Here is a 52,061-nt window from a genome sequence, read left to right as displayed (position 1 = left end):
CAAGTCATTGATCAGATGACCTCTGACTAGTGAGGTTCGACAGCAGTTGTTTGCCCGATTGTCATCCGTGGAAGCTTTGTTCTAGGGGTTACACCTCTCCAGGTCTGGCGCACCGTATGATGGAGGATTGCCTGGTATGCTCCGATTAGCACTATTTTTGGTTAGATCCAGATGAGAGTTCTCAGCCTAGAGGATCTCCTTTATTAAGTCGATCGTCGAGTTCATCCAATACTTACTGGTTGGGGTAGTCAAATCTGTGGTTGGAGGGTGCATGAGGACCTCTTGTAGAAGGAGGATCCTATTAGCAGTTGTGGACTTAAAGTGGTGAACCCCTTGTGGATGTTTAGGAGATGATAAGATCGGTGCTCCGTTAAGGACCATGGGTGGTGTGCCTTCCAGAGGCTAACCATTGCCTGCCGCCGGGGTCGGAGGACCCTGGCCATTTGCAGTGTTTTCATCATGATGACTCAGATCATCACCCGTTGTCTCTGATAGCGAAAACTTCTTGGGGATAATCTCCATTAGAGTAGTGTCCAGATCCATCATGGATGCTTGATCGGATTGCTCCCAGTTGGTATCTTTACAATCCATGTTGTCAGAAGCTGTAGGGATTTATCCCGACTTGGTATCTTTACAATCCATGTTGGTATCTTGGCAGCCAAGTGGTTCGAACTCGATGTTGTAATTTTTGGCGCATTGATCCATAAATTAACTTACCTCATCGCCGAAAAGTTCATCGCCGAAATCCACTTGACCGATCATCGATTCGTCAGGAAGAGAGGTAAAGTTATCGTAGAACCCCACATCCAAAAATCCAGTTTTTGGTGAAGCTTTGGGCAATGTCAACTACATCTCGTGTGTAGATTCTTCAATGCATTTTTTCACGATCCACACGGACGACACCAACTGTCGACGATTTATGAACCGTCGATCTAATGAACTTGTTAAAGAATTAGGGGATGCTTTGAGTAGACGAATCATAAAGAGAATACATATAGTTTTTTAGACAAATTCGGGCCTCTCTGAGGATAATAACTCTATGTCATGTTTGCCTTGTATTGATCTGAGCCTGTTAGAAGGGGGTGTAGTTAGCGTAGATGAATTTAAACCTAGTTAGCAACTTCCTCCTTGACTTCTGTTGGTTTCTAATGACTTGTTTGGGCTCTTCCTCTGCAGAGCCCCTTGACTCTGTATATATATATATATATATATATATATATATATATATATATATATATATATATATATATATATATATATATATATATATATATATATATATATTATATAGGGGGTGTCGTACGTCCTCTGAACTCCTCATTTCTATTTTTGAGATAAACCTTCTCGATCACAGGATGCCTTGGGTATCTACGAGTAGTTTTCTTTCTTCTAGAAACCTCTTTCCGAAAGATAAAGATATACCTCGAGAATTACAGGAAACCCTAAGGTGCCTAGATATGGTAACTATTTATTATTCATCGTCACCATTAATACCTCTGAGAGTAAGTGCTTGTTTCGCAGAGCTCCAGCTCCAAGAATTCTTAGAGCTGGTCATATATAACTCTAGTAATTCTAGGAGTTAGAGCTATGGGTAGTTAGAGGATCTTTGGTTAAGATTTTTTGTTCTTATTTTAGACTAAAAATATATATTTAAACTACTTTATTTTATCCTACGAACTTCAAATCATTTATGAATCTCGGAGTTGGAGCTCTGTCAAACATGGTCTAAGTGTCAATTGGTTCCTACTATCCATGATTCATTTATCCGCTATGTTATCTATCTATTTTTAGCAGTTAATGTTTCTTCTTGTTAGATAATTGTGTGATCTTTGGCTATTGTTTTGCAATTAGCCTATTTGTTAAGGGGCAGCCAACTGATTATGTAGTTAGGATGTCATTAGGGGCTAATATTCTAATTTGCTTGTGATTGGGGGCTAAACACAAAATTGGTTATGTCCCCGATCAAATTAGTGCTATATAATGAGAGAGTTATCTAGCTATCACACTAATCTTGTTATTAAGTAGTAAGCTAAAACCCTAACAACCTCTCTCTCTCTCTCTCTCTCTCTCCAAAACTAATCTAGAGACACTTTTGGTTGATATGAAGACCGGCCACAAGAAGGAGGACGGCTACAGGACTACATGAGCATTGAAGGGCTGATCAAGGTGTTTTAGTTGTTGCATCAACATCACCATCGCATGGCATTTTCTAATTCAGGTTCTAATCTCAATTTCGGCAATTAGGCTTGTGTTCATGTGGTTATCTAAGGTCCTGCTCCAAAATTTCTCAGTATTAAGATCTAACATGGTATCAAGAGCCCAAGATACCTCGAATAACATGAATCTTGACATAATTCAGAACCCTAGATTGATCCTAATCCAATTAATTAATGCTAATCTAGGATTAGGGTTCTAAATGTATGCCAAATGTGACTCCATTGATAAAGCCTCTAGATCGAGTTTTTCAACAATGGAAGCAAGGGTTGTACATATTTCATCGAACACCATTAGCTATCTCTTCTCTTGATCAGAATGGTTACTCTGAATTAAGAAGAAATGATGAATTATTCTTTCGTGATACAAGGTTGCATAGGGATGGCAATGGGTACCCGTTACCTGCTACCTAATGGGTATTTACTCTATAGGGGCTAAGTATAGGGTATTTTTTGCACCCGTGGGTCTGTTAGCGGGTAAAATTCTCACCCATCGAGTATAGCAGGTTTGGATACATTATTATAGTACCCGAAACCATTTACCCATGGGTCCGACGTCCCCATTAGGCACCAGGCCACCAGCCCACTACCCATGGCCCACCTCCTTCTGTCCTTCATCCAACCCAATACACCATCGCCTCACCCAGAGCCCCAACCCCTAGACGCCCACACCACCCACTCTTGAGTCTTGAATGCGAGTCTGCGAGACGTGGACCTGCTGGTGGTGTAGAGACAAATGAACCGGAGGCGGTGAGTTGTCATGGCGACATCGGCGTCCACAGTGATGGCGGCGGTCGGGCGCAGGGGCATGTCATCGGACAACGCCAAGGGCCTAGTCCTTGTGGTGTCGTCGGGCACCTTCATCGGGGCTAGCTTCATCATCAAGAAGATGAGGCTAAGGAGGGATGCTGACTCAAACGTCCGCGTAGGTGAGTGAATTCTGTTCGTCGTGTCAGTGGTTAGTTGCATCGAACTCTAGATCCCCCTGGGGCGGGTGGTTACTGTTGAGCAATGCTGGCCTCGACAATGCTGGCAAGACCCACTTCTCTACGGGCTCACAATTGAGGTAGGTAAAAGAAAAAAGAAAATAGTTCCTTTCTGCTCATCTGTGCATTCTTTTGGGTGGATGTTGATTAGGTGATATTGATTCATTTCCATTTGGATTGGGATGGTTTGTGTTTGGGAAAAATCATGGCTTTTTGCCTTTTGGGATCCAGATCCAGATCGAGCAGCAACATCTGTTCCACTTCTAGTTCTTGACTTCTTGCAGTGGCTAATAACGAGTTGATAGCACGATTAGCTCGGATGATTGCATTATTTCAAGCCTAAATTCCTTTACTCTGAATCCCAATTCTTCAATTGAAATCATTGTCCATGTGGATTTCAGAAACATCTATTGGAAGCACCTGTTCACTATAGCATAATTGAAGTGGGTGTGGGTAACTCGTCGGGTACCCATTACACGCTTGGGTACGACTATGGGTAAAATTGTACTCGTGGATAGGTATGGGTGTAGCGAACATGACCTTCTTAGAGCATGTATGTGATTTTAGTGATTAATGATAATATAGTCAATGAGACTAACATGTTTATCAAGTATATGTTTTAGTGAGTCTCATGGATGCAATACATGAAGAAATCACCAAAGCCAACTCATTAATGGTTGAATCGGATGAGTTTAGAAGAAAATACACTCACCGAATGGTCTGGTGCTCAAAAAGAAAAACTCATCAGATGCTCCGGTGCTCAGTGAAGTGTTTGACTGAGAGAAGAAAAGTGAAGACCTCACCGGATGGTTCGGTGCTCTGATTGGTGCACACACCGAAGCATTTTGTCTCAGAAGATGTTCTGCAATTCAACACACCGGATGATCTAGTGTTAAGGAGAAATGCACACCAGAGTATTTTCCAGGAGAAAGTTTTTCAATGCAGAAGAGTTTTGAACTTACTAGATTGTCCGATGATGAAGAGAAGAATACACCGGAGGTTTCACCGAAGGATTTTCCAGAAGATTTTCAGATGTGTGAGAAGTTGTACACACTGGATGGTCCGGTGATCAATAGGGTTATACACACTAGACAATTGAACAGTGAAGAAGCGGCTCGATCAGGCTCAAGTATATACATCGGATGATCCAATGATAGAGTTGAAGGTTACATTGGAATATCCGGTGTTCACAAATGGATTTGAATGGAGTTTGTACTGTTGTACACAACAGATGGTTTGATGTTGGTATTGCTGTTGACACCGAATCATCCGGTGTTCACAGTTTGTTAGAGCCATTGGAGCAATGGCTAGTTTACGGGGTTGAGGCTATAAATACCTCTCCACTTAGCCATTTGAGTGTGTCGGGGTCCATGAAAGCATATAGATATTTCAGAAGACATCTAAGCCACCAAAGTGTTAAAAGTGATCATCTAAGAAAATTAAGCACAATATTAGAAAGTGATTGGTGCTAATATGCCTAGAGAGAGTTGTGTCTAGGTGTTGCTACCTAGAGAGAGGATCAAGGAGTGATCCTAGCTTATACCGAGAGGTACACCAGCGCCTTGAAGTCTTAGTGAATCGTCGACACCTTAGGCCTTAGTGGCTTAAACTTGTTGACCTTCTAACTTGATGTGGAGTGGTGGTAAGACTCTTGTACGAGAACACGAAGACTCTTGCCTTAGTGGCTCAAGCTCCGAAGCGAAGTCGGTGTCAAGTGATCGAAAGATAGGCTTGTGCTTCAGTAAAATTTGTGTAATTGTGCATACAAACTCCGATTTTAGCTTCTTTTTTTCCATAGAAAGATAATTTTGAGGCCGACGAGAAAATCAACTAGACTTTATCATGTTGCCTAGTTTAACCCCAAAATCTATAACCAGAGCACACTTTTTGGGGGTTTTATGTCCCGCGGGCCCTGGAAAGCATGGGCAATCAGGTGTTGCATGCTCCGTCTGAACTTATCCTCGTTGTTGCTGGTCATGTGGCACTACCTTCTGGGCTTTCGGGGGCATCGGGGGGACCCAAGCCTCCTAGCGCTATGTTGGCTGTTTTTCATATTTTTAGTTGTTTTAGTAGGCTATAACACACGATTTTTGGCTGTGTTCAGTAAAATGGGTGTAACTTGTGCATGCAAACTCCGATTTTGGCATACTTTTTTTCACGAAAAAGTGAGGTCTTGTCTTGATGGTTCAAGGGTCATGACCGGGTGCCATCCGGGAACTATAGCTTAGGTGGTTGTTCTAACATGGACTAGGGGTGGTGTTTATTAATACCACGTGATAAAAATCTCTTATGCTGAATTTGCTCTCTCTACCATCTTTGCGTTTCGTATTTAGTTCTTGCAATCTATCCTTGCACGTTTACCCTCGTAGAGTAGTTTGCTAGGATTGACTATAGGTTACAAACATTTGAACGGTAGGGTAGACACACTAAATGAACTTAGAGTATATTTAGATAGAAAATAATATAAATTTATCTTGCGAAGTTTTTAGAATTGATTAGTTTTAAGTGTCTTAATTCAATCCTCTCTTAGGACATCGCCGATCTTTTCAATGGGTATTGTCTGGAACATTGCCATCGCTAAGGTTGCATAAGTCCACCAAACTTTGCAGCAATTATCTCTGTCGCTTGAGTTCATGTGCGCTTTGAGACCAACCAGTGCACTAATTGTGATGCAGTAAAGCGGGGAGTATACTTATTTAGATACTTCTGTTTCAAATGCTATATATGCAGTTAGGAGATAAGCGTAGGCCCGTGCAAATATTTTGTCCTCTTATCTCTTAGGTTAAACAAGCTCTTGTTAGGCTGGTGTACGTGCAGGTGACATGCACGCCTATATAATGCAACCAGGCCGACGCCCTTTGTGCATGTTCAGGCTTCCGCCATCTCTCTCTGTGTTGAGGAGTTCATACCATCTCTGGGCATCTTCCATCTGAGCTAATGTGTGAGCCAAATGGGTTGCCTCGATTAACAAGCTTGTGCTCACAGCCAGGAGCTTTCGTCTCCTTTTGTAAATCTTCAGGATGGTCAGGTCGACTTGCTGATTTTGTCACAAACTCACAATGCTATACAGAGCAATAACTTTGCACTTGGGATGGTAAAGAATTGAAAGCAGCCTGAATGTAACCTTGAGGCACACAAAAGTCCATTGATGTTCATGTCGTGCAAAGATTTTGTTCCCTTCGGTTGCTCGTTTAATTAAACCGTGAGCAGTGGTGGAAGGCTCAAGGCTGGCTAGCGATAGACGGTAGTGTCTCCGGCTGTCTCTATAGATCGCATTCGGTGTCGCGCCGGCGGCCCTTCGACGGGGATGTGATTCGGAGGTCGCCTACGGCGAGGTGGCTGTTGGCCTTTGCGGCGTGGACGGCGAGGAGGCTGCCAACGAGTGCCGGGGGGGGGGGGGGGACTTGCCGGCTGGAAATCTGCAGAAGCTTTCATTTCAGTAAGCTTCTGCAGTTCTGCTGCATGCTTTCGCTGCTCCTTCCATGTCGATCTTGGTTGCAATACACCTGACCACGTCAGCCGTGCAGGGCGCCTGTTCGGTATCTGATTTGCCGACCACGGCGCTGCTCCTTTCACGAGAGTGGAGTTACACCAGGCATAATTTCTACCAGGCTCGTCAGAGCTTCAATCTGTGGATCCAACTGTGGCTATGTTGAAACATTGACAAAAATTAGTCTTGCGCACACTGCAGAAGGTAACGAGTTATGTTGATGTTCTCTGTTTAGGTTAACGAGAAGCCGGATCGCCAATAATATATGCAGCACAGGCGACAAAAAAAAAAGGATTTTTTTAGGTCAACAAGACAAGCTGAACCATCTTGTAAGTTCACTACTAAAAAGGTACATGATGACATCTATCAAGAGGTTCGGCCACGTACACCACGGTACATAGCGTTAAGTTACGACAAGCTCAAATTAGATCCAAAATGAGAGAACACAGACATGAATCCTCTGCAATGCAAGACCCTGAGCGAGCACTGTCAGCAGGGATGCGAGGCACCGGCAAAATACAGCGACCAACGAGCGTATGAAGTCTGCTCCTTCGGAATCTGGTTAGAGTACAAAAGCCTGAAGTCTTAATCTTGCCTCAGTTACTGCTTTCAGGAACTCGTCAGTAGGGTTCTCTTTCGCTGCAGCTAGAGCCGAGATGTAGGCCGACATTTCCTGCTCCATCTTCTCGGTGTCAAAATCACCAACCGTGTCCTGCCGCATGTCAATAGGAGCAGCATGTAAGAATTCAGAAAGAAAACGCAATCTACGCACATTTTCACCAATCAGGATTTAGGAGTACATTAGTACAAAATAAATATGGTATTATGCTAAAGACAGAAATGAAACTTTAACAAGGAAAATATTAACTTACATCAAGTTGAATTGGCTCACATTCCAGAGATGAGTCGTCTTTTCTATCCCTGGGGTAAGGGGCTTGGTCATTCTCTGTTATTTTCCTAAACAACTTCATGAGAGCAGAAACTTCGACATCCATAGATGCTACATCTACTTGGAGTTCTTCCACCTTTGTATTCGACACCTTCGCCTCCCATTCTAACTTCTCCAGTGCTGCCTGCTTCTCTGCTAGCATAACCTACAATAAATAGGAGTTACACAACAGGTTACTAGCAGTTTTATTATAAACGATGTGATTTCAGTGAGCGCTTTTCATTATGTGCCGTATAAATAAAGGTTGCAGGAGGTGATTCCACATGATGTAGGCAATCTATAGTGTGACACAAACAGGAATTAAAACACAAGTCAGAAGCAGCAAACTTATCACAATAGGACAGATCGGTTCAAACACAAATAACAGGATCAGTTATTTCATATCTGTCACTTAGCAACCAAAATTCAGGAAAGACTGCAGGGCGTTGAAGCATAGAAATGATCTAATGGAACAGATATTTCTAAGAGTAGAACTATGAAAGTGGGGACTCTTTCTTGTTTGCATATGGATTGGCTGAACCCATGGAGCAACAGCATCGAATGCTAGGCAATAGTACAGTTAAAACCTCAAATCATAATATCATAAGTTTCTTTCTTCAGTGCAGTTCAACATGAATCATGAATTGATAATACAAGGATGGACTAACTACCGCAGGATCATCATAGGTTTATGAAAGATGGTGTACATCTAATAGCACTACTTTCAGATTGACTGTTTTAGATTAGCTGTAACTTTGGATGCATAGCCTTCTTTTAAATGCAAAAAAAAAAAATCACAACTGACAAGTTTTGGCCCCATCAAAGTAATTACAATGTCCTAGAGTAAAAATAGTGCAACTGTACAACAAGGTACTAAAGCATTCAGCATTTGCAATCTTCACAGGAGTCGGAAATTCCAAAGGTAGTAAGGCGGTAGCTAGGGTGGTGCTTTCTTGAATGGATGCGCTGCATAACTGGTTTAATAACAACAGTATGTTGAATGAAATGTAGTGCAGTGCCAAAAATAAAAACCAAATCCTATTTCACCTTTGCACCATGCAGCTCCGAACCAGTATATTCGATCAGCGATTCCTTCTCGGAAAGCTGGCCCCTCAATTCATCAACTGCTTCATTCGCTGCACTGATTCGGCCAATCAAATTCTCCGCGGATCTCAGAGCTTCATCTTTCTCAAGCAACTTCCTTTGCAGGCCACTAAGCTGCTCCTGCAGAGCAGCAAGCTCTTCTCTCCGCTTCTGTGCTTGATCCACTTGTGGCCGCTTCTTCGCAGGAGTGGCTCTCGTTGTCCTCACAACCTTTGGGTCAGGAACCTGCACGTGGAGTTGTTGGTAGAGATCAACGACAACCATTAGCACCCCAGTAAGAAGCGTACATTTTTGGCAACCGCAATGGGCACTCATAATTCCCCACTTCAGTTCATCAATGCATTGTCCAACACCCACTCACACCAGCTTCTGTAGCACACAATGTAGCACTACTTGGCAAAAAAAGGGGAGGAAATCAAACTTTGAACGCAAGACGCACCGTTTACTGAACAAAACAAACAGCCGATTCAAGAAGCTAAAAAATCTCAGAGGAAAGTTGCAAAAAATTCCAAAGGGACAGACGGAAACGCACCTTCTTAGTCTGATTCAGGGTTGCGGTGTACGAGATCGAAGACAACCTTCTGCATCAAGAAACGCAGAGGAAATAGCTGAAACAAGTTCAAAAAGATTCAAACCAAAATACCGGTGAAAATGCAGATCGAGGGAAGGGAGACCTGGAGGAGGGCGCCGAGGAGGCGAGGCCACCTCGGGCCCTCGTTCTGGGGGTGGGCCCCGCCGGCTTCTCGGCCATCTTCTCCGGCGTGGGGCAGCGGCGGCGGCGGCGGCGGCGACGAGGGAGGGCACGGTCTCAGGTGTTCGATCGGGGTACGGGAGTGGTGGACCGATTCTATCGCGCACCGTCGTGGACCCGTGAAATGGCCGGATGCCATGACAACACTACCACTACCTGAGTAGTGGGCCCACAACATCTATATATCTAAATCCTGTAAATTGCAAGAGTTATAGAAAATCGAATCGATCTTCACCATTCATCTAAATTGATTCAATGATTATTGCATAAATTTAAATTATGTTTTTTTAAAATATATATATTTAATATCTTATTATTTAAATTCTATATTTAGATGTCTAATATTTGTTTTCTATATTTAAATGTCTAATATTTGTTTTTTTAATCTATATATCCAATATTTAATTTTATTGTGTGACACGTGTAGTTATCCATAGTCAAATAGTGCGCCTATCAGGGGATTTCGATTAGATTTTGGATTATTATTATTTTTGGTGTAGGGATAAGGCAGTAAAGACGAATGTTTGTCCGTCGGGTTAGCATCCAACATTCCCTACTATTATGTGTGGGGTCCAAATTTATTCCAAGTTTATTTGGTAAGTAGTATTTGAATTATGGGGCTGCTTGGAGAATTTTTTTAAGATCTAGTTTAGGTTTAAATTAAAAATGAAGGATTTACATTCAAATTATATTTGAGACAAGGAGTTTAAAATTTCAAACCTGATCTCAGCCCAGCCCCGCTCGACCCTTGTAGCAAAGAAAAAAAAACAACTGAATGGGAAAATGTGGAAATCTAATGTCATGGCTAGTTGGCACTTTGAGTCTTTGACTATATCGTAGGAAAATCAGGGTCCAAAAATTTGTTGAAACCTAGTTGAAATTCGCGATATTCATCAATTCATTTCGCACCGCATTCTGAATTCGGCCGGTTTTTAAAATTAAATTAAAAATTAATAAATAAATATCAAAAATTAAAAATACTAAAGAAAATTTTAAGACCTTATGTGAAAATAAATTCAAAAATAATGCCATTTATATCATATTTCCTGAGAGAAAGTTTGGAAAAAAAGAAAAATATTAAAATGGGCTGTACGAACAGGATGATTTGGCCCATCACATTAAGAAAAAGCTTAATATGTAAATATATTTTTTAGGGTGTATATTAAGAGGATATTTAAATTTTATTTCACTTCATTTATAATTTTATTAATTTCTTCATGATTTTTACAAAGTTCACAAGCATAAAGTGAACATGTTAAGAAATAACATTGTAATCAACCTTTTCATGTCTACCATTATTTTTCCTACATAAAGAATAGTATAATTAAACTAATAAAAATGGTTTCACTAATTTTGGAGGTGTGATAGGTTAGTTATGAATTAATCTATTTGCAACACATTTTCACTAATTTTGCATGTTAAAATAACTATTTCATGAGGTCATGTATTTTTAAAAGACATAGCATCATGTAAGAAGACTAACAAAATTGTTTCATGATTTTTGGATTAGCAAATAATTAACTATGCATTTAACTAGGTTTAGCAAATACATTTTATCACGGGAAATATTCAACTTTTTTATGAGTATAAATATTTTTATCATGTAGATCATGTTACATGGAAATCAACAAAATTTGTTTCACTTAATTTTAAGCTCAGATGAATTAGTTATTGATTTTACAATTTTGAGCTATTTTTTAGTTTTTTTGTTAAACTTCACTTAAATTCAAGAAATGCGCTAGGCAAATCGGGAAATTCGACCGGTTTTCGATGAATTCATTCAAAATGTGGAAAATTTGTTATATAAATCAAAGAATTTGCTTGGTTTTTGGTGAAATTCGACCGGTTTTCGCTGACTCAATTCGATCGATTTTTATCTTCGATTTACAAAATTAATTGAGTGAATTTATACGAATTCTTGCCAAATTTTGACCGAATTTTTTGGTTTTCATGAATATTGGAAAATTGGTAGGTCCTAGTTTTCGGGTTAGACGGTTTTGTAAACCTTGAGGAAAACTATAGGAGCTATGAAGTAAATTATCTATTAGAGTAGAGAGAAAAAGGGGAAAACAGGATGCCTTGGACTTCTCAAAGACTGTAAACATGAGGTTTGTTTGATCAATACTTGAAATCCTCCAAAAAATAACAAAATGGTAGGTCCATGTAGGGATTTTGAGAGAATTCCCTACATTTCAAAGGTTTTCTAAGGAAAAAATTATATACAAATCCAATCCGACGACATTACTGTCCGGCTCGAGACATGCTCAGGTCTAATCCAAATTCCCATTTGCCCATACATGCTTAAAGATATTATTCGGTTACACACTGCGTGTTTGGTGTGTAATAGAGATCGACTACATTAGTCATTCCTATCAATTGTTTGAAATCTACACGAGCACAATATTTTTCATAGAATTGTTGTGGAATAATTTTCCATTACAACAGGAGTGTGAACTAGAATAACTTTTCTCCAAGGACTTTAAACTTTGTCCACTTTCAGTTCTGAACTCAAGTCCGTCCAATATATAGCCTCAATTTGTTGGAACAAGGGCAAATAACCCCTTTGCTCTAGATCAACCTAGTTCCGGTGATGTGGCGCCAAAACAGTCAGCTCTCAGCTAGCAATTCCAAGTGCTTAACGAGGAAAAAGAAGACCAAAGTAGCGGTGCAATGAAACATGAGAGAAAAATTAAGCGATAGGTAGGATCTTGCTTGCACATTGTTGCACGGACGCCAGTTACAGATCACATCTGCACACCCGATCGACGAACAATGCAGCTGTTGGCGACCGCGGTTTGCCGGCAGCACTCGTGGCCTACTGAGTTTCTAGCGCAACGGCCGGCCGGCGGGAGGAAGCAAATCGCCGGCCGGCCGCCCCACTATGCCACTCGCCGGAGCTGGTGCTGAGTCAGAGGGCGCGCAGGGGCACGGGCTGTCGCTGACGCGAACCTCGCGGGCCCGAGGCACTGACACACGTCGAGGCACAGGGCGGCGACTGACCCTGACCCGTCCCTGACACGGCGCACGGCCAGTCGCCGTCGGGATCGAGAGACGTCGCCGTCGGAATCAAAGAGTTGTCGACGTCCGCCGCGGCCCGGAATTTTAAAAACCCCACGACGCTGACGTCCAACCAAGCAGACCCGGGGTCTGCTACTCTGGTTCCAACCCCATACCACCCCGTACGTCGGTACGTGCCAAACCGCGGCGGAAGGAGAGGAGCCCGGCAGTCAGCTCATTCACCTCTCTCCTCCTTTCTTTTTCAACGTTTTTCTCCTTCCTCGTCCTCATCTATAATAAAAAAACTGTTGGAGGACTCACCCTCTCTTCTTCTCTTTCTCCTTTTTCTTCGTATCTCTTTTCTTCTTTTTCTTTTTCAACAATAATAAAAAATTGCTGCAGGACTCGAAGAGACTGCATTGACATAGAAACGGTAGAGGGCTAAAGCCCCCTGTATTCGCGCCTGGTGCCAAACAGAACTGCTAATCACTTGACGTACACGATCGTGTAGTCTGTACTCGCCCGGCTGCTAGCTGCATCATTCGGGCTTGTACTACGTACGCGAGCCAGCCTTGAGCGAGCCTACCACCGAATCAAATCATTCTCATCTTGTCGCATGACCTCGGCCAGATGCACGACACGACTTCTCGCCGTCGCTGCTATGGGACTTGGCGATTAGTCTCTGTGGTTATTATATGTGATGATAACTGGCGACCGAACTAGAACACGATCGAAGATGGTTTTCGCCTAAACCCAACGATAATACTAGTTTTAAGTTTCCAAGAACCGCCATGACATGCTTCGCCTTAGAATATGCATGCCCTGCACCAACACTTCCAACAGGACTTAGGTTCCTAGCCATCGATCGTATAATGGTATACAGAAATGCCCATAACAACGTATCAGCAAGGAAAGAAAAGAACGACATACGTTCTCCCTGCAACTGTTCTTGTGGTTTTCAGGGCATCAAGTGCCATGATCAGCTCGAGACAAGCACGGATTTGTACAGAGCACAGCCCAAGTTAGCCTTTGGATTCAAGTAAAAAGGCGGCACGGCTAAAATCAGCATCAGCAGACCAGTAGTGAGAGACTGGAGATCACTACACTCAGGCTCAGGAAACTACAGCGCCCAGCTTCAGAGCTCGACGCTTTGCTCTGTTCATCATCTCGTGATGGTGGAAGAATCCTAACCATGGTGTACTCGCTCACGGGCTCACGGCAGGTTGAGGAACTGCGCCGGATCGGCGTCGGCAAACACGCCGGTGCCCCAGTAGGGCCCCAGGTCGCAGCCCGACGGCCACTCGAACTGGCCAGGGTCCGGCAGCTCCTTCCCGCCGCAGCCAACATCTGTGAGCCCGAGCCCGAGCGCCACCGGCGTGTCCGTGAAACCGCCGCCCGCCGCCGGAGGCGCGGCAGGATCCTCCGCGGCGACCGTTGCTGCGGCTTCCATCGACGGCGCGGCCGTGAGTGCTGTGTTCGCGACGTCGGCGGTGGAGGAGTCCGTGCTGGCGGGCGCGGGCTCCGGGGCCGGGGCGACGCGGCGACGCTTGGAGTTCTTGGACCACTTCGGGTTCTTGGCGGCGGCGGGCGAGGAGGAGGATGAGGAGGAGCTCTTGCGGGTGCCACCGCCGACGGGGACGTTGCGGAGGGAGCCGCCCTTGGTCCAGTAGCGGCGGCAGGACTTGCAGAAGTGGCGCGGCTGCGACGTGTTGTAGTTGTTGTAGTAGCAGAACTTGGTATCCCGCGACCCGCACCGCGGGCACGGGTCCGGAGCCTGCTCCTCCGCCTCCGCCTTCGCCGCCGGCGCCGGGTAGCCCTTCGGGCGGCGGAGGTCGACGCCCGCGAACGGCGGCGCGGGCCGGCGTCCGGGCTCCTGCATGCGCGGCGCCGTGGGATCAAGCGAGCATCAAGTTCCCAGCTAGCGGAGCAAGGATGGGACAGACGGTGTGTTTCGGCTCTTCTCGCGTGGTGGCCTCTCTCGAGTTTATGGGCACCGGTGATCAGACTGTTCTTTTACGTTGAGGAGATTTGTACCGTAAAAATATAAGGTAAAAAAAATAGATAGATAAATATTAAATCGGAAAAATAAACAGCCTAGATGCACCGTAATTGCATTTCCACCGGCGTCGGGTCGGTGGAGCAGGTCGGGTTAACCTTCACGGTTTCACTTTTACCGCCTGGCTGACGCGTCAGAGTGCTGCGTCTCGATCGTGCGGTGCGACAGCGGTACGTGGCGAGGTGACACTGTGAAGCCAGCTGCCGAGATTGTGTCCTGTGACGGGCGGTGCCGTACGCGTCCGTGGCGCGTGCACGGCGGCCTTCCACGACCGTGACCCACCTCGCCCTGCCCCTCCACTGGTCTTCCCTTTTACCAACCTGCCGTACCAATGGCGCTCGCGATACATTAACTACCTCGTGGACCGGCGGCACGATAGCTACCTCGGTCCCGCTCGTCGGTGGGGTACTGGCGCTGCACTGCGGGTGCTGCGAGAAGTTAGGTTATGGCAGGGCCAGTGGTGGGGGCACTCGTCGCCTCAGGCACGGGGCGCTGTGCGCCGTGTCGGCGGCCATCGGCAGCGGCCGCGGCCGCGGCCGCGGTGGATCGTCCACGGCGCCACGCGCATCGGACGTGATGGCACTGCAATCTGCCAGTAGCCGGCGCAGCCATGGTGGAACGCTGAGGAGCCTAGCAAGGTAGGCCGCCCATCACCATGCCCATGCCTGCGAGTCCGCGACGCGAGCGGCGAGCCTCTAGTGACCAGTGAGGCAACGCCGTGCGCCGACGCCGGTGGGCCCGAAGTTGGGCGCGGGGTGGTGGAGCGCATGTGACATGATCGTGGGAACGATGGTGTTTTGATCACTGGTTTAGGCCGCACGCAGTGGCAGCGCTTGAAGGAAAAAAAGAGAGGGAGCGTGAGCACAAATTAAAGGAGACCAGATTAGCAATTTATTGGTACTCAGTAGTAAAATTAAACGTCTCTTCAATAAATTTTTAAGATTAAAAGGGTCATGATCCACTAACCTCCGTCAGTGGTCACACAGTGGTAGGGTGTTGAGATGAGCTTTGTCGGCATTGGTGATGGGAATCGGACGGGCAAGAGGCGTGCCATTGCGTACGGCCCACTTTGACATGTCTGCTTCTACAGGAAACGGATTGTGTAGTAGCTACTACGATTGCACCATGACGATTGTACGCATTACCATCTATTAATTTTAAGATTGATGGTTTATATCGTCAGCTACAATAAATTTTAATGAATTAGGATTCTCCAAAAGACATGCTACAGGACATACACTACTGTTTATACTTATCTGGACCATTAAAAACGGATCTGACGGTGCCAGTACTATTGTTTATGTTGCGGTGGCACTGGCAACTACACATGAACCAGGTCGGCTTCTGCATGGCTTCGCCGCTTTGGCCGGCCAGCTCGGACACAACCTTTTTTTTTTAAGTAGAGGATGAGAGTTTTAGTTATCTGTGGTTCCGGAGCAGAAGCCGGGGATAAGTCCCCTGCCAAACTGACCTATCAGTATTACAAGCATATCTAGCACATTCATGTGCTGAAACATTAGCCTCTCGCCCTTTAAACGAAATACAAAACAGTGTGAAAAAAGAACTAAGATCTCTGGCTTCATGCAACATGTCCGAGACCCCTTCGTATCTCTGGCAAGCCGCGTGCTTCAATAGCTCCATTGCTATTACGTAGCATTGCCCCCGTTCTAGCCCTTCTTCAGCTGTGAACAAGTGATGATGATTTAATAATATACCAGAAATGCGATATATTCTAAACATAGATCATTATCGTATATGTTCTCTTCATCTGATACGATAGATTTTATAACTATCGTGAGGTGAATGAGACATGTGTCAATATTTTATACAGTTCGTTATGCTATATACGAAAATCATTCTCGGATTAGGAAAGAGCCCTCTAGATATTTGTAAGTAATACAATCCGAGAATATTACACTCAGAGACTCTAAGTACAATACTCCTCTCTGACCCAACTATATAAGGAGGACAGAGGGTATGTTTAAACGGAGGAGGAGAGGAGAAAAGTGAGAAAAGCAAGCGAGGTTGGAAGCTAGAAATCGAACAATCAATATAAAACAAGCCTAGTCGAATAGAAGTAGAAACAACCAATTAAGATGCATATTATATTTGATCTGAATTCATCTAACAATAGTTTTGTAACTTAGAACATGAGAGAACTCACCGGGATCTTTACAGTTAGATCTAGACACACATGTTGATGTATTGAGTAAGAGGGTTCCCTGTCAGGAAGGAGTCCGCACAAGGGACTGCCAGCTAACGATAGATATTTTTTTCATAAGATTGTGGCCTTATCATGTGACCAGGTAAGGCTCTCACGACTAACCCTCTGGTCATGGAGGTAAGCTCTGCGACCAGCCTCAACGGTCGTAAGGTAGGCATTTCATCTTAACCTATCAAGTCGCATTAAATGCTATATACTCAAGTGTTTTCCTTATCTAGACAACCTCTTCAGCGAACAAAGTCTTTACCAATACAGATGGACAGTGTCTCGTCCCGTAACATTAATTGCTATGGGATGGCGTTACAGACAGGCATGGCGACGCATAGCTGATGGGATGGCATCGCAGGCGGACATGTAGTGTGGGGGTGACGGGACATGGCAGATCGGTCGACCAGTGTAGGGTCTGCATACCTATCCTAGCTAGGGTAGTTCGTTTCATCAGGGTTAGACCAATCACGCTATTTGTACGGTCTGTTTGTATGTGCACTACTCCAGCTATATAAAAAGAGGAGGACCGGACTTATAAGAGGAACACAACTGTAAATAATTTCATACTATCCATAATAGAATACATATGACATAGGACTGTTATTCTGCGGGAGACCTGAAACTTGATAACCCTGGTATTTTTAAGTCCATATATCACACACATCGAACACGTCGATCACGCATCCATCGTCTGATATACCCAAAAGTATTATCAGAAATTAACTCTTGACGTAGAGCTACTATCCTAAGAGAGATATAACCTTATATAAAATACAATATCCTCTTTAATACACACAATTAATAACCAAATATCTCTATTTTAAATAAATATTTATATAATCGGCTTTACCTGTGGTCTACAATAAGACACCGTTCACATTGAATTTGTGAAATTATTCCTGCCGGCGCTACCATGTACATGACTCCTTTCGTTTCGGTCCTTCTCCTCAGTCTGCGACCTTGGCAATTCAGATCGCCTAAGGAATCCCGCACATCCATCGTTTTCACAGGTTGGAACCCAGATTCATCGTGTGTCCATTTGTTCTGAGATCTTCAGGGATCAAACCTGGTCCAAAATGTCAGTACTCCATGTCTTCGGACATAATCTTGATAACTTAATAATAAGCATCTCCATTGCTGCCCCCACCCCCAAGAGTTTGGCATGGGAACACTCAATCAGGGCATGCATCATGGACTCTTCCTTTGCTTTGCACACTTCAAATGTTGCCAGAACTTTAATATGCCGATGCTTTAGGGTTGTACCCACCGGCAGTATTCTTTCCAAAACACCCTCACTTTTGGCACTACTTTCAGGTTCCATAGCCTTTTCCATATCGCATCATCTTTCGAGCTAATTGAGTCTGCTACCATTGAGCCATAATCCGCATGGCTATCCTTCAGCCTCACTAAAGCTTTATATCCTGACCTTACTAAGTAGATACTGCTCTTTTCATGAATCCACGCGATCACGCCACAATATCATCAGACGGCCTCGGACTGAGCGGAATGTTTAGAACAGCCTCAACATCAGGGGGTTTGAACGTTTCTTTCACCGGATTATTTCTCCATGTCCTTGTCCCCAGGTCAATCAATTATGATACTCGTTGCATATCATTTTCCACTAGGCGACCAGATGATTTTGACGCTATAGAGTCCGTCAACCGATTATCATCCCAAATCGAGAACCTTTGCACAAAGTGAATCAGGATTTTTAATCAAACGCCGAATCTCCTTTACTATTGAATCATACTCCGGATGAGTTTGCCAAATATTCTCGAACTTGAACATCTTGCCACTTCTGTTCTGCCCCTTGTCAGCATTAGCACTTCTCAATTCTGTGACTACAAAACAATGGTCGATCAGAGGCAGCCGAACTAATATGCCAAACCTTAGAACATGGGTAGCACTGAAGTTGCCCATCATTCCACATCGCGCGAAGTCGTGGAAGCGATAATAGTTGCAAGAGAGTCGTAGAGGGGACACTCGGAAGGGGGGGGGGGGGGTGGAGAGCACATCATGTCGGCAGCAAATTAAACGAGAAGTAGTATTGCGAGAGAGGGAGAAGGCACCTAGCTACATGCCTTATGGTATGGGAGGTTTGACATGGCTTCGATGGCATAGATATGCTAGGTGTTTACTAGCTTACATGAGCCCTAGATGAAAGGCCAGGCTAATTGTTTGATTGTTGAATGTTGCTTCAATGACATAATAAGATATTTCCTTAACTTGCTCTTAAAAAAAAAACATCAACACAACTCGTAAATACACACACTCACACCACCACACGTATATACTTACACAATATCTAATGAAAACTAGAGATGCAGAACTTAAAGATTGACAAAATCACCACATACTTCTCGCTGTCGACAGGTACATCGCGTACCACTAAAATAAAATTTCACCTTAATAAGGCACATAAGAAGTAAACCTGACGTTTTATCTTTGATAATACAACCATCTCTACTAAAACTAGCAATTTTTCACCCCATATGCTAGATTGCATTCTAAAACAAGGTTTTTCTAGTCTTACCGGTCCTTTGCTTAGAAAGGCTACGACAACTCTTGCTTAAATCCAAATGCACCCGTACTTGCGTTTCAAGATTTGTATTTGCGAAGAGCAAAACTAGTTATTTAAATTGGATATGAGAAGTTTATCATTTGATGCAAACACAAACTAGAGGAACAATAATCTTGCAGAGTTGGCCCGATCTTTCACAGCAAGATAATCAGCAGCAAGGAGGCAACTAGTCTCTTTCAATTCACAAGAATTTTTTCCCTTAAACAATTCAATTCACAAGAATTAAACCGTATAAATTGAATTGAGGCCCTAATCATGCACCACCACTCCTTAATTTGACAACGTGAGCATTCAACACGACATGCCATTGTTGAATGTTTATAAAATGCTCCAATTTTGATAGTTGAGGATACAAAGTACTCCATACGTCATAAATATATGTCGTTTTAGATAAAACACGATCTCTAATGTATAACTTTGACCACTATTTTCTATTATAATATATTTATAAAATCTGTTGAATTTATGGTATTATAAAAGCAATTTTCAAAACAAATCTACACATATGATTTTAAGGTTTCAAAATAAATATTTTGAAAGCTATTGTTATTTAAAGTTTTAAAAGTTTGACCAAACTTTTTTCAAATCGACATGTATTTATAACCAGAGGAGTAAATGATATTAGAGTTGCAAATGAAAAGTAAATAAAAAATAATGATGTGGTCTAAATTGGACATTCGGGTTTGAGTTTGCTTGCTACACAAGGCTGTATCTGCATCCTGGTGCGTCAATATGATAAGTCGAGAATGCCCCTCCATGGCCCACTGAACTGAACCCCATGAAAACCCCAGGCCCAGCCCAGGGCTGCTCCTGACATATTGGAGGCCCGGAGTAAAACAAAAGGTAGAGGCCCAGCCCACCACTAAGCATAAACACGATATGAGCATCTAAATACCTTAAAACACTCGATCGTATTTAGTAAATATATCGAATATTTTAAGCTTTGCACAAAAAGAAATTTCTACATACGTAAAGCAATACCAAATCATAGGCAACAATTATCAGTTTACTCGAAAAAAAAACCCAGAGCACGTTTGTGCACGGCTCGGAGCCTGATGCACCACCTTCTGCAACCTCTCACACCATGACGTACCCGCTCCGGCCGTTAGAGACGGCAAGGCTGGGGCTTTGGGACAATCGGGTTTTCAATTCATCATGCATAGCAAGTTCTAGGTTTCTGCTTATAAGTGCAACAAATTCAGCTCAGCACTTGCTGATTGAGAGGAGTTGCGCTGCCTTAGTTGAAGGAGATGGGAGAGCCTAACAACGCAGAAGGTAAGCCGAATAAGGTCAGCGAGTAGAAGTGGATCATTCCTTAGGCTGGGCATTTCTCCATTAATCAATACTGTTGCGCTAACCTAACCAGCCAATCAATAGCCCCCTAAGGCCCATACCTCTTCGATTGTCTTCTTCTCCAAACACATCAGACACAGTACGTAGGCAAGATCAGGAAGCAGTGACACACCAACGGCGGCATGGCTACCGGAGCTCTCGGAGAAGAGGAGCGGGTTGGGGGCCTGGGGCTGTAGCCCTGCTGCCCCACCACCAGGGCCAGGCCTGGCCCGGCCCACTCTATCCGCACCAAACTGTATGACACAGCTATGACTTAGTGAACTCATGCTCAAAAGCTTTTCACGCCACATATTTGCATATTTTGTGTTACTCAGAAGGCAAAAACTGAGATCATTTCCTTTTGCGATCTACATCACAATGAATTAGATTGTATCCACACAATTTATTGATTAAGAGCCTCTAATGGAAGGTGATGCGGCCTTGAAATGTTCTGTTTGGGTGTTTGGCTTTTATTAGACGATTTGTGGGTTCCTGCACTGCAGAATATCAAGTTGTGCTTTCAAAATAGCACAGTTGGTGCTGTTCATCAACAGGGGAAATAGCATTTTTTCAGAAAACCTAATAAGTGGATACGTTTAAATATATTTTTTAAGAAAGTAATAAGTAACCGAGCACATTGTCATCAGTCATCAATTCATCATTCATGATTCAGCAACAGCAAATCAACACACTAGTAGTACCATAAGTGAATTTTATGTAACTGATACTAATATTACAATAGGCTCTGAAAAGCTGAAACTAAACTAAGGATAACAAGATAGCTATTCCGCAGAGAATATGTTTTGTAAACACATCAGACAACTCATTCACACAGCCAAGCATCTTGACAAATGCTGCTCTTCGTACAACTTGTACACTGATGAAACTATGATCCTATCTTAGCATATAAAACTAAAACAAGATACGCAGGAACATGTCAAAGCAAGGGGTGGTTCGCCAAACTATCACAAATCAGGATACACAGCTATAATATAAGTTCAAGAGGGGTCTCACTCACAAAATTTAAACCAACAACACAAGACTAAATTGATTTGTATGCAAATGAAGGTTAGCTTTGTTTTTCCATAGACTACGGTAGATACAAAATCGTCAATGCTGTACAAAGAAAGGGCAGATCACATCGGTACTTCGGTAGTCACTAACTTAACAAGATACAACACACATTGTCTTGTTGACAAATTGCACTTTCCAATTTCCATTGAACATAAGGTATGATACACAAGCTTCTATACTACGAGAGCATACTGACGGTCACTCATTCAGATCAGGGCACGACAGGGGATAGGGAAAAAGGAAGGAAGAAAAGAGGGAGGAGAGGAGAGAAAGTGAGGAACTCACCAGATCCAGATGGAGAGCGTCGTCAGGCTCCTTCTCACCGCCGGCAAGATAGCAGCCAGCAGGTGCTCTAGGAGCAGCCATGCGGGCGATGTCTTGGTCTCCTGGAGGCGCCGCCTTGCAGGCGCCGACTGGGAGGGTGTCGGCGTGGAGGGCTCCGACTCGCTACGGTGCCTCGCACATTGTCGCTGCTACGCTGGTGACCGACGAGAGAGAGGGAGCAATGCGGGGCACGAGCGGCGACTGGGGAGACAAGACTCGAGAGGGAGCACGCTAGAGAAAAAAAGAAGGAAGAAAAGAGGGAGGGGAGGAGAGAAGAGGAACCAGATCCGATGGAGGCTGTCGTCGGCAGGTGTCTACGTGTTCGGGTGTAGGCCTCCGGCTCACTGTCGATGGCTCCGGCTCCGCCTCTCCGTCGGGCGTCCAGGAGCAGCGGCGGCCATCGGGGCGTGGGGCGGCCGCTGTGAAGCACAGGGTGTCCAGGCGTGACGAGATGCGGAGTGCGGGCGGCGTGAGGGAGCAACCGATGTTGGGTGGGTGGCTATTAGTCGATGTTGGGCTGGACCGTATATAAGAAGTGTCTGCAAAGTATGCAGGACATATCCACCATTTTGTGATTTATTTTTATATAGATACTCTTTGGGCCGTATCCATATTAAATGCGACATTCGATACAGCACCATTCTGCAATATCGGTGTTTCATATGTAACCAGGAGTCCTTGACATAGGCATTAGTACAATTCTTGACAGAACAGTAGAATATGTGGTATCTCGCATCCTGACTGTCTAGGAATTCTCAGGTCTAACATGATTTGGTTATATACTATTGCTTGTATCAGACCAGGTATTTTCTTCGAGAGAAACCAATCATCATGAATCATGATCAAGTTGGACTGCTGCTCTATCATGGTATGCAAGCTAGCTCTGATGGTGCTAGATATGGAGCTATTGGGCAAAGAAATGCTTAGCATGGATGCTGGCTTTGACTTCTATTCCATGTGCCAGGTTAGTGTATGTTGCTTTCTTCTCTTTGGCTCGTCTGACTGAAATAATTTCTTCTTTTATGCTATCCTTAAATATGAGCAGATTACATGTCACATTCTTATGTACCTTTTTATGTGTAATAGTCGTAATCCCCTTGCTATGTTACATATGTCCACTGCAACATTACAAATTACATGATGACTTGTTAAAATGTATTGGGCACATTTCTCTGAGCTTTATCCTAGTCCCCGTTTCTATCATATATATATGTCCACATTGTCCGGTCCAGTGGAGCAATAGAGTAAATGATAACTATTTGAAACGTACTGAACAGATTTCTCCGAGATTATCCTTGTTTAAGATTGCACTTTCCATAGTGATTCAATTATTTAGGCTTGTGCTGCACGGTGCTCTCGCCAATAAGTACCAGTTGGTGCATATGGGTCCGTGATATAAACACTTGTCTGTGCATGCCTCCAGTATTTTATCGCTAACAAATTCCAAGGCCCAAATCATGGAGTTCAATTTGTCCCTCTTTTATTGATACGACTTGCTGACGATTGTATTGTATGTATATGTTTATAATTACTCCCATGCCCTTGTCACCTTCGATCACTCCACATTGCTTCCTTCCAAACCATGTTCTCTGCACGTACAGATGTGGTAATGCGTACCGGGCACCTCTACTGAGTTTTTAAAGGTGCTATGGGGCTCTAGTCATCTCCTCCAAATCTGAATAAGGTCCCTGAAATTTTCTAATAGGGCAACCACGAGACCAGTCAGAAACTAGAAAGAACCATTTGGACCAGCCACCGGTTGGCTGATCCGATGATCAGTAATTTTGACAAAAGAGCAGGGAAGCTGCTCATTCATTACATGACAAGAAGCAAAGAACAAAGAGCCGAAAAGAGCCGATAGGAAGCGAAACAAAACAAAATACAACACCATAGACGAGGAGATTCGTCGGAACCGTCTAAACTAAACTAAGCACTATGACACAGCCCTACAATTGACAGAGCTCATCACATGTCATCGTTGTCAAGCTCGTCGCTACGCTACAAAACAACTCTAACTTCACCACGTCAGGCCTCAGCCTTCACCTCGATATCGCTTCACCTCACGCGAACGATCCCCAAAGAACAAACCCGCCTTGTGTCATCGTTATCAAGCTCATCACACGCCCACAACGTAGCAGCTTCAACTTTCCCTAAGCACGGTCGTACGTCGTGCCCCATCGTGGAGCACAGCTCCAATATGAAAAAATCGAATGGCCCAAGAGAGAGGTGAATTAGGTAATAATTAAAACTATTTCAATCAAACTCTAAAACAAATAAACAATCTTATTCTAGATGAATAGTAAAGCAACTACAATGACCAAATTTGATAGAACGCTAAGCAAGAAAGCATGCAAGCTACAACAAAAAGAGATGAAATGAGGGATGTATATAAGCTAGAGATCCAAAACTAGTAATTTCCTAAGCACCCATATTTTTCTTGAACGTCAGATGATCCGACATGCACAATTTTCAAACACCGGACAATCCATTGTGAATCGTACACCCAAAACTAACTGTTACTAGCTATTTCAAGCACTGAATTCTCTGGTGAAGCCTCTAATACATACGTCGGATCATCCAGCGTGTATACGTCCATCTTTCAGTGAACCGAAAGAAATCATCTAGACTTTACTCCAGTGAAACATCCGATGTATACGCCGGACCATCTAGTGTGTACAAACTTGAAGTCTATCTTCTAAAAAATACTCTAGCGTAGCCAACTTCACACTGTTGGATCATCCGATGTGTACAAGAGTGTCGAGATAAAAGCTCTAATGTGTATAAACGTCTTAGCGCCGGACCATGCAGCGTGTAGAGTTTTTTTAAGAACTTATCCAATTCAAACTTCTTTAAGTGATATCTTCACTTCAACTCATTTATGTGCTTTTCTGAGCTACCTAGTGCTAGAATTTCACGAGTATACATCCAACTAAATCTAGACTCAGCTAGTTCAAGCTACTACTCTTAACCTCTATTTATAGCACGATCAAAAAATAAAAGAGAGTCTGTATCACTCTAAGTGTCCTTTATCTTAAAAAATGAGTTCAAACATTGATAACACTAGTCTTTTGAAAATGGTGAAAGGAACCGAACCTACTTCTCCAACGTATGTAAGAAGAAGCAATAGGATGGGAAATGGCGGGCACAACACCGCTTAATTCACTTTCAGAAAACCAAGAGAATGCATCTTGATATTTTTTCTTTAATTCCTGAGCTTTTTTCTCTCCCCTTTTAGGCCTTGAGTCTGACCTATCAATTCGTGCCAAACTCTCCTCCTAATTTAATCGACCACATTTTGTGGCTCTCAAAATAAGTTCACACTGTACAACCTCATTTACACTATAGAACATAGAACCCATAGCCCAGGAAATTCTGTTGTACTGCTCACAGTGCTGTACGGTCTCACTTACCATATAATTGAACCTATTTCGTAAAACCGTAAAGTTAAACAGTTGTCGTTGTAACCCCTGCTTATCAGATGTTGAACATAGGGTTGCTTCAGCTATGTCTCACTGAAGCAGAATTCTTTAGTGGGAGCTGATGTACTTATCGATAATTACTACAGTAACTTCCTCAATTTTCAACCTCCGTATCTCTGGAGTTGGTGTTGTGTGAGTTTATGCGTGCGAGTTCTACGGACACAGCGGGCCCAGCTACTGGTTTATGGTCTCTGTCCACGCAGGCCTTCGCCTTCTGTACGGACAGGCCCTCTGAGTCGCCGTGTGCGTACAAATAAGCCAACCTGGGCGGCCAGGCGCGCACGCCTTTACACGCGCCTCCTCCTCGCCGCCGGTGGCCGTCGCTACATCACCATTCGCCGCCGCGCGCACACAGGTTTCGGCAAGAAGACGAGAATCATAAAGGCAGTACGCCCAGAGAGAGAGAGAGGGGGAGGGGGGGGGGGGGAGAGCTAGGCTTTGATCACTCGAGATTGCGAGAACCATATTTCACCATTCAGGCGGCCTAGGAGGGAGGTGGATTTGCCTCGTCGGCGTCGCGCTCGTGCCTCGGATGAGATGGGCGGTGGGAAGGCCGAGAAGGCGCGGCGGTCGGCGCGGGTTTGGCTGTGGGTAGCGCGGGCGAGCACTGTGCTGCTCTGGACCTGCGTCGTGCACTTCGCGGCCTTCCGGGAGCTGTCGGCGCCGAGCGTGCTCACGATGTGGCCCGGCTGCGTCACCCAGCTTCACGTCGTGCAGCAACCGTCTGAGGCGGTGGCGGTGGCTGCGGCCGGCGGCGAGAGGGCGGGAGCGCGAGCAGGCGTGCTTCCGCTGAAGAGTAAGTTGATCGTTTCTTGGTTCTTACCTTCTTTGATTGGGAATATTTGCTCGTCAGGCTTCCCTTCTTTCTTTGGTTAGGAATATCTGAGCTTTCTTTTTTCACTCCTTCTCGTATGAGAATTTTGATTAGTGGGCACAGTAAAAGAGCTCCTAAATCCTTCTCTCCAACAAAAAAAAAAGAGAAGAAAGAAAGAAAGAACTTTCGACTGTTTAGCATTTCCATTTTCAGTCGTAGTGTATTTGATTTGTTCTTTTTTTATTAGTCTCTGCGTTTATTTTGAGCTCAATTCAATTCTGTGCTCGTTTTGTTTACTCGTCAACCAGTTTGTCAGATTAACTCAGCGAAATGATTCGATTAACCAGTCCATGTAGTTTCATGAGTTCCTCCACGAATTATAACAAGACACCAATAGAATAGTAACATGGCCAATCTTTCATTTGATCGATACTACGTTCAGGAATCTACAAGAACAATGGCTATCTGATGGTCTCCTGCAATGGTGGGCTCAACCAGATGCGAGCAGCTGTAAGTACTGTGTATCAAGATGTAAATTCATCTATCACAGTTTATATTTCTGAATTTTTTGCCGTTGTTAAAATACTGAAATTTAAGCCTGAAAGTTCCACCTTTTTTCTTTCTTTTTTGGTGAAACAGATTTGTGATATGGTGACGATTGCAAGATATTTGAACGTCACTCTTATCGTACCAGAGTTGGATAAAACTTCATTTTGGGCTGATCCTAGGTGATAATTTATTTCTTCATTTACTGCAATTCAATTTCAGTTGTCTTGCCAACTTATTCTGGTGCTTCTTTACAGTGAGTTCCAAGATATATTCGACGTGGACCACTTCATAGCATCACTAAGAGACGAGGTCCGAATACTGAGACAACTGCCTACAAGGCTGAAAAGAAGAGTTGAAATGGGATTTCTTTACTCCATGCCGCCCGTCAGTTGGTCTGATATCTCCTATTACCATCATCAGGTTTGACTGCATCTCCTTTTTTTGCTGATGCAACATCATGAACTGAGAATCATATCCGAAACCAGGTGAAGATTGTAAGTGTTTATTTGGGGAAAACAGATTCTTCCACTGATAACGAAGTACAAGGTCCTTCACCTGAACAGGACTGATGCTCGCCTTGCAAATAATCGTTTACCCTTGGAGATTCAGAAACTGAGGTGCCGTGTCAATTATGCTGCATTGAGATTTACCCCTGAAATAGAAAAGTTGGGCAGGCGTCTGGTTCAAGTTCTTCGTCGGGATGGACCCTTCGTAGTTCTTCACTTACGGTATGAGATGGACATGCTCGCCTTCTCTGGGTGCACACACGGTTGCAGCAACAAGGAGGCTGAAGAGCTCACAAGAATGAGGTATTACACCATCCTCCAAAATTTTGTCGAGCAAGTTTTGTAATCTGTTATAACAGAAATAATTTTATTTTGAACTCGGAAGATATGCCTACCCATGGTGGAAAGAGAAAGTGATTGACTCCAATGCAAAGAGGAAAGATGGGATGTGTCCGTTAACTCCGGAGGAGACTGCAATGGTATTGAAGGCACTCGGCATTGATCGCAATTATCAAATTTACATTGCTGCAGGCGAAATATATGGTGGACAAAGAAGAATGACTACCCTTACCTCAGCTTATCCCAATGTGGTCAGTTCAGCATCATTATTGCTATTGATGTATTCTTATTATTCAATTCCTAAAAAGTTTTGTCATTGGTGATGAACAGGTAAGAAAAGAGACACTATTACCTTCAGATATCGGTCTTTTCCAGAACCATTCTTCCCAGATGGCAGCATTGGATTATATGGTGTCCCTGGAGAGTGATATTTTCATCCCCACTTATGATGGTAACATGGCAAAAGTTGTTGAAGGTCATCGCAGGTACTTTATCAAGTTCCAATTCACCAGACATTCTAACAGTTCTTTGTCGATGCTGATAACATTAGCATATCTTTTTTTAGGCATAAAAAATTACCATAGTATGTTTGAGAGACATCCCCCATTGTTATGTACTATCCATTTATTAACTATATTATGTTATACTATCATAAAACCAATGTTAGGATCCTTGTGATAAACGTCAAGAAACATTTAGCAGCTGTACTAGTTGCCAGTCTAAATGCCAGATCATGTCATGCTACTCGATCTCAATGTTCTCAAGCCTCTTCTAGTGACAGGATGTTCCCAAATCCCAACTTCATAACAAAAGCTCCACTTAATTTCATTGGATCAGTGCCAAATGTCTGAGACTGAGTATGATGCTGAGTATATAGTTTAGTATGCTGTGTATATAGTTTTTGCATTCTTAGAAATAGTTATTGTTGTAATCTGAAACTGAGGTGCCACAATCTTGTGTTTGAGTGTACCTTTTCAACTTTTTTCATTCAACTGCTGGCGGGATCATGTCTTATTATCCTTATGAGCACAGATACATGGGGTTCAAGAAGACGGTACTGCTAGATCGGAAGCTTATTGTTCAGCTCGTTGATCAGTATAAAAACAACACGATGAGCTGGACTGATTTCACCTCTGCTGTTAAGGCATCACATACCGGCCGCATGGGTGAACCGTCTAGGAGGCAGGTGATCCCTGACAAACCCAAGGAAGAGGACTACTTCTATGCGAATCCTTACGAGTGTTTGCACCAACCAGATGATCTCCCAGTCTTGTGATACCCGCAGTATAAGTGTATAACACAATTTACAGGATTGTGAAAGACTATACTTCAAATTGAATTGGCAATAACTTAGGGGGTCTCGTTTGTCCTGATGAACAAGCGTATGAGAGATAAAATGCCTCCTTTGGTTAGGTGATTGTTAGATACAGATTGATGCCATGATTTGCCGATTCTTTTTTGTTCAAAATAAACGATCTGTATTTTTGGTTTGTACAGATGGAGAAATTACTGTTAATTAAAGAGGGGTGGAGTTTATTACTAACTGGCTTTGCGACAGAGGTGTTTGTTCTATCCGTCATGTTTGTTCCTCTCAAAAAAAAAAGATGCTTCCTCCTGAAGTGTACTGCGATCTTCTCCGGTGGCTGTTTATTTATTTATTTATTTAGCTCTTTTACGATGGTCTATACTACTGTAGATAGGAGGTAGTATAAATTTAATCTGACCGTCCACGTGATTAGATATTTCTATAATTACGACAGTAATGTTAATATTAACCCACCATACCATTGAAGAGCACTGCAATTTTTTTTAATACCTAATCCTCAAATAATCGTTCAACAAAATAATCAGCATTCAGACCAGTCTAAACATTAAACCTATAAATTTGCATGATATAACTATCATATTATTTCTTTTTTTTCTAAAAATACTCTTATACTACATATACTACTTATACTAACTCTAAATAATAGGTAATATTCTAACCAATCTAGATCATCCGATCTAAAAAATAGATGGCTCAAGTTCCTCCAAGACCACCGTAAAAAAGTTCCTCCAAAACCACTGTAAAAATTTTCTATTTATTTTCTTCCGCCTGAAAATATGTCTGTCCAAGGATTATTCTAGGACTGATTGTCTGTTCCTTTTTCACCTGAAGCTTAACTGCTTAAGCAGATAACGATCAACGAGTACATGAACGAACATTTGAAGCAAGTTTCACGTGCTGCCCTTCGAAGCCGCCGCCGTCGTCTTCAAGCTACGAAACCGAAGCAGTACGTCTTCGGATTCAAGCCACCGATTTCGCTGCAAGCAACAGCACATGTAAGTGCAGCAGCACGAGACCGAGTTATAGCTCGGATGGCAGGGAGCCAGAGTGCGTTCGAGCGTCGCTGGGCGAGGGTGCTCATGGGGTTTTTCCTCAGCGTAGCGCCTAGATTAGTTCGGATTAGACTAAGGTACACACGCGTACATATTCAGCGATAAAGTGTGTTTTCACGTACTAGAGGTCTCGTACCTCTCAATCTTATCCTAACGTGTATATAGATGTGCACACATATATATATAAATATGATATGAGTGTATGGTACATGTATAGTATACGTCCTCAATGTACCGTCTAAAAAATGTAAGTGTGCCGTCATCAACCATTTGTTGGCGTTCGAACGACGAATGATCCGGATCAGCCCATGTCTGGCATCGGAGGGGGCGATATTAAAAAAAGGAAGCACGTACGTACGACTCGTGCCAATGGATCGGACAACGCGACCACCTGCCTGCCTACCTGCATCGAGTTGCGAACGAGATTGCATGCCATCGAGATCGCGGCTTCTGCGCGGCCTTCTTTACGGGAAGCTGCCGCTCGCTTCCCACGCCGGCCGGCGTGCGAGCTCCGGCGGAGCGGGCCTCGCGTTGGAAAATGGCACCGCCGAGCTGAGACGGCCGCGTCGCGCCCGTGATGGTCTGGTCATCAGAAAGATGGTGGTGGTGGCGCCGTCCGTCGGCCACCTTTTTCGTAGTGCCAGGCGCACGATCACGACGGGATTAGCATGCGCGATCACTGGCTTGGCTTCGTATCTGGAGCTTGGATTCCTCGCTTGATCAGGAAGGATAGCAAGGTCACGGGTCCACGAGACGAAACCCATCCACTTGGCTGCGTCGTGGTGCGTTTTGGAAGGGACAAGAGTAGACCAGCACTAAATAATCGCCGTGTGCATTTCGTGATGGATTGCATGATTGAACTAGCTAGGACGGTGCTTGTACCCAGAATTGGTTCACCGTCACATCGATCACGCCACGAGCTTTGCTTACACTCTAGCTCTGCCTCGCACGGTCTCATTCCAACCTCATACCGGCGAAGTGTCAACTCGCCTAGTCGAGGTCGCACCTCCAACACACGGGGTCGTACCACTGGCAACGTCACACGGTCACAGCCGCATCCGCGACTCGATCCCCCCCCCCCCCCCCCCCGCGAGCCCCCGCTGCCATCAACCGGATGGGATGCACATTTTGCATTTTTTTTTTTGGTCATTAGGTACGTGCCCTTAGGTTGTAACAGAAGGAGACCAGGAGTCATAAAATCTTTACTGAGAAAATCTTTATAAAAAAACGCAAAAAAAATCCACCACTTGGGCGCGAGACTCATGAGTCCTGCGTGGAATTCTTTACTCATGAAGTAGATTAAGTCAATCCAAAATTAAAAAAATAAATTAGAGATTCATTTTCATACAATAAATTAAATAGTGACATCGAACTTAATGGTACCCACTTGCATCTCCACAGGTGACGATTGGACTGCGGCACCCGCCGTTGGGTCCCGCACGCCGAACTGTTTTTTCGCACGGCGGCCGTGCGGTCGGTCCCGCCGTTCGGTCGCCAGGGCAGCAGCAAGTTCAGGAACTGGACACAATTCGAACAAATTTGCACAGTTACGAACGATCACATAATACGTAGGAGAAGAAAAAAAAGAACCAAACAGACGATAGTTCACTGAGACGGAGGAATGACACACCAGCATACTTCAACATGACGGAACAGCTTGACTAACAGGTACTGAGGTAGAGTTGGAGATATCTTACAAGTTACTACTGGTACAACGGAAGAATTGTCAGGAGTGAGAAGCTTCTCATATGAATGGAAGCCTGTGTACAAGAGCGGCTTCACAATCCGCAGTCGAAGCTTCATGATTTGTTTTTCTCTTAGCAAATAATACTACTAAATAGGATGGCGGGGTGGTCAAATGAAAGAATACACCAGGGTCTCGTTCATCATCAAGCCTAACATAATGTACAAGCAATCCGAGAGCCTCCCGCTGGTAGGGAGGAAAGAATGATCAATCGGTCTGGAAGCGAAGCGATATCGATTATCAGCTGTTGCCCGATTTATGCCGCTTTGTTGCATGTGAGAGATATTCAGCACCACCGCCCAACATTGTCAGCTGATGATCGTTATTAGATGATGGCTCAGTCGGTTCCTACATGGATGTAAAGTACCACGTCAATCAGAAATATGTAGGGATTGACGATGTAGATGTGTAATGTTGAGAATTTCAGATGCCTATGCGAGAATTGCCACTGAGCTTCTAAAGGTTTGTATGGAACACTGCCCTTAAAAGCAAGGTCGTGCAAGTTTAGTACTGTGCACACAAGGCACGCTAAGCATCCAAACCTTGTGTTCCACAACTCTCCAAAACAAGGGCACATATTTTCATCACAAACTTGAAATGGTTAACAGAAATGATTGAAATAACTTCAGTTTTGCTGGCATGATATCTTTTAAATGAATATATCTGCGCATATGGTGGGCGTACTGTACCTTAGAATTGGAGAATTCACCAGCAGCAGGTCTCTTGACAGCCCGCTTGCCCAGGTTGATCTGCACAGAGATGCTGGCTTGGGACAAATCTATACCCGAGCTTTGAAGGGCGTGAGTCAACGAATTAAGTAATCTGTTACAATTTAAAAAAATGGTAGCTGCATGAATGTACTTTTATTTGGCAAAGGTGAAAAATACTTAGTTGCCCATTTCCAAACACAATGTGCTCCCTAAACTCAACATTGTGAAAGAACTTAGGTGCATAACAAAATAACAAGAACAAATTCCAGGTGGGCAAAACCTACAGCTGAGTCCATAAAAAAAATAACGAAATAGCAATAAGAAAGAAGACTAAGAGCTATTGACACAAGGACTTAAGATACTTAATTAGGAAAACAGTAGTAATAAAGAAGGACGTGATATTCTTTGTGGCATACTCTTGGGAATATTGACTGGACACGCTGATTGTTCCTTCATCGATTGTCAACTGCTGGTTATTAAGCATTTCGCTGTTCATTGCACAGTCATCCACAGGGGACGGACTTGTCCATTGGGGTTGGGACTGCGATGTAATGTTATCTGTGTGTGAAGAAAGATTAATTTATAAGTAGCCAATACTGCTTATAGTCTCGAAAAGCACCTCAGAAAATAATGCAGAATCACAGGTAGATAATTTATCATACTTGTAATATTGGTTGGAGTTTCTGCTGATCTGTAGGACACGCTAGCCATATGATCAGTTTCCACCTGATCTTGTGCTCCTGAGGCAGCTGCAGATGACACTGTGTTGTGATTACCATCGGGTTTCCCTGTGAAATTAAATCCAGGGGAGGATCCATTTCTCATGAACAGTGAAGGGTCAGGCAGGGCATCTCCTGGAATCTGACCTTTACTCTGCAGCACAAAGATAAGGAGTACACAAAAGAGGTTAGTCAGAAATTCTGATTCAATAGGAAAAATGCATTATCAGCAACAAAAAGTTACCTGTGCATTTTTCCAGAATGATCGAAAATATACATTTGACTGCAAAATGTAAAACTATTTTGAGACACAGACAACCAAGAATTGACTGTTCCTTTCATAACAACAGTAACAAGTATTGCAGTTTTGGAGCAAGAAGCAATTACCCATGGAAGTATCTTCGCATTTTCTTGGTTCCATTCTGGGAATGAAGCCTCGTATTTTTGCTCTTTCTCTTGCAAAAAACGAATATATTCAATAACCTGCATTAGAAAGGATGTCAAGAAAGAACCATGTTAATCAACCGAGAAAGATGACTTGGATCGAATAGAAAGCTGTTGAGAACCTTACCTCCAAGAGAAATGTAGCTTTGTCTCTCTTCTGATCACTGTGTGGCAACAGATCCCTAAGTATCTGAAACCTGTAGAAATGATGTGAAGTAAAAGAAAACATAATCCATACAGCGCCCAAATTTGCTTGCTTGCTTAGAATTAGCTACAAAAACTAACTTTATACAATCACCTGTCATTGATCTTGCTGCGTCGGCGCTGCTCTGTGGCCGAGTGTTTTGACCGTGGTGTGTTTGGCCGTTGATCCGTACCGCCATCGCTGCAGCTCCCACCCTGCCGGTCCACTCTTACTGTCAACTCTGTTTACACAAACACCATCCATTAGTACAAAATTGTGGAGAAAATGATGTGTGAACCCCTTTTACTCATTTCTAAATTGATGTATTTGTACCACATTTTTTTATGCAGTAAATTTTTTCATACTCTAGCATGTCAGTTTCATTTGTTGATATGAGTACTTCTCATGAATTGTACCATGATTCCAATATGGCAAGGGGGTTACAAACAACAGAATTTGTGCAGACTAGGATGCCGAAGGAAAGAATTATATGATATGAGCAATTTTGCCTAACTGTAACACGTGTTCCCTTCAGCAACAAGAGAGAAGAAAAGGGCGTTCAAAAATTTTCTTGTCCGCCTCCAGATCCGGCTGTAGTTGGAGAAAAAAGATAGAGCAAAGCAAATATCTCATTGGCCCTAGGATGCGAGTGATCCCCTGCATGGAAAGAGTGCATCTCTCCGTTGATATCGACGGAACTACACCCTGTCGCCTTGCTAACACCCCTCTCTCTCATGGTGACCCTGACACCAGCAACATGGCTCCACATCCCTGCGGATGCATACAAGTTTGCAAGCTGCACATAATGCCCTGCATTAGAACGCTCCAGCTCAAAGATGTGCTGCGCGGCACACTCAGCCATGGCCATGTTTGAGTGCCCATGCATCTTGCAACCATGAAGCAAGGCACCCCACACGCTCATTTCTGGCTTGATGGCCATGTCCATTATAAACCGATAAGCCCTGTCAAGCTGGCCAGCACGAGCGAGCAGATCCACCACGCAGGCATAGTGCTGGTGCCGGGGCTCGATCCCATAGTCATGTTTCATGGAGTGAAAGTAGCTCCACCCTTTCTCCACAGCACCCGCATGGTTGCATGCTGACAGGAGGCCCAGGAATGTCACGTCATTCGGTTTCACCCCAGCACACTTCATATCCTCGAACAGGGCAACAGCCTCCTTGACATGGCCATGCACCCCGTAACCACCAATTAGTGCACTCCAGACGACCACATCCCGCTCCTGCATGTGCATTCGTTCAAAGACTGCATGCGCACGGGCAATGCTCCCTGACTTGGCATACATGTCAATCAGCGCTGTGTTGACAAGCACATCATCCCTGTACTTGCTGCCTTGGACATAGTCTTCCATCCATTCTGCAAGCTCAGTGGAACCAAGCTGAGCACAAGCCAGGATCACCGACCGTAAGGTGACTGAGTCAGGGGTCATGCTCTTCGCAACCTTACTCATCCGCTTGAACAGATGCACCGCCTCACTGGCAAGTCCATTCTTGGAGTAACCTGATATCATGGCATTCCAAAGGATCACATTCACCTGTGGGGACGGGACCCTGTCAAAGAGTGCCCTCGCAGCGACGATGCACCCAAACCTGGCATACATGGCTATCAGCGTGATCACCACATCTAGTTCATTGGCAAAGCCACTCTTGACTACTAAGGAATGAGCTGCTCTGGCACCGGGCAAGTCATCAAGTTCCATATATGCCTTAAGGACCGATACGAGCAACACAAAGTCTGGGCACACCTCACTGCGCATCATTGATGCAAAATGATGGAGCCCTTGTAAGGGGCAGCCGTTTTGCACAAGCCCCGATATTAGTGAAGTCCAGGACACTACATCCCGGTCGCGCATTCCCTCAAACACGTGGCGTGCGCTCCAGCCGTCGCCACAGGCGAAGTACATCGCGATGAGCGTGTTGTCGAGGAATCGAGCGTCGACAGCGCGGGCGGCGACGCGTAGTGCGTGGGCGTGCGCCGCCCGACCAGGGACGGATTTCAGCACGTCCGCGATGGCAGGGGCGGGAGGGAGGAAAGCCGGGTGGCGCGCGCGGAGAGCCAGGTAGTGGCGGAGAGCGAGGGAAGGCAGGCTGAGGCGGGAGGCGAGGCGTGCGGCGGCGTGGAGGAGGTGCGGGGACAGGTGGGGAATTCGGTCGAGCAAGTGGTGGGCGAGAGGGCGGAGGCAGGGGGACGCGCGTACGCGGCAGGCGGCGCGCAGCAGCGCGAGGGCCGACGAGCCGCTGAGGCGGCCGGAGACGAGGAGGTGGGCGTGGAGCTGGTGGACGTGGGCCGGTTGCCACTGCAAGCCCGCGCCCGCCGCCATCAGCGCATGCGGACTCATCGCTTCCCCACTACTCATCCTCACCGTCAACTCTGCTAAACCAACACGGAACACTAGCCCCCATGAGTACGAGGCGTCCTCGCAAAAAAAAATGAATGGGGGTGGAAATCGTCAAAATTACAGAAAAAAGTTGCATTGTTCCATCATCCCTCGGCTCAAGAGCATCAAATAAGCACGAATTTCTCGTAGATTTAGCGGAATTGGGGTACCTTTGAGCAAGGAGGAGACCTCGCGGCGCGCGGTGAGGCCGTCGTCGTCGTCGAAGCCGGCGCCGCAGCTGGATCTGGAGCCAGATTCCATGAGCCCGCCTCCGCCGCCGCGCCCCTTATTATCCGGCGGTGGATGCTGCTGCCGCGGCCTGACCCGCCCGGCGCCGGCGAAGGGGAACGTCCACTGGTGGTGGTGCCCTGCGGCGTGGAGGTGGACATAACAAACACAAAAAAGCACCCGCCTTTAGCTTTCGCGTTTCCCAACAGCTATCGAAGAATTGTGCCGGCAGAAGGCGTGCGGCCCACATGTCGGTGGCGACTGGGGACGGTGGCAGCTAAAACGTAGCGTGGCTGTAGCCGGCGTCTAGGCTAGCTGTGGGCCGGGGCCGGCGGCTGAGCACCTGGAGCTCACGTGGTGGGACGCGCGAGAAAGGACGCGACACGAGGCTCAATTGCACGGGCAACATGGCCCCCCGCCGGGCCCGGCCGGCAACTTTGAGCACTGACGTGGTGAAGACAAGATGAGGTGCTGTGGGCTCGCGCGTGTCAGCTTATGTGCCGCCGTGCACGTCGACGTCGATGGCTGGAACGACGACGAAAGCGAGAGCGTGCACCTGAGACTCGCCGCTTTCGTCGTCATCACGGGCGGGAGATGGAGCGCTCTGCTGGATGAACCAGTGCGCTAGACGAATACGATGCGTGGCCCGGTGGTGCCCAGGACAAGTGTAACCGTGCGGGTGCTGCGGTCGATCGGTTGCAACGCACGCGTGGCACGTACTACGTACCTCGTGCGCCCGGCTGTGCCGCTGGTGCTGCTGCAGGCTGGCCCCAGAGCACGAACGGCGGCTCCGCCTTGACCGCGGCCGACCGCGGCCCCGGACCCGCCCCGGGCGCGGGGCTGATGCTGAACGCGCCGACGCCGCCGGGCAGGGGCAGCCCGTGCTGCTTGATGACCACCTGCTGATGGTGCCCGGTGCCCGCGCCGAGCGGGGGCGACGGCTCCGGCGCTCCCGGCGGCTTCTCCAATGGCTGCAGGAAGTCGTGCGTCTTCAAGAAGAGACCTGCGGCATGTAACTTTTCTATCTCAGTAGTAGTAGGAGCGGCAAGGATGAACATAATTAACACGATGGTTAATGATGCCCGGCTAATCATGATTAATTAAACCCCTGGGTGGGTGGGCCCCGGCCAGATAGGATGGAAGGCCGTCGACGGCTCCTTGTTGCGTCCAACCCACACGTGATCGGTCGTTGCTTTTGGTTGTGCCTTCTTAATTAGCACGAAATTTTAAACCCCAATCATCACACGTCAGAGAAACTACACTACTGCTAGCTGGTTAATTAATTGAAGCTTGTCTTGCTTCCTTTTTCTTCCCCGGTTGAACCCACGGGAATTGCCAAATTCTGCAACCTCCTCGCAGATCTACCTACCTATCTACCAAATCCGAGTACAACTGCGAAGAGAGAGAGAGAGAGAGAGAGAGAGAGAGAGAGAGAGAGGAAACAAACTAGAGGTGCATGTAGACCTTGAGAGGGAGGAGGGGCCTTGGAGTCGTGGAGCGGGAGAGGAGAATCCTTAGCAGCGGCGGTGGCGGTGTACAGCGAGAGGAAGTCGTGCTCGTGCGTCGCCGCCTTGTTCCCTGCTGCACGGGCTCATGCATCATGCGTGCGGCAAAAATCGTGCGGAATTAGGCGATGCATCCACCAAAGATCCGGAAGAAATGCAGATAAAGCCATAGCAAGTAACCACGCGTGCGTGCAAGCTGCGTTACCTTGGATGCCCATAATCGTGGTGCGTCAATCACGTCGCCTTCGTCATCGCCGGCCCGCCGCGCGCGCAACTCTCTCCAGCTCCGCCTCCGCCTCCGTCGTCGGAAGAAGTCTCGGCACCGTACGCGCAGCCAAAATCTCCCTTGGGTTGGATCGGAGGGTTCCGACGTGATCACTCTCAACTCTCTCTCTCTCTCTCTCTCTCTCTCTCTCTCTCTCTAACCTTGTTTGGCTTTGGCTTCGCTTCTCCTCCTCCACTAACAGCTACGCCTGCTCGTGTATAGCTTCCGAGACGCTTTATACGGCGTGGCCCCGTCAACTAATCACGCACCCGGGTTTTTTTTTCTTTTGCCGCGCGCGAGACCGAGACGGCGGTGGCGTACGTGACGGCGGTTATCCGCGGCGCACGTGCCGCGGTTGATCGCCCGCGGCTGCGCCGTACTGGTGGCGCTGGGGATTAGCGTATGTGTGCTACGGTGGTGGGGGGGGTTAATCCCCGAGCCCGAGGTGGGAGGAAGGCACGCACGCGGATTAATTAGAGTGCGCGCGGCAGGGGATGGTGATTAAGGGCCTGCTAGATTTCCAAATGTTAGTTATGTCCAAGTGATTTGGCTAGTATTTGGTTTGAAGTTAAAATATGGTTATATTCGATTTTTTTTTATCCGTCTATAATCAACTAGCAGCGAGAGCGAGTTTTGGACGGCCGTGTTTTGATCAAGCTGTTAAATTTAGCTCGGTCATGAATCATACGGCTATTTTTTTTATCAAATTTTGGTATTGCTCAGACTTTAAACATAACTAATATTTAGTTTGGCACTCCAGCAACACCTGCAAGCAAACATTCCCTAATTAGGATGGAGTCGATGGGGGAGCTCGCGCTGGACCCGCGCTTAGGCTGGGGAGGCATATGAGGCCGGGAATGGCGGGCATCCCGTGGATGGAGACGGAGGGGTTCATGTGCTCCAGATTCGGCCAGGCCACTCCTCCCCCATTACCTTTCATGGCTTCAGAAAAATAGATAAGAGAAACGATGGATGCGTGGATCAATTATGCGAGAATCTGGAAGGACAAAGTTACAGTCGCGATCGATACGGGTATCCCGAACATTTGCACCGTCAAGAACGAGTGTCTTTCTGTGGCTCCAGGCAGTTTGACACTTTGACCACGAAGAATCGTTTAGGAGACACGACCACGCCAAGCCCTTGTGGTTTACTGCCCTCTGCATTGCTTGCTTCTTTTACTGCACATCGCCCACCTTTTTACTTTCTATCTTGTGATTTCATTGGTGAATCGATCACCAAATCAAGCGAACGTCAGTAAAAAAAGCGTACGCGCTAGCTCCCCCAACAAATCGCAGACCACTTCACGTGGCACGTACTGAAGGAGACAAAAGCCCTACCTACGTATCTCTTCCTCGATCTTTTACCCGCGCAAAATAAGACCAGGTTCCTTCGCCCGCCGACGTGCCGACCGATCGCTTCCCGGCGAATTCACCGCGCACGTGAACGCCCATAGGCTTTTCCACCCGCGCGCCGGCACGTAAACTCCACGCCTTCTCGCCATTCAAACAATCGCATCGTGTCCGAGCTCGGAGCATCGATCCACGTACGATCGCACGTAACGACTGCTAGTGAATATATTTTTACAGATGGTTCGTAAATATGGTATGTGACACTTTTTTAATTGTACGTGAAAACGAGAAGATTTGTACATATATTTTTAATTGTCTATAAAAAAAATTGTGTATACGGTCTGTAACGGTAGTCGTCTGTAATAGAGGATATCACAGATAGTTTGTAACTTCTAGCCATCTATGAACTAAAAAATACAGACGGCTCGTAGTTTAGAACTATTTTTATTAACCAAAAAATACCAAAAAATAAAATCAGTGCCCGTCGCGGCTGCTTGCATTTCTAATATGTAAATTCCCTACATTTCTAACCACTTTCAACGAAATCAAGAACAAACTATCACAACAAGTAATAGCAATCTATCTTTTCATCCATACCAAAGATGATATTAGAATCAAAGATGAGCACTACGGATTTTTCAGATACTGTCGGAGGATTAACTCCTGTCGCAGGGATCCCGAGAAACCCCTTTTTAGAGATTCGGTCGGGGAATGATCCTGAATAAGTTCGTCGGAGAAATAAATGGAAGTAGAAGTAAATACAACGGCCGGTGGTTGGGGATGTTCGACCTAGTGCAAAGGGAAATAATACACCGGAGTTTAGACAGGTTCGGGCCGCACGGGGGCGTAATACCCTACTCCTGTATGGATGCAATAACTGTCCTGAGGGGGGTCCCCTGAGGGTGTATCTGGTTATAAGAGTATAGTGTCTAACTAAGAGCTTGAGGCTCCTTGTTCTTTAGCCGGAGCTCTGCTCAGGCTTGCTTGTGATGACTTCGTCTGTTGGCTTGGTTCGTTGCGTGGTTCGTCTTCTTCGTCTGGGTGTCTCGATTGACTCTCTTCTTCTGTTCTACTTAATTGCCTCCTCTTTTCTATCCCTCTGGTATGCCGACTCTTTTATGCACTCGCCGGCCATGACATACCCCGAACGGGAAGGAATGGGCACAAGTTTCAAGATGCCGCGACTGAGAAAGGCGTCATCATTTTCTCTGAGCGAAGTGACAGGGGCGGTGGAAAAACGCGGCGCGCGTCCGGTCGCTCGTCACTGTGGACGCCCTGGCAACGGGCACCATTGAGAGGGCCCACCGGGCAGCCACAGAGGCACCCGGCGTGCCCGCCCTGTTTTGTTCCTCTGCAACGGCAGGGCGGCAGGCGGAACATCTTGGTCCTGGCAACGTTATCCCGAGATATGCCGGATGATACAGGACGGGACCCGTGCAATTAATGTCCCCACGCCTCTCTGCCAAAGCATGGCAGGGGCTGACGCTGCGGCGGGCGCAGTTGGGGATGTCAGGCCGCGCACGCCCATTAAATGCGGTCTCTGACCTCTCACGGGCTGACACCTCATCGGCGGGCTCCTCTATGTCGTCGGGGCACCGAGTGCTCGGGGGTACTGTTTACCTCCCCGAGCCTCTCGCACGAACCTTCAGCGAACCGAGTGGTCGGAGGCTGCCACGTGCAACCCCGAGCACTCTCTCCCGAACACTTTTGTACTGACCCTCGGGGAACCGGGCGCTCGGGGGCTGCCGCACGCGGCCCCCCGAGCACTCTTTCCCGGAACTCAGCTCTTCTGATCGTCAAGGGACTAGGGTGCTCGGGGGTGACCGAGCACCTCCCCGAACACTTTCTTCCCGGTACTTGGACTCGGCGGGTCATCGGGGAACTGGGGTGCTCGGGGACCAGAGGCGGTGGCCCCGAGCACTTTCTTCCGGAATTTAGATTTTCCTCATCCCGCGGGAGGGACCTCGCGGGATGGTGACACGTGACGGACGGCTGGCCTGGCCTCGGGACTCAGGGACCCCCGGTTCCTGATACACCGACAGATACACAGCAATTTATCAAAATCTTAATATGGATAGAGTAGCACCATGAGAGTCACAATGAACACTGGAATAGTATCAAGAAAGGAATCAACAACTCAGGGTATAATAAAAGATAAAATCACATGGCACCTCAGCTTTAGTGGTGTCAATTCAAAATCGTAAACATTCTTGAGTCATAGATCTATAGTTCGCTTCACCGGACTCACGGGAAAAAAGCTAGTGCAGCAATCACAACTCCGAAAGAGTAAGACAGGTATGTAGATATGCGCCCTTTCTTCGGATGCTACTATTTGTATCCACGGTTGAGGCCGGAAAAAAAAAACAACAGCCGCTGCCGCGCGGCTCTGATCGGGTAGAGCACGCTCGATCTCGATGTCGGTGGGGCCTGCCTCCGCTCCCCTCTCCATCGCCTCCGCGCGAGGGACCCTTTCTGGAACCTCTGCGGCGAGATCAGGGCGACGCTCTCGTGTGCCCTGACGCGCGCGCACGTGTCAACAGTGGGCGGCACGTACGTACACTCACGTATCGCTGCGAGATCTGAAAAAGCCAAGGAGGCGCTTATGGCATGGCGCCGCGTGCATTGCTGCCTGCATCTGCATGGACGTGGAGCCAGCGCGTGCATGCTGCGGTTACGGATAAAGCTAGGCGTCTTGATCGATCCCGCCAACGACTGCATGCGGCTGTTGCAATGTTCTTGAACTCGTGACACTTTGTCACTGACTGACTGGTAATATTGGGTAGCAGTAGTCGCAAATCTGAAGACTAACTTTGTCATGTGCATATTTGCATGTGCAGAAATACAGAAAAATGTTGGCCTGCAGGGTGAATAAACTGGAAAAACAATCATGCATGGCCTATGCACACCTTTCCCTCTTTCAAGACACTTCTTATCCCGATCGACAGCAGCATCTCTATGTATGGAGAGCAACAATCAGACAAACTGCTCCAACTTTTGTGTGAGTTGTCGTGTCCGAGTTTTGTATAATATATCCATCGATCGGCACGTATCTTCGCTTAGAGAATTCGATCGAGCTTTAGATTCATGGCATGACATGCCGCATGCACCATCATGCGTGCAGCATCCCCCCATGTGTGCACCGCCTGTTCTCTTTCTTTTTCTTACTCTACTAAATTTAACATGCAAACACGCCTAGGTCTTGTCGTCGTTTCCTTTATCTTTTCTCTTAAACGGAACGTCAACAAAGTCCTGTCTATCTACGTTACATATATCAGCATGCATGTCTATATTAGCACAGTAACTGTAGAGTGTAGATCAACTTTATTACCACCACCAATTATAAATAAGCTTCAGCTTGGGATAGATTTTGATGCTGGATATACAAGCTCTAAGCAAACAATTAAACATGACACCGCGTAAAAGGATACGTAATAACCTTGACATGACACCGACATATCTGAACAAGTACGGAAAAAGAAAGGAAAAGGCAGTATTACCATCTTAGATGTAGATAGCTGATGATCACCGAATGAAAAATGATGGAGTCGCGTGCATGGCCAGTGCCCAGTGCGGCGTGCTCTCCATATTTTTTATAAAATATTTGTATAACTCGTAAACGCATAAATATACTCACAACAACACATAGACACTCTACTGAAGAAATGGAAAAGTGATATCCATCGGCCGGTGCATGCATGAATAAATAATCGCACAAGATTATATTAGCTAAAGTAATGAGCCCAACACTGTGACAGAGAGGAGGATTCCGAGTGATAATATAAAAGCGAAAACTTTCGCCAAAGCTTGTGTTTTTAAATTGGTGTTTTTTTAAATTGCGCAGGGGACTTCTATATCTTTAAGGAATCAGCTTAGGGATTAGTAAATTAATCGTGATTAAACTAACTAAACTCGGGTTGCGCTGCGTTCGTGTATGCATGTGAGGAGGCTTGATTAGCGCAGGAGGGTTTAATTACTGCGCATCGAGCTAAGCACGGACACGCGTAGGCGCGTGAGTGGTGGTGGATGAGTGCTCGGCCGGGTCACGTGCGGGCCATGTGGCCTACTCACTCGTGGCGGGCCCAGCAGGCCCCACCTGCGAGAGGGAATATTGGGGGGTTTGCTTCCTTTGGCGTTGGCGCTTGCACTCTGAATGGTTCAAGTAGCATATATGCAGGGATTAAAATTTTATGAATTTTAATGTTGTTTCACTGATACTGGGACATATAGAGTAGAGGATAAAAAATAACTATAATTTTGATGAAATTTTATAAATTCTGGTTTTTTCGTTGATGAATGAAAAAATTATAAAATAAAATTGAAATCCCTGTATATACATAGGCACGTAGTGTGGTCAAGTCCTGTGCTGGTGTGTATATATGTATGTATGTACATGTATATATGTGTATACATATATTTCATTTTGAAAGGAAAAAAGTATGCAATTATGCATAAACATATACCGAAATTTCCTGCCATGGGCGCATACGCTTTCGATTTACTTAGAAAATATGACCATAAAGCATTCGAGTTACTGCAAACGAAAGGCTCTGTTCTAACATAGTGTAGGGTCACCAATACGCTGTTTCGATAATACTGTTGCCACTTGTACTGCTCAATCGTTGGCAATTACAGTTGTTTAGTGCTACTAGTCCGTAGCTTATATAGGCTGACAGCGTGAAATACAGCTGTTACGTCAGTACCTAATTACGTAACACGTACGGTCTCAGTATCATGATATCTGTACGTGGTGAAGCGGGGCCGGCTTGGCATGCAACTGCGCCATTGCGACGTCGCTGTCATCCGCGCACCCACCCGATAAGACCTGGACAAATGGGCCGACCGGCACAACATGGCCTATTGACCCTATAGAATAGGATTATTTATATTTTTTTATAGAATGATATTTTTTTTATTTGGTTGGAATAAAGATGGCCAAATGGGCCAATCGGGCCGGCCCGGCACGGGCCCATCTCGGCACGGCCCGAAATCGGCACGGCCCGATTGGCCCATTTACTGTTACGGGCCGTGCCGTGCCGGCCCGCGTGCCGAGCCGTCGGCCCACGGCACGGCCCAACTGTCACCGTGCCGTGCCGGGCCGGCCCACGGCACGGTCGGCACGATGGGCCCGGCCGGCACGATGGGCCCGTTCGGCACGATGGGCCCGTTCGGCACGGTGGAGGCACGATAGGCCCGTTTGGCACGACGGGCCCGATCGGCACGGTGGAGGCACGACGGGCCAGGTCGGCACGGGAAGGCACGACGGGCCCGGCCGGCACGGGAAGGCACGACGGGCCCGGCCGGCACGGTGGAGGCACGTTGGGCCCGTCAGCACTCAAAAAAATAGGAAAAAAATCAAAAATAATAGCTAAAAAATCAAAAAAACAATAAAAAATATGGAAAATAAATACATAACATCTTTATTGATTGGTTGCCTCGTTAAAAACCTTTCTACTAGAAGGAAAAAAGAGTACAACCAATGATTATGCTCCGAAAATTACATGGTTTCATTAGAAACCCCAGAATTTTGCTTGCAATTTTTCATATGCTTCCTCAAGTGTCCCGTTCCATGTGAAGATCTGGCACCTATTTCTATACTGCATATATTACACTTAGCAAATCTTACCTGTTCCCCGTTAATTTCTTTGAAGACCTTTTCAAAATGTTGCCACACTTGAGACCATACACCTGAGTTCTCGGCGCCTTGATCCATGAATTGAAATATGGAATTAGTTTCTTGATGTGAAGTGAATACTGGCTACTTGGCTAGCAAATAGGAAAAGAGAGATGGGTGGGCAGGGTGGAGTTTGAGATGGAGTAGATGGTATTTATAGGGATGAGAGGAGAGGTAGGTGGGGGTGGGGCCGCGGGGGGTATTTTAAAAAAATAAACAAAAAACATGAATAAAAAAACTTAGAAATAATAGGGGCACATGATTAATTCTAAAAATGAGCTTTATTGATAGGTTGCCTCATTAAAAACCTTTCTAGCAAAGGAAAAAAGAGTACAACCTAGCTCAGAAAATTTAAAATTACATGTTCTCATCAGCATCTAGATACAAATTTTGGAATGATTCTTCAAGCTCAGTATTTTCTGCAGTGTGTTGCATTCGTGCTTCAGCTTGTTCCCAATCCTTTACTATGGTGAGTATTTCAACCATCTCACTTGACAGATTTGTTCTTCTCTCTTCGATTATCCTTCCTGTAAGACTGAAGGCAGCCTCAGAAGAAACTGTAGATACAGGAACCGTTAACAAATCTCGCGCTAACAGTGAAAGAACTGGATAATTCGTCTTGTGCTCATGCCACCATTGCAGTATGTTGAAGTTTTCTTGTTCGTGGCTGATAACGTCACTGTCGATGAAGGTAGTTAGCTCCCCTCCGGATGTTGGAATTCCGGTGCCCGTAGACGATCGTGACGAAGAGTCTGAACTTCTTGATGAAGAACCTGCACCAAATATTTTTCCCCACGTTGTCGTCTTCTTACTTGTTGTGGGTGCTAGTGGAGGTCGTTGCAGGCGAACTCCGCCATACTTTGTTTCATATTTACTATAAACTTCGAATAACTTAGAACGAACATTAGTATAATAATTAGAATAATCATGGCCAAGAGCATCACCTAGAATTGCGAGAACTCTACAGAAAGCTGCAATTTTAGCTCTAGGATCTAAAATAAAGGCAAAAGCGTATAACAAAGGAATTTCTTTCCAATACTTTAAGAATTTAGATTTCATAGGAACTACACAATCTCTTAAAAGATTGTCATTTTCATAGTTGTTTAAATGAGTAGCAATTTCAACAATATTATGCACTACTAAACAAGATGTTGGATAATAAACTCCTGATAAACTCACAGTTGAATCATAAAAAAATTCAAGAAACTCCAGTATCCTTTCAGCAACATACCAATGCGCTTCCGTGAGTAAAGTTTGACCCCCATGCTGATGGTAATGTGTATGAATAAACACACCAAATGTGCTCTTATATGGTATCAAATTTTTAAGCATCAAGAAAGTAGAGTTCCATCTCACCGGCATGTCCAGAGCAAACTTACGTGGACGCACACCCATTGCAACACAATACTGTTTATATGCTGCAATTCGTTGGTTAGAGGAGTTCACAAAAGATATTGCAGTACGAAAATCTTCTAAGTATCGCGATAACCTCTTCAAACCGGATTTTACTATAAGATTGATAATATGACAAGCACAACGTTGATGTAACAAGAAAGATTCAGCATAGGTACTAAACAACGGAGTAAGAATATCCATTGCTCTAGAATTTGCACCGGCATTATCTAAAGTGATAGAAAATATTTTATTCGTGAGGCCAAAGTCTGCAACTACTTGAGATATTTTTTCAGCAATATTTTCACCGGTATGCGCGTTGTCAATCAAGCGAAAACCTATTATTCTCTTTTCTAATTCCCAATCATTATTAACAAAATGAGCAACCACACTAAGATAATCCTCTCTAGCCCTACCTGCCCATATGTCCGAGGTCAAAGCAACTGAAAATGTACATGTTTGCAACATTTCTTTAAGTTTGCTACGACACGTATTGTAGTATTTTACCATATCCCTACTAGTTGTCTGTCTAGAAACATGCGTGAACCTAGGATTATGAGCTTGCTTAATGTAATCTTCAAATGCAGCAGACTCACCGATATTGAGTGGTAGATCCGCTCTTGCAATGAAGCGACATAGCTCTTTTCGAGCATTGGCAGAGTCGTACTCCCAATGATGAACAGAGCCGTCGGGGTTGTACTGCAACACCGTCTGCTTCATGGCTGCTCCACTCTTTCGCTTGCAACTTATGGCGTGCCTCTTCAAGTGCCCCGTTCCACCCGAGGGCTTTGCAGATAATTCATTTTTACAAATATAACACTTAGCATACCTGACACTTACCCCATCTTTCTCTTTGTAGATCCTTTCAAAGTCTTGCCAAACATCGGAAGTACCGGCTCTTGATCTTTTAGACCCGCTGCTTGCTAATGTGTGCGCACTTGTAGAGCCTGACGATGGCACTCCTGCTGCATCACCTGGATCTGGATGTGAACCAACCGGAGGTTCACCGTCGGGTCCATCATCACCTGCAGCACTAGTATCAAAGGGGCCGTAGTCCCCTGTGAGTCCTTGGAGAAAAAAATCATGATCTATGGATGTATCATGATCACCGGCATCCATGATCAATGTCGAATGACACTACAAAAATTGCAAATATTCAGAGTTAGAAATAATCAAATAATAAAACTAATAATAAAATAAGACTCAACAACGATGCAAAAAAATCACCAAGATTTCTTCAACTTCAAGATAGCAAATCAGCAGGATGACGATTTTGGAATTGCTCGGATTTTTTTGCAATAATTCAAACTAATTTTGCCAAATTATCGCTAATTCTCACGAACTTTGAGACAAGAATGAGAGGAGGAAACAAGAGAGAAAATGGTGTTGCTGGTGTGGAATGGAAGGGCAAGGTGCTCCTCTATTTATAGGTGAAAAATGGTGATTTTTGCAATTTTTTTCGAATTTTTTGGAGCTCAAACGGTCACAAAACGGCTATAAAATTCAAAAATATCGGGTTAACGGGTTAAACGGGCCGTTCCCGGCCCGTTTAACCCGTTAACCCGCGTGCCCCCGCCGGCCCATCGTGCCCCACGTGCCGGCCGGGCCGTGCCCCCCCGCGGTGGGCCGTGCCGTGCCGTGCCGGCCCGGCCGTGCCGTGGGCCGCCGCGTGCCGAGCCGGCACGGTGGGCCGTGCCGTGCCGGGCCGACCGTGCCGTGATGGGCCGGCCGTGCCGTGATGGGCCGCCGCGTGCCGTGCCGGCCCGGCCCGGCCGTGCCTCCTGGGCCAACCGTGCCTGAGCCGGGCCGTGCCGGGCCGTGCCGTGCCCGTGCCGCCCGTGGGCCGGGCCGTGCCGTGCCGGCCCGTCTCAGCCGGGCCGTGCCGTGCCGGCCCGCCGTGCCGCGCGCTCGGCCCAGGCACGGCCCGTGGCCTCGTGCCGTGCCGGCCCGGCCCATCTCGGCTCGGGCCGGGCCGTGCCTGGGCCGTGCCTACAGTTCCGTGCCTCGGGCCGGCCCAATAAGCACGGCCCATTTGGCCATCTTTAGGTTGGAATGTATGAAATTAGTTAATTTTCTGTTTGGTTGATAGATAGGATGAGCTGAGTTGATTGTGATAATTTTTTTATGAACACCTCAATTTATACACATCCATATTTATATGTATTCCACAAACATTTGTATGAATTTATACATGTTTGAATTCAAATTGAATTAAAAAGAGAATATCACAGGAAACAAAAAATATATATAAATAAAGTATTGTAAAGAAACTTACTTTTTCACAAAATAATTTACGGTTGAAAATAATTTTAGAAGTTATTACGCTACATGAGAGGAATATTAATGACTTTTTTTTAGACTTTTAGGAATTTCTTTGAGACCGTAAAAATTAGTAGAATTTCTAATAATAGTCCTCTTTGAATATTTTTATTTTAAAATCTACTAGGATGTTGAGATGAATCCTTTAAAATGGATTCATCATAAATTATAGATTTACATAAAAAGTTTCATTTTTTTATTATAGTAACCCCACTATCCAAATAGAGAAAAAGAATAAAAAAATGTGCAGGTACTGTTCATCCGACCCACTGTCATCCGCTCTTGGGCGAGTCACGAACGTGGACGGTGGACAGAAGCGGACTCTGTATCTTTTGCGGGATGAGCTCATTGATGAAATATTCTTTTTGCTTGCAAGGCCCTGACCGTTTTTGTCTATGAACTAAATAGCCGACGGGGCAAAATACTAGGATGGGGCGATCTCATGCACCACTAGTCTCATGTATCAAACAACCCTAATTAATTGGATCGTGTCATACCGGCTCGTGTGTCGGAGGTATGACCCATGATACAGCTCGTGAAGTACAATGATGTGTTAGGCTGGTGTGGACACGATTACGGTATGTGTTGGCCTTGCTGGGTAGCATCACAGCTAAGGTGGGGGCAAGAGCGACGACGTGATGCAATCGGAGCGAGGTGGGACGACGAGGTGGTTGGGCAGCTGGAGCGGGTCATGCTCGTGTTGTGCTGGCACAGCGTGCCACATGCTCAATACAGGCACGACATGAGGGACAGTGGCGTGCCACAAACTTGACCTAACCACGACACGAGGGACAGTGGTGTGTCTCGGATCGACCTAATAGATACGATCCATTTGGATAGCTTTGCACCTGGTCACCCCTTTTCCTCGTGAATTTTTAGGTCTGTTTTGTTTTGATTAAATTTGTCATAGGTAAGATTAGTTATGCGTGGACTACTGTCGAAGGTAACTAATAAATTTTTAGTTACATGTGACAAATTTAGTAAAAAAAACTAAGAAGTGTAGGTCAAAAGAGTAATAAATATGATTTACTATGATTGTAACAATTAAATAATTAATTATTTTAAAAAATATGATACAATTAATTTTAAATATGATAAATTTAGACGCGTACCAAACATATCCTAGTCACTGCAGCGTGGACAGCGGCGGCGTTGCGGTGGGCCCGCGGGCTCTATCGTCGTTTCCGTTTGTGGTCGAGACGCTGTGGCGTGAGCACGTCGCGCGCCCGCCGTTCGGGTGGTCAGTGGTGACGCCGGTTGTGGGCTGCTGTACCAGCTATTTACCACGTGGGCCCGAACTCGACCAGGCCACGAGGGGTGTAATTTTTTATTTTTTAAAAAAAAATTCAAAACGATCGCATGTTTACAATTGTTATTTAAAAATATAAAATTTAAAAAGTTCAGAATAGTGGAGGAGCGCGGGCGATCGGATCATCAGAGGAAGGTACTGGATACCTGCTCTGAAGGTGTTGTCTGGTGAAAATGAATAAATCACTGTAGTGGCGTGATGTGCCAGCACATTACCATTACCAGAATAGTTTACTCCAGTCTCCAGTATAAAAAATATGTACGCTTCTTTGAGTACTTTCATGAACAGTACGTTCCGAGTTCCCCTATAGCATGCGGTAAATTTTTCAGCGCCATGTTCAAATATCTCTTGATGACCTCCTTCGTCATTGGGCAGTGAGAATTTATATAGCACGCTGCTGAGTTACTATATGTATGCTTTTTCCCCTACGTGTCGAAGTTACTGTACTCCCGTGCAGCCATTTTTTTCGTTGTACTGTGCATATGGTCTAAGACACTATTTGTTTCGAATGTTAAAAATTGGATTGTGATTAAAATCTAAAAACTGAAACAATAGCTGATTGTAAAAGCTGTATTGTTACAATCTAACACTCAGATTATAACAATTCAACGCTCCATCTTTCACCAAATTGTAACAATCCACAATCTAACTTTTACAATTCAGATTTTACAATACAACTTCTTACAATTCACAATCTACGAACTACTTTTTCTAATCTCCAGCTAAAACAAAAGACCCAAAAATTACAAGTGCTAGCTTCGATGGCCTCAATTAATCTTTCTGTTCTACCAATTTAAACTTGAATGGCCCAAATGCATATTATCATCGCATTGTTTCTAGTGGTGTATTTACAGTAACTTACATCTAAGAGCCTGACTAATCACATGTGTTTTGAGTTCGAGTGCCCTCCGATTTTGGGTTATTTTCGAGATGCACTGGAACCAATCTGAGCTTAACCCACTACGTACGGGGAAGGCGACCTGCGGCTGCGGCGGCGGGAGACCGAGCACGTGCGGCCGGTCGGTCGCTCGGTCGTGGCCCGAGCACAGCGACGTGTCGAACGGCCGGACGTGGACCGTGGGCCAGGCCACGCGCGAACGATCTCCGCGTCCCGCCCCACGTCGCGCGGTCCGGTCCTTGCAGGCCCCCACCGGGAACCTGGGTCGCCGGGTCACGTGGGAGGCCGAGAGCCGGACCGCGACCTGCCAGCCACGGCCCGGTCGGGCCCCGGGTCGTGGCGTGTGTCCTCACGTGAGCCGGGCCCGGCCCACCTGCCTAAACCTGAAGGCTGGGCTGTCAACGACGAGCTCGAGCGAGCAGTTCGTCTCAAGTTTGAGCTCGATTCGAGCTAAATATTTGGATGAACTTATAATCAAGTCGAGCTTGATTAGAGCCCAGAGCGATTTGAGTTTGAGGAGCTTATAAATCTTGAGTTTTTTTATAGTCTTGTTTATGAGTTATATATGTATGTAGTTATGTGGTTTTGAGATTAGACGATCGAACTTTGAGTTAGATGGTGAGGTTAAAAAAATAAACTTAGCTAAAGTGAATAAACATCTGCTTTATCTCGTTGGAAAAATATTAGAGTTAGCTGAGTTTTTGACGAGCTATTCGAGCTCGAGCTCAACATACTCGCGAGCTTGTGATTAGATTTGATCTTAACTTGTTATGATCTCGAGCCGAGTTTGAATCGAACCTATAACAAATCGAGTT

General features: G+C 45.5%; 4 protein-coding genes and 1 long non-coding RNA gene across 12 annotated transcripts; 1 reads left to right on the top strand and 4 right to left on the bottom strand.

The window, feature by feature from the left end:
- Positions 1-6,973: 6,973 nt before the first annotated feature.
- On the bottom strand, positions 6,974-9,619 carry LOC133896605 (protein MICROTUBULE BINDING PROTEIN 2C-like). Its single transcript, XM_062337205.1, has 5 exons — positions 9,396-9,619; positions 9,254-9,302; positions 8,665-8,946; positions 7,562-7,783; positions 6,974-7,401 (listed from the first exon to the last, which is right to left on the bottom strand). Exons 1-5 carry the CDS (start codon positions 9,470-9,472, stop codon positions 7,252-7,254), a joined length of 780 nt encoding a protein of 259 aa, XP_062193189.1. The 5' UTR covers positions 9,473-9,619; the 3' UTR covers positions 6,974-7,251.
- Positions 9,620-12,799: 3,180 nt separating this feature from the next.
- On the bottom strand, positions 12,800-14,476 carry LOC133896734 (dof zinc finger protein MNB1A-like). The gene has a single exon (XM_062337338.1). The coding sequence runs from the start codon at positions 14,346-14,348 to the stop codon at positions 13,683-13,685; it is 666 nt and encodes a 221-aa protein (XP_062193322.1). The 5' UTR covers positions 14,349-14,476; the 3' UTR covers positions 12,800-13,682.
- A 1,424-nt stretch (positions 14,477-15,900) lies between these two features.
- On the bottom strand, positions 15,901-22,540 carry LOC133897493 (uncharacterized). The gene is made up of 2 exons (XR_009905916.1): positions 22,010-22,540; positions 15,901-16,207 (listed from the first exon to the last, which is right to left on the bottom strand). It is a non-coding gene; the product is annotated as an uncharacterized LOC133897493 (long non-coding RNA).
- Positions 22,541-25,948: 3,408 nt separating this feature from the next.
- On the top strand, positions 25,949-29,301 carry LOC133897783 (rhamnogalacturonan I rhamnosyltransferase 1-like). Its single transcript, XM_062338606.1, has 8 exons — positions 25,949-26,323; positions 26,784-26,851; positions 26,981-27,069; positions 27,145-27,310; positions 27,410-27,699; positions 27,782-27,986; positions 28,066-28,220; positions 28,768-29,301. The coding sequence occupies exons 1-8, from the start codon at positions 26,065-26,067 to the stop codon at positions 29,009-29,011; spliced, it is 1,476 nt and encodes a 491-aa protein (XP_062194590.1). The 5' UTR covers positions 25,949-26,064; the 3' UTR covers positions 29,012-29,301.
- A 2,448-nt stretch (positions 29,302-31,749) lies between these two features.
- Positions 31,750-38,774, bottom strand: LOC133897144 (pentatricopeptide repeat-containing protein At3g12770-like). Of its 8 annotated transcripts, none has more exons than XM_062337741.1 (12): positions 38,249-38,701; positions 38,003-38,128; positions 37,266-37,541; positions 36,481-36,678; positions 34,030-34,156; positions 33,859-33,928; positions 33,675-33,770; positions 33,532-33,570; positions 33,231-33,441; positions 32,985-33,126; positions 32,548-32,680; positions 31,750-32,206 (listed from the first exon to the last, which is right to left on the bottom strand). In XM_062337741.1, exons 1-12 carry the CDS (start codon positions 38,259-38,261, stop codon positions 32,099-32,101), a joined length of 1,539 nt encoding a protein of 512 aa, XP_062193725.1. In that variant the 5' UTR covers positions 38,262-38,701; the 3' UTR covers positions 31,750-32,098. The 8 variants fall into 8 exon arrangements, with proteins under 8 accessions (XP_062193725.1, XP_062193726.1, XP_062193730.1 ...); XM_062337742.1 differs by having other exon boundaries at positions 38,003-38,116; positions 38,249-38,700; XM_062337746.1 differs by lacking the exon at positions 36,481-36,678 and having other exon boundaries at positions 38,249-38,706.
- Between the last annotated feature and the right edge of the window lie 13,287 nt (positions 38,775-52,061).

The sequence above is a fragment of the Phragmites australis genome, chromosome 17 (assembly GCF_958298935.1).
Source record: "Phragmites australis chromosome 17, lpPhrAust1.1, whole genome shotgun sequence".
NCBI classification, from domain to species: Eukaryota; Viridiplantae; Streptophyta; class Magnoliopsida; order Poales; family Poaceae; genus Phragmites; species Phragmites australis.
Note: the sequence above shows the minus strand (reverse complement) of the source record. Positions and strands in the feature narration are given on the sequence as shown.

Bases quoted from the DNA above. Each gene is read 5' to 3' on its own strand.
- LOC133896605 (XM_062337205.1), bottom strand. From the start codon at position 9,472: ATGGCCGAGAAGCCGGCGGGGCCCACCCCCAGAACGAGGGCCCGAGGT. The intron at 9,303-9,395 runs GTCTCCCTTCCC...TTCTTGATGCAG, and splicing joins TCCTCGGCGCCCTCCTCCAG to AAGGTTGTCTTCGATCTCGT. The intron at 7,784-8,664 runs GTGAAATAGGAT...TATTTATTGTAG, and splicing joins CGGAGCTGCATGGTGCAAAG to GTTATGCTAGCAGAGAAGCA.
- LOC133897144 (XM_062337738.1), bottom strand. The intron at 36,679-37,265 runs GTACGTAGTACG...TCCACGCCGCAG, and splicing joins GGCACAGCCGGGCGCACGAG to GGCACCACCACCAGTGGACG. The intron at 36,304-36,480 runs GTACCCCAATTC...TTGGTTTAGCAG, and splicing joins GGTCTCCTCCTTGCTCAAAG to AGTTGACGGTGAGGATGAGT.
- LOC133897783 (XM_062338606.1), top strand. From the start codon at position 26,065: ATGGGCGGTGGGAAGGCCGAGAAGGCGCGGCGGTCGGCGCGGGTTTGG. The intron at 26,852-26,980 runs GTAAGTACTGTG...TTGGTGAAACAG, and splicing joins TCAACCAGATGCGAGCAGCT to ATTTGTGATATGGTGACGAT. The intron at 27,700-27,781 runs GTATTACACCAT...TGAACTCGGAAG, and splicing joins GAAGAGCTCACAAGAATGAG to ATATGCCTACCCATGGTGGA.
- LOC133896734 (XM_062337338.1), bottom strand. From the start codon at position 14,348: ATGCAGGAGCCCGGACGCCGGCCCGCGCCGCCGTTCGCGGGCGTCGAC.